This window comes from Pezoporus wallicus, unplaced genomic scaffold (assembly GCF_028554395.1).
Source record: "Pezoporus wallicus isolate ANWC-B61680 ecotype Strahan unplaced genomic scaffold, APGP_CSIRO_Pwel_v1 contig_13817, whole genome shotgun sequence".
Lineage (NCBI taxonomy): Eukaryota > Metazoa > Chordata > Aves > Psittaciformes > Psittacidae > Pezoporus > Pezoporus wallicus.
This window is the reverse complement of record NW_026637726.1, coordinates 330,211-400,927: the sequence shown is the minus strand read 5'-3', so window position 1 is coordinate 400,927 and position 70,717 is coordinate 330,211. Positions and strand designations below refer to the sequence as shown.

General features: G+C 45.0%; 2 protein-coding genes across 2 annotated transcripts; both read left to right on the top strand.

Moving 5' to 3' along the window:
- Positions 1-13,617: 13,617 nt before the first annotated feature.
- Positions 13,618-42,926, top strand: CD96 (CD96 molecule). The gene is made up of 15 exons (XM_057407413.1): positions 13,618-13,841; positions 15,639-15,756; positions 18,723-19,148; positions 22,365-22,474; positions 23,887-24,109; positions 26,816-26,871; positions 29,088-29,178; positions 29,543-29,719; positions 30,885-30,938; positions 33,621-33,695; positions 36,530-36,607; positions 38,857-38,937; positions 39,943-40,032; positions 41,088-41,211; positions 42,768-42,926. Exons 2-15 carry the CDS (start codon positions 15,699-15,701, stop codon positions 42,874-42,876), a joined length of 1,752 nt encoding a protein of 583 aa, XP_057263396.1. The 5' UTR covers positions 13,618-13,841; positions 15,639-15,698; the 3' UTR covers positions 42,877-42,926.
- Positions 42,927-52,215: 9,289 nt separating this feature from the next.
- PLCXD2 (phosphatidylinositol specific phospholipase C X domain containing 2) lies at positions 52,216-70,236 on the top strand. Its single transcript, XM_057407412.1, has 4 exons — positions 52,216-52,383; positions 64,916-65,376; positions 67,136-67,377; positions 69,991-70,236. Exons 1-4 carry the CDS (start codon positions 52,242-52,244, stop codon positions 70,151-70,153), a joined length of 1,008 nt encoding a protein of 335 aa, XP_057263395.1. The 5' UTR covers positions 52,216-52,241; the 3' UTR covers positions 70,154-70,236.
- The last annotated feature ends 481 nt before the right edge of the window (positions 70,237-70,717 follow it).

The window sequence follows — 70,717 nt, the reverse complement described above, 5'->3', positions numbered from 1 at the left end:
AAGGGCTGACCTTGATGTTCGGGGAGGTGGGCATTAAATGGCTTAAGGAAGGGAAATGATTCTGTCAGAATGTGGGGTTTTGTTGAAACCAGAGAGGGACTGAATGCCACTGCTTTAGAAATTGTGACTAGATGATGTTTATTAAACAGCAGAATAATTTGTTTTAAGAAAATCTATGAAATAACTATTTTTTAGAAGTTTTGCATATCATAATTAAAACTATTCATAGCTTTTTTACTCCATACCAGAAGTCTCGTGTGCCCAACAATGTTCTTTACAACTGGTTTTGTGAAACACATTCCCTTTCCTTGCAGATCTCATGTAGATCTATAGACCATCATGTTTCTAAGAAATGGTTGCTCCTTCCTAATTGAGGCACATCCTATTTGGGAACCAGATGAAATGAGGGATATTGAAATAAACCGTGAATAATGATAATTTACTAGGTATCTATCACCTGATTTTACCAGTAATAGCAATGTCATTGGGTCAATTTAGTAAACTAAATCTGGTTGAAATAATTGTCATAGTAAATTATTCTGTTTGAGTTCTTTGTGATATAAATCAAATGTTTTAAACTGACAACACTTATATTAGCAGAATTTTAAATGTCACTTTCAATGCTATATCCCTTTATCATAGGGAGGTGAAATAAGGAAGACTCTTGAAGACGCCAGAGATTTTGTATATAAAAGTAGAGTTAATTTTAAAAACTAATTCATGGAAAAAATAGGAAGGAATCCCCACTCTTCCCCCTCCACCCTCCAGCCTACCCCTAAGTGGAGAGTGGAAGTGGCAGCTATTGTGGTAAGACATTCCTTGGTCTGTCTCTATTGGAGGAAATGAAAACCCATTAAATGGATAATCGAATGAAAGTGCAATGAGATATTCAGAGAATCCATCAATGAAAGGATGGCAAGCAATTGCTAAAGACAGCCCTTTCTAAATGCAGGTTTATTGCCAGAGGATGGAAAATTGAGAGAGAATTTGCAAACAATTGAATTTATGGTAATGACATGTAAGTGTATTTTACCACCAAAGGAAAGCACAGAGCAAATATAAAAGACAAAATACACCAATATCCCATGGAAACCCTTGTGTTTTGCCTATTATCTTTTGGTACTGGAAATTGTAATATTCTGCTATGAAAATCAAGTACATTGCAAAATGCATTAGAAGGCAGTGACTGGGTGATATTCCTCTCTATGTCGGCTTTAAGGTGAATTGTTGGACTAAAACCAACTCATGAGCAATGAGGAGCTTGCTCCTGCATACTCAAGGCAGATTTGTTTCTTAGCTCCAGTGATACCTGGATAGTCTGATGCCCTTACCTTGGCAGTTTATGTGTAAATTGCCTAGGGATAAATTGAGTCAACCTGAATTTTAAACCTCTTTGAAAATGCGTTGTCACTAGGTCTATTGAACCAGCAGAAGTGACTGTTAAAGGACAGGGAGGAAGAAAACAATTACCTGATGGGCTCAGAGATGGAGCCTCCCAATAACTAAATAAACTGGGAAGGGGGAAAATCTTCTGCTAGAGGTCAAAGACACCTCTTCTGGACAAAGCCCCGAAGTCTGGCAGTGCTAAAACCCTGTGGCTGTGGCTTCAAAGAGGTTATTTCTGTGTGGTTTGGGTTTTTGTCTGTTTTACTCCATCTCCCCACCTTGTGGTTCCAGCAGCCTGCTTCTACAACCATGCCTCCCCTAGTGACCGTGGGGCCTCAGAGTGCCCCTGCTCCTACCTCATCATTGCTGCCCCATCCATAGAACCAACCCCATTGCAGTACTGCTGGCTGGGCTGGGGAAATGCCCCAGCTTTAAAGGCAACCTGGATTTTGTACTGTTTTGGATTCTAATGTGTAGTCCTTCCTACTGCCAAGCAGGGTCGATGAGAGGGTGCTGATGGGATTCAGTAGGATGGGAGCCAGTGCTTGGTTCAAGCTTTCTCTATTCCCTTTGACACACTTTATTGACTAGGGCAGCGGGCACTGATGGGGTTACCTGCTCTGTTGGCTGCTGAGCTGTGAGTCTGGAGATAATTCTCTGCAAAGTACTGTGAGGATGGAGGGTTTGTTAGATTCATCTGCTGTAGATTTTGAGTTGGGAATAATGATTGAAAACAGAAAAAATGGGCATAAAATAATCCATGTCAATTCATTTCATTCAATAGCATCTGCTCTCCCTGAGATGGGCATAGACAGAACTGAGTCTAAGTTTAGCTAAGCTGATTTTTCTGTAAGAGCTCTGCAAAGACTGAACCTGCAAACAAGCTTCCCATACTAAAAAGGTCTTAGCTTGGAGGAGCAGAAGAGCAAAACCACCTTTGTAAAGAACCTAAAATAATAATTAAAAATCCAATTTCTAGGAATAGATAATAGCAAGCACCAAGGATGAAGGATGGAGAGCTTTGAGAACAGTAGAAGGTTGCTCTAAGGTAACCAGCAGTGAGATACTTTCTGGCTTTCAAACCAGTATGGGACAAGGAGAGCCCAAAGCAATTAACTGGAGAAATGAAACTGAGCTCAGAGGATGTCACCAAGTATGAACAAAGACATGAGAATGGCCAGCTGATGGCCCTGCCAAGGTGCTGGGACAAGCTACAGTCAGGTGAAATATCTCTAAGCCAAGCCTATGTTTTAAAGGTAAAGCCTTGAATGTTAATGGCCTGGGCTGCGGCACAGCCTTGTGTTTCTTCCCATGAAAGCCTTTCCTAAAATTCTAATTATCATGTATTGCAGTGTTGCTGTTATTAATGACTGTACCTTTCCTGAAGGAAAACACGTCTGATTTGGGGGAGATTTTTTGTTTTACATTATTTCACCCCGAGCATCCCAATTGCTATGTCTCTGGAAGCACAGATATGTGAGTTCTATTGAAAGATTGAGGCCCCTCGTTCCAAGAAGTGCAGTTGTCTTGGCAGCAAACAAGGATTTAAGTACCTCTGAGACCTTTGCTTTTAATTGTGGAGGAATGGCATCACCAGCTGCAAAACCGTTTAACCCTCAGAAATGCTTGTCTTACTCATTAGCATCTCATTGAGGCAGTGATTACAAAGAGGAGGAGTGGAGGGGTACCTGTAGCATAGCTGCCTTGGCTGAGGGGCAAGCAGAGGGATGGGAGTTCAGCTGAGCCTGGCCTCAGGAGGTCTCGGGCACCTCCAAAGAGTTTATTTCTTTGAGTAGCTGGAGGTCTGCAGTGTGGTAACATAATGTGACAGGCAGCAGCCATTGTACCTTAGCTAGAGGGAAGAGCTCCAGGGTAGTCACAAACCTGATAAGGCTGGGGAGCAACTGTATGAATGCTGAGGGCTGGGATGGAAGCTGGCCCTTCATAGGGCACAATGAACGGGGTCATGTTCCCCCTGTCTTTGTCTTAAGCATCCAGGAGCTTGCTGTGTGCCATGCTGGTTCTTCAGCTCTTGTGATAAAAGGCGTGTATCCAAAAACCAAAACCCAACCCAAAACAAAACCTCAAACTTCATAAAAGCTCCATTTTCCACGATTACTTTTGGTATTAGGAAAAAAATCTGGCGGTCCCTTGTCTGCCATTTTTGAAAGGCAGCAGCAGAATTCACCATGGATAAAACCTTCACAACTGCACTGTCTCTTTAATGGTGAACGCTTCAAACCCTGTTTGTCAGAAAGCTGTGTCGGGCTTTCTAAGCGCTGATATGCAGCCACGGCTGCTGCTTTCTCTCCATGAGCTGCCTCTCCTACCAGTCACTACCAGCACGGAGGTGGGAGGCTGCTTGAAATCACCAGCTAGTCCTAACTGGTGCTCAGCAGGCTGTCCTCGTCCCTTCTGCCTCCTCCTATGCCCCTCCTATGCTGGGAATCCTAATTTACTCAGCTCTCTTTAAGTATGGGTCTGATTTGACATCTCCAACTTTCCTGATGCAATAGAATGGCTGAAAAGCAGCAAACACAGCACTGCACCTGGTAGGGTCCAGCACCATAAAAATGCTTGCATAAAGGCTGGATTTGGGCTCTTCTTTTATATAAATTAAATAAGTTCTTTACAGAGGGAACTGTGCATTTCACTGTCAACCAGTTCCTTCTGCCAAGTGCTCAGCTTTCATTCTGGGTCTGCTCACCATCAGCTCTGTCTTCAATTTATTCCATATAAATTGAGATGCTGTAATTGGACTTCTCCAAGTCTGCACAGCCTTGTCTTAAAGTACCCCAAGTGTCTTATCCAGGCTTTGATTTCTCCTCTGATGGACTACAGGCATCCTGCTTGTTTGTTTATTAGGCAGTTTCTTATCTCAGTTGTAGCCTTTAAGAAACTCCATCATTTTAGTTGCACAGCTCCAGTAATTAGGCTTCCTGCTTTTCTGGTCTGGCTGGTGCTTCCTTAGCCTATATGAAGAGAGCAGAATTAAACAGTGTAAGAAGAAAAATGTTACCACTGTTAGCAGTCAACAGGGTAAAGAACCCCGGTCATACACATCAGATGCTGAACCCTGTAAAGCTGGGGTGTTAAGCAGATCACAAGGGTGCTAACACAAAACCAGGGTGGAAAAGATTAATGAGATAGGATAGATTACCTTTCACAAAAAACGTTATTCCCTTTTCCCACTGTCAACCCATACCAGTTACATATTCACTGGGAAGATGAGCTCGACTTGAGGTTGCAGGTATACATCTGAATCTCCTTCAAATAGCAACAGGCACCTAAGAGGCTGCTAAAGTACAAACACCTGCAGTAATACCTGAAGTTTGACAAAGATTGAGGCTTTATAAATGTCATTTATCCCCCGGAGAAGGGAGCCTGACTAGAATGCATTTGAAGGCGCTGCAAATTAGAACTGGTTTTACCGTGTATTCCCACTGGTGAGCACGCATAAGAGCAACAAATATTTATCCAGATGGATGAACGCAAGAATCAGTTTTGGCCTTAAGCTGTCACCACTCCTACCCGGTCACATATTTCACGGGTGAGTCTTGCTGAGAGCATCTTCCTTGCTGAGAGCATCGGGGTGTCTCCAGCTGCTTGCCAGCCCTCCCCTCTCCTCAGTGGGTTGCTCCCATCAGGCTGTGCCAAGTATACCAGCCACTGGAGCCAGTCCATCTGCTAGCCTTTCACAGGGGAGCAATTTGGGTTTTTTCTGGAGGTCAGCAGCACTGCCAGGGTCTTGTGTGACTTGAAGCGCTGTAGAAGCCTGACAAAAGGTTGAATCAGATGCTTGCCTGGCACTGTTTTCATTACCCAACAGGATAGTGCAAGGTACTGCCTGCCAGTGCTGTTGCTCATTTAGCCACCTTTACGTGTTGTCCAGGCAGGAAGGAGTCTTAATGAATTATTGCCGGCTGAGGAGCACGGGTATAGTGCTGTGTCATAGAACAGGACATTTTAAAACTCATTTCAGTTTTTCTGGGTCACAGTTTAACTTCTTTCCTTTGAACTCCTGAAGGGGAATTCAATCTGTGCTCAGTGCTAAGAGTTTTTCTTCCCTCCCCGCCTTTGGCAGAGACGTGAATGCCTTCATTTTTCAAATAGAGAGGCTGATCCCATAAGTCAGATGAAGAAGCTGCCTCACAGGCATGACGCTGATCAGCAGGGAAAACTGATCCTTACGTGCAGGGTCTGAGACCCGGAAAGTGTGACTTGCATACTGAGATTCTGTCCTTTCGACAAGTAACCGGTTTCTGCAGTAAGATTAATTTTAGCTGATACCATTTTAAGGCTAAATTGTGGAAAAGCCCGGAAGAAGGCAGATGAACATCAGTTGTAAAAAATGCAATGGCATATTACAGAAGGGTTTTCTGGGGATGATGATAATACCGGCAGCAAAATAAGGGCTATTGCAGCACAACTTTTTGGTGCCTGCTTTCCACCTGCAATTATGCCTGTGGGCTAGCAAGCTCATCCAGGCCACTTAAGAGTTACATAGCTGTGTACTAAAGTGTACAGGTATAAGATGTTTCCTTCAATTGAGTCTTCATGCAAAGAGTAGGGGCCATGGGTGACTGCTGAGCTTTCCCACTTGAGAATCACAGGAGACTTTGTGACAGGCAATGCTGGGCTGCCCTACCCAGCCTGTCTCCCTGCCCCAAAGCAAGAGCACTAACCTGGGTGTGCAAACTAGTAGCTTAAAAACACCCTAACAAAACACATCATCAGCTGCATAATTCAGAGCCCTCTCCATCTCTATAATGTATCTCAGGAAGGATTGGCAGGGTCTCAAATGCTTGAAAACCAAAGGGGTTGGGAAAAGTCCTAGCAGGAGGTGATGGCTGCATGCACGTGGCAGCAGCCAAACGTGCTCCATGCACCTTGTCCCCAGTAGCCTGGCAGGCAGGGCAGCAGCTTTGCTCCTTAGCCTTTCTCTGGGTGTACTGCTTTGCACATGAAATTAATGTGATTTGTCATAAGAAATATGCACATTGACCATCTGTGTTAATAATTGACTTAACAAGGATCTAACCGCCTCTAGCTCATCCTAGAGAAGTTAATTGAGGGGATTGTGTTTATAATCTGCCTCGAGAGTCCTAATCTTCTGTTCTGGGGCTGCCAAGCCACGGATTGATGGATTGATTTTGGTTCTTGGAGGAAAATAGCAACCTCCTGAGACAGACTTTGGCAGGTTTCCCAAAGAGAAAGTACGCAGCATGGGGGACCAGGGGAAAAATAATATAGGCTTCCTCATGGTGGTTAAACGTTGGTTGTTAAATCCTGCTTCCTAGGAAATGGGAACCAGTAAATTTCAAGCTTTTAGGTATGCTTCAGGCCCTATGAGAAAGCTGTTGTTGTTAACATGGGAACTTGGGTCTTTTTGTATAAGCGATGGGTGATGTTTGTTTCCTGGGGACCGGTGGGAGGGGTTTGAATAACAAACCAAACCAGGAAGCTTCTCAGGTTTTCACGCAGCCTTTGGGAGGTGGCAGGTGAGGTCTTACCGAGGTTAACGCTCTCCTGTCCAGAGGAACTTCCCAACTTCTTGATCTACTGCAGGATGAGCAAGCCCAGGGGTAGCACAACATGGTTCTGGTGAGAGAAGAAAAGGTCAACCATAGCAAAAGACTGCTAAAAAATGCATGAAAGGATGCTGGAGAGCCCGTCAGGAGATCTAATTCTTCATTCTGTGCTAAAGCCAGACTAACTGCACCTAACCTCCTTTTTGGTTAATATTTTTATAGATAATAATTCTATGCATAAGATAGCTGATATACTTGCTCTGTTCAATATCTTGAACAGTAGATTACTTCCCTGAGAAAATCCTAGTTCTTTCCTGTGGGCAGCAAGTGTATGATGTAGGTGCCAATCCCTTGAAGCTGAGCACGTGCAGGAAAAGTAGTCAATCCTCCTAGTATTCCAAGGAATACGTTTAATGCACCCAGTGTTTTCAGGTGGGCAAAATCCATGTTAGTATAATAAGACATTTCTTCTCTGTGAATGAGCCACATCCATAGGCTGCTTCTTTCCCTTTTTGTTTCATATAAGGGTTGTTAAGCATTTCCACCGTTCAAACCATTGAACTATATCTGAATTATCTTTGAACTTACATTTCTTTCATTATCCACCTTGTGCTCTTCAGCTTCCTGGGAAACAGAGCCAGTGCAAAGCAGGAAGCTTGCCAGGGAAGTCCAATATCTGAGGGTGCTATGAGATTACAGCCCAAATCTAATAAGGATAGATTAGTTTTATTTCCCATTTAGCCACGAGCATTGCTGGTAGAACAAGATATTAAATCAGGCTTCTAAAATTGTACCTGCACCCTGAGCAGCTGGTCAGCTACACTCATCACCAGGCCTAATACTTTCTCTTGCATCCTGAAAGACCACGGCCAAGCCTTGGCTCAAGCACCGCAAGCCAAATACGTCTCCGGTGTATTCAGGTAAATCACTGCAATGAGCCTGAAATCATTTTGATCCAGCTTCTTGCGAACAGATCTATGGCACTTCTGAATCTGTTTTTTCATGCAACTCTGCTGGGCTTTCTTTTCCTTCTTGACAAGCTCTTTGCTGGACTGTAGCATCTGTTAGAGAAACACACCACGTGAGTCAGTGCAATTTGAAAGGGAGAGGAAGAATGATTGGTAACGGCTGTGGCTGCCTTAGTTTGCAAGATGTTTGCTGCTTCGGCTGCTGTGCAGCTGAGCAGGGGTTAGGGGAGGGAAGTGTCCTCTGGAGAGTCTGATTCGCAGCAAGCCAACTTGGTTCAGTTCTGTAATGAGGCATTTTTCCTCGTTTGCAATTAAAATGTCAAATACCATTAGAAGCATTTGATTTGTGCTCAGTCACAAGTGCAGTTCTCCAGTTTACTGACTCTAAGGAAAGTCTTGCAAGATGCTTCTTCATTTTTCTCTTTTAAATCCAATTATGGCAACAGACTGAAATTAATTTACTGAATCATTGATTTTCCAAGGGGCAGAAGGTGGCTTCTTCTTTTTGGGAAACAAGACCTGGGGAACACAGGCGGTTTTCCTTGTCTACATAGCAGCGCTCTTTTGGGGACACACAGTCTGGAAGAGCCCAGGTGCCACCCATTGACTTGGCCAGTGCTCTGGTTAGGCACTTAAACCCACTGAACCGCTGCGTATTCATTTCAAAAACAGAGGCAATCATGCAAAATAGAAGTTAACTGCTCTGATAGAGGTCTCTAATGATTTCGTTGCCATTAGCAGCATCGCTAAGCTTAATCAGCTGTGGAGAAGTTAAAGCATAACCTTATTTCAGGCAGGAGGAGGAGCGGTGTTCAGCCAAGTGGTGCCCGTGTGTCAGTAGGTCACAAGTGGGCTCCTGAGAGCAGGTATGTCACACATCAGGGACCAGATGGAAGGAGTATTGAGGATAAGGGGTCAGATTGGGAGGAGGGCTAACGGAGGTGACTACCAGCTTACTCTTGGTTTGCAACCAGAGCTCCAGCCCAAGTGACACTGGGGGGTGATTTTCATGAGGTCATCACGAAGGCAGGCTGAGAAAGTTGGGGCTGTTCAGCCTGGAGAAGAGAAGGCTGCATGGAGACCTCATAGCAGCTTCCAGTATCTGAAGGGGGGCTATAGGGATGCTGCGGAGGGACTCTTCATTAGGGACTGTAGTGACAGGACAAGGGGTAACGGGTTCAAACTTAAACAGGGGAAGTTTAGATTGGATATAAGGAAGAAGTTCTTTCCTGTGAGGGTGGTGAGGCACTGGAATGGGTTGCCCAGGGAAGCTGTGAATGCTCCATCCCTGGCAGTGTTCAAGGCCAGGTTGGACAGAGCCTTGGGTGCCATGGTTTAGTGTGAGGTGTCCCTGCCCATGGCAGGGGGGTTGGAACTGGGTGATCTTAAGGTCCTTTCCAACCCTGACTATTCTATGATTGTCCATCCTCTGCTTTGGACAATGAATGTGTGATCAGTGACTCTTTTAAATCTGCACTAGTACAGGTGCACTGCTTCACTGAAGCAAGAAGCAGTGCATGCCCTTCCTAGTATTGCTTCAGGAGGCAACAGTCTCAGCTAGAAACTGAACATTATTTTACATGGATGGTGACCCTTACAAACCAACTAAAAGCTAGAAATATTAATTTTAGTGGTGGTTAAAAATTTAGGAGCTCGTATTGAATGCTGAAAGAGGTGTTATATGTTCAAGACTACCTTAATTCTCCATCGTTTTCTTCAGCTGCTTGGCTAAGAGTGCTCTGGAAGGAGATAGGTATTCAGCGCACGTTGGTGCACGAACAAGGCCTTGCAGGCTCCTTAGGGCAGGTTCACATTATGCCTTTGAGCAGAAAGTGAACCGAAAGGAATCATATCTGAAGTAGTTAATGTTACTCTCCTTATGGCCTGGAAAATACCATTATGCAAAAATATCCCAGAAGTTTCCTATTCTCTATTTTATATTCCAGCTACTCCTCTCCAATACTTCATCACTTTTCTAAAGAGACATAGAATTAGGGCATAGGGGGCAATTTATAGATGATATAATAATATATATATGTTATATATAAAAATATATATAGAATATATATAATAATATCGATACATAGATAATAATGATAAATGATGGATGGATGGGATGGTGATGGGAGAGATACCGCGCTTTCCTGTGGCTGCTTCTGACATGCTGATAGCATGAAGGGTATTTATAGGGCTACAAAGATACTGTTTAGAAACAAACAAACCATTAACATCTGATGCTTTCAAAGTATTCTGTCCAAGAAAACAAAATCCAAGTTATGGCTCTCAATGTCACTGTAACTTGGCCTTTTATTGCTGTAAATTGTCTTATTATTTTATAATTAAAAGACAGCTGCTGCCCTCCAATTGTCACTGCTGCTGTATCTGAAGTTAACTTTCACACCCTTAGCCTTTCCTATTTGATTTATTTCTTCAGTGGTGGATTCTAACCAGTCTGCTATGCTGAGCTCTCACCAGGCGGCTGTGGGTTTGCAGGAAGGTATTTGCATAATAACAGGGAAGACTTTAAACTAATCAGGCAAAGATACCCATTAGAGCTACTCTGCACAGTGAAACCCATCTAGGTTTACAGCACTCTGGAAGTGAACCTAAGCTTTTTGTTTCTGACACAGTGGTCTGTTGCTTGTCTTGATAGCCTTCTTTCATGCAGATCTCAAGATAAGGCTCCATAAGCTGTGTTTATGAAATGCTCTTTCTCAGGCAGGCGGCTGTTCTCTCTTGCTGGCATGACTCATGAAAGCTGCTCCAAGCACTGTCTGTGAAGCTCCTGCTGAAGAGACCAGGGTAGGACATGGCCCTTCTGGGAGGCTTCAGTGGAGACCTCCACCTGGTAGCCTAGCATCAGCAGATGATTCCCAGTGCTGGCAGTGGGTTACCCTTTCCTAACACATGCCTCTTTTAAAACAATGGGTGCCATTACATTTTGTTGCACAGTTATTAACCTGCTCACGAACATCTTCTTAGCAGTGGAAGATGAGATGTACCAGTGAAAAACCTTTAGGCGATGCTGTGCAAAACAGCACAGTGTGTGTTAGAGCTAGAAAAGAGAAGGCAACCTAAGAAAGCAGGCTGCTCTCGCATGTGCCTTCCATTTCATCTTGAAAGCAGTAACCCTATAGAGTCTTTACTTATTTATTTTACTTGTTTGGCTTTCATGCAGTGTTTTTTTTTGGTGGTGTGTGGTTGTTGGGTCAACATTCTTTGTGTTTGTTTTGTTCATTGGTTGCTATTTGTGTACTCTGCTTTTCCCATGACTTTGAGCTTTGCATGACGTGATGCTCAACAGCTTACCCTGATGGACCAGCACCGATCAGATATGGCATTAAATGGGAGCAGAGGACCACAGGGGAGTGTGGCTGGAATGGCAGAGAAGGTGAGGGAACTGATCCTCTTCCATCTATCCCCAAATGTACACTCTTTTCCTCTGAAACGTAAACGTAAGTTAGACCTTCTAATTAGAAAAACCACTGCCAGCTTTTGCAGTCCCTTTCTTGTATCAAGGAAACGGGAAAACAGAGATGCGCACACATAGGAACTCAGCACTAGATCACTCCCTGTGATCCTCCTGCATCCTGTTTCCTTATACTGAAAGGGTTTTAAAAGACGAGGCAGACACAAAGAGATTTTTCCCACAGACAGCAGGAAGAGAGGATTTAGAGCTGTAGTCCTTACCTATCCATTCATTCTGACTTGCTGTCCTGGAGTGCTGTAAAGTCACTCCAAAACAAGTTTCCTGCTTACAAAGTGAAGAAAGCAACTATTTACCAGTGGGATGAACTAAAGGCATAATTAAAGAGCCATCATCCAGTTGGATTTGGCCCCAGAATGTCTGTAGGATGTAACGGCAAACCAAACATTTGTGGAAAGGGTCATCTTGGATTTTGCTATAGTGTTGGCACTGGGAGCAGCGGCAGCATGGGTGTGAAAGTGATGGAGCAGCCCCAGTACCAGTGCAGGCAGGGCTGGGGCAGGGAGGCAGCTGGGAGTGAGCTGTTCTTGGTTGTCTTTCTTACTTTGAGCTGTCAGTGAGAGAGGAGGGATAAAAAGTCCATTCAGGTCTTTAAATGTCTTCCGGATGGTTAAAGAGCTGTTGAGAGGGAAGCATGTACGCCCCGCCATGCTGCTTAAACACCCTGGCAGAAAACGGGGCTGCATTATGTCAAACGCAGCCTGTGGATGTGTGTGTGCAACCACGAGGGAGGAGAAGGAAGAAGCAGAATGAGAAACCCTCTTCTTCCTCCTCCTTCACATAGAAGAGGCAGTGCTGCAAGCAGGAGAGAGGCACAAGAGCTAAGGGAGGGAAGGGGCGACAGAGGAAGCATGAGGTTACTGAAAAAGCCCAGTGGGGATCCTGCTGCCCCTTGCCATGCTGACCCCCTGCCACCCCATCATCCACCCCTCCATGGGGTGCCATGGACAAAGTTGCCTGCCAGCTACAGTGTTATTAGGATGCTTTCCAAAGAAGTCCGAAACCAAACCGCAGTGACAAAGTGGGAGTTTCTGTGCCAAGCACCAAGCGAACCCTAAAGGTTAGCTCACTCCTTCATGAACTCCCTGCTTCAAAGTCTCCATCTTTCTTTCACTGGGGAGCAGCGTTTTCTTTAAGCAGTGTTTAGAGGCCAGCAGCCTGCAAGGGTAATCATCCTCGCCTCTGGCAGGAAGAGCTCGCACGCTAGCATTTCTGAACAGGCACTCTTTGTGAATAATTGAATTTGTCTCTGGAGATGAGGATTTCTTCTTCTGTGGGACTGACTGCAGCTCTGCTTCTTAGGTGCAGCTCGCCGTGATTGAGGCAGAAGAATTGTATCGCAGTCGCAGTCGAGGGGTTTGTGAGTATGATGCATAATAGGGGTGATTGCCGTGGAAAGAGTCATTTATAGAGCTCAAAAAAACATCTCATGAGGCAGCAGAGGCATCCTTAAGCACTGGGCAGAGCCCCACTCTGCACTGTGAGGGCCCCAACATGTGTGATGCTCATAGCGCATCGGAACCTGCCAGCGCTGCCACCGCCTGGGATGAAGGGGAGGACCAGTCAGGCCAGCTGCTTGCCCAGGCCAAAAGCAAGCATTGTGCTTCACATATGCCCTGACAACATGTTGTTTGTCCGGGTGTAGCCTCGTTTCCTTTAAAACCTCCTAGCTTTGCAATGGTTTCTGGGTCTCTCTGGAACAGCACACGTACCATGATGGAAAAAGCCCTGCATCCCGCCTCTGAGACAAACATCCCTGCAGCTGCCCCGTCAAGGAAAAGACAATTACAGATATGTCCCCCCTCCAGCTGCCAATGAGGTCCACTGTGCCTGGGCATGTGTCTTCCCTAGGAAGAGATGGATCCCTGCCAGTAGACTTAAGCGATGTGTCTCAAAAGTGTTTCTTGATGTCGTGTTCAGAGGCAGGGCTTAGCTGTTCATTCACATTCATGTCAGCAGAGGGGTGAATGACTGTTTCAGATTCTGGGATTAAGGTAGGAATTGGGGCAAAACACATTTCTGAAGTGAATAAAAACCCATTGAGCCGGGAGGTTTCCCTCTTGTCTTTCATCTCTAAGCACAGCGACTACACTGGGTGGCTGCATTCAGCCAACACAATGCAACGTGGCAGCAGTGTATTTTTAGGATGTTATTTTAAGGGGGGAAACAAATTCTAAGGGCAAGACACAGCTATCTTCTAACTCAAACAAGCTGCTCAGGAATTTCTGTGGCTATTGAATATGCCACATGGCACTTGGGCTGTCTTGTTGAACGGTGATACATGTTTCAGATCAATAAAAAGGCTCATCTGAGACTTTTTTCTCTTCCACATGTTACACAAAATACATTCTCTGGTGGTACAAAGCTTACATGAACTGATCAGCAGGAGAAGCTAAGGTAACCGCACTCCCTTATGAAAGCCCAAATTCTAAACTGAAGTCCAGTTTTGTTGGACTCCAGTATCTGCAGGTAAACCCTGGGTTCTTTGTGTTCTCTGCTCTGAACTGGAAACCAGAGCATGCATCTTTAATAACATTTACTCCCTTCTGTGACTGTCAATTACAATGGCTTGAATATTCTGTTCATCTTCAACTTCAGGACTTCTTGATCCTCTGAGGCAGATCTTTCTCTGTCAGGCTTCTGAGTGACAAGCAGAGATTTCATCCTCGGAGACAATTCCCTTAGCAGTAACCCCTGCATCCAGTACCATGACTGCTCTTAGCACATTTCCTCAGGAAGGGGAGCAATGCAAACAGAAAAGCACTATGCAGCAGCATTTATCCCCTAAAGACATGTCTGGAGGCCTGACCATAGCCTGGCCAGCACTATAAGCTGTTCCAGCTGAAGACCTTAGCCTGCTTAAACACACTAACAAGAGGTTGCATATGGACAAATTAAGGAAGTGGTATAGATGTTGTGGTAGTGTATAAAATAAAGACATGACCAGCGAGGTTTTGCTTCTTTACCTTGAGCTCTGTGCCTTGCATGTTGGAGTTATGGAGAGCTCCATGGTCAGTGAAAGCAGGCAGAGGGGAAGGAAATGGAAAGTGGTTGGAAACAAGTTTGCAGGTGGCAGCTGGCGTTTTCCATAGGCCTTGTCTGAGGTGCAGAGAGGATTATCATTGAAGAAAGTGGCCAACAAAAGCACCGAGGTCTCCTATAAGTTGTTTCAGAAACAACATGTCAAGACTCCCATCATACAGATGTGGACTCAAGGGAGGGCACTGGTAGTGGATGTAGGTGCCTCTTTGAGGGACTATGAGGTTGGCTGGGGCTTTGAGCAACCTGGTCTTGTGGAGGGTGTCCCTGCCCATGGCAGGGAGGTTGGAACTGGATTAGCTTTAAGGTCTTTTGCAAGCCAAACCATTCTACGATTCCATGATCCAGGACATAGGCTTTCTATGCCCTGACGGATGGGCTGTAATTGGCTTTCTGAAAAGCCACAACACAAGGTCCAATTTACGTAGCACTTGCCTCCAATGAGATGCATAACTGATAGGTGTATGCCTAGTTCATGAAACACGATGTGCTTCAAGGACAGTTTGGAAGGATTTACACTTGTCCTGCAATAAAGACAGGTCACAGGACTGGCAGGAACCAGTCCATGCCTGAGGGTGCTGCCATTACCGAAGCTACCAGCTGAATGGGGTAGGAACAGGGGTTAACCACACCAAGTGATGGTGTTGTGCGGTGCTGTAATTCTTCATCCTGCCCAAAATAATTAATGGTGTCCTTCTCTGGAGGAAAAAAAAACAAACAGAAAGAATAAGTAAGGTGAAGTTGGAAAACTCTCAATTTATTCTGTTTTAATGCAGGGGCATTGGTTTTGTTGTTACGCCGGGGTTTTTAAACCCAGCATAATTTTAACCTGCGCATAGAGAATGTAAGAATAACATAATTGAGCTATTTTGGACTAACACAGTGAAGGAAATGAAGCAGGCAAAGAAAGTCCCCTTTTTTGTACACTACCTACCCTATGTTCAACCTTAGCCACCAGACAAGTGTTTGAGAGATTGCAAACCAGTAAACTGCTCACTCTGAGCTTATTTGAAAAGACAAAGCACAAAAAATACAGGTCTTCAACATGGGCTTAGAGTACAGGTAGTGTTTTCAACATAAAGGTTTCACAAGATGTGCTAATTCTATCGCTGTGGCAGGAAACTGAGGCTTTCACATCTGCTTTGAAGTCACACTAAAACGATGAGCATGACTGTGCTGCACATCTGCCTGTCTGCACGGGGCAGACCATTTCAACTTCCTTTTCAGAGACGCTGCAAGGAGCAGGGCAAGAGAGCTACGTGTTTACCAAAGCATCGTCGGGTGAGGATGGGAAAAAGGTGCCTCTTCTCCCTCCTTTGCTTGCTCTTGGTGGCCAGCATTGCAGGTAAGCATGTCAATGGGCCCCCTTGACTCAGCTGATGACAGAGGGTGGCAAGGGGCAGGGTGGCATGTGCAGGCTGGGCTCAGCATGTCTCGGTAGGGCAAGCTGTAGCTGCTAGCAATGATTTTGTTTCCTGACAACTTTCCACTAACCCCAGTTATAACGTGCAGCCAGTAAGGACTAAATGGGCTGCACTGACACGCAGATTAGTTTATTCAAAATACCATTTTTTCACCAGAATTATCACTGAGATGAGCTCAGTTGTATTTAGGGCAATTTGTGCTCATCTCCAATGGGCAAACAGGAAAACTGCTTGTAAAGAGCAAATAAAAAATCTCTCTCTTACACACACATGCATACCTGTGTACGCAGAGAGAGGAAGAGGTGAAACGCTTCAAGGCAAGGGTAAATTGTACTGCTGTGGCCCCTTAAATAGATCCTTCCCTTCCTCTTCCCCACCCAGCCCTCTGTGCAGTGTTAAAAAGACTGAGAAACAAGAGAAACAAGTTTGTCAGTGGGAGTAAAACTGTCAGGAAAGTTGAGTAAGGAGAAAAGCATCCTCGTCCAAGGGAGTTTAAACCAGAACAATCTAAGGAAAACCAGGAAAAAGCCTGATGCTCACAACCCCCTCCACACAGAACTCTTACAACAGACTGGCCACGCTGAATGCAGCAGTGCTTATTGCCAGCTAGGAAGAAGAACGTTGTAGGATACACGTTTTTCCCAATTAAGAAAGGAACAAATTAACGTGTTTGACTGCTGTGGTAAGATGCATCTCAAAATCTCTTCCTATTTTTCTACATCACTGCGGCAAAATGGATTTTAAAAGAAAGTATTTAGTATGTGTATTCATAGGAAATGAAAGTTCTCAAATGCAAAAGAAAAGCATAATAAGAAAGAATTAGACTCCTCAAGACATGCACATGCAGGAAAGCAATGCTCTTTAGGGATGAATAGGACTGCTGGGTTTTTCCTCTGAGGATGAAATCCTCACTGAAACCCCTCAAAGGTGAAAATGGACACCATCGTGCCCTTGATGGAGATCAGACGTGTAAACGTTTGGGAGTTACTCTATTAAGCTTCAAATGGAGCACAAGTATGGGCAGCTGCGTTTGGAAAAATCAAGTTGGCATAAAATGAGACTCATTATATTGAGATGCTAACAAAAAGCTAAGAATGCTTTAACATTAATGGGTTTCAGTTAAAACAATAGTGCGAGGCTACTAACGAGCAACACAAATTAAATGTTGTTTCTACATGTGTAATGTTTTCATCTTCATGTAAATTTATTCCAGTAACTCTTGGTAGGCATTCTTCACATGGTCCTTTAACTTGTTACAGCATTGGTATGAATATGAGAGCTAATTTGCTAGGTGGCCCTTGCTGGTTAGTCTGATTGCAAGATTGCTAATGGCTTTTTCCTCAACTTTTCCTGAGGCAAAACTTGCACTGAAATCAATGAGCACTTGCTATAATAAGCTCTTTGGACTGACAGAAATAGTTTTCAGTAATTTTTCTCACAGCACTTGTCACTCAGGCTTATTTTTATTTGCCCTTTTACATTATCCCCTCTCTTGGGAGTCAATTAAAAGATGAGCAGAGCATGCACAGCAATAAAAATAATGAGATTAGTGTTGGGCATGGCCATCCAGTAGCTTTGCTCTCCATGCACCTAGTTCATGTCACCCTTCAGTGCTTAGGTACCACATCTCAGCCAGCTCTGCAGGGATATGGGACTGTGCCCTTGTTCTTTCCTGTCAAACCAGAGCTGCGGGTGCACCAGGTCCCTGTTTCGCTCCTGGCTCTGCTGGCCGAGTATGGGGCACACCAGGCCACCTGCAGGCATCATTGAGGCTGCCTGGTCCCTGGGAGGGTCCCTGGATTCAGGTATCCCAGAGCCCTGTACCACGGGGTAAAGCAGATGTCAAAGCAAAGAAATTGGTACCCACTTTTAGCAAGTAAGGAAGATGAGCAGCGTGCACTTGCTGCCATGGGGAGTCAGCAGCATGGCTGGTGGGACTGTGGGGCACGTTCTCAAAGCAAATTTGCAGTGTTGTTTTGATACACAGGATAAAATCCAATGGATACAGGGAGCAGCAAGTCTGTACCTAAGAACATCTGCACAAGCACATTTTTTAATGGGGACTCACATGCTCCTTTGGAAACGGCTCTGTGGCTATGACTGATTACTTGTCTGATTACTACAACACCCCATCCATAAATTCTTCATCTCCTTGAGTCTGTCAGTGCCCTCCATACAGGGATTTGGGGACTGTGAGCTTCTTGTTCATAGGAGGGAGAAGCAGCAAGAAATCAGTGTTACTACAGCAGCAGCAAAACTGAGTAGTATAGGCTCCCGTTGAAAGCCCCTTCATTTCACCCATCCATTACTCCTTTATATGGCACACTAAGGACTGCCAACATGTTGTATGAAATTAAATGAGGAAGAAACCATACAGCTCACTCTGACGCCTTAACAGACACTTGTTCAGGTCATGCAGGAGCTGTTTAATAACACAGAGGTAGAAGGACAGGTTTCTCTGTCAAAGCAGTGAAGACAATGATAATGGACGGAAGGAACAGTGCAGGGCAGAATCAGCCAGCAGGGATAATTCATTTGTTCTTGCTAAAATTGCTGGGGCATAACTGGGCCTGGCTTCTGCTTTATTTTTATCACATGAAAGATTTCCATTTTCACAGAGGGACTCAGGGTTCCCATTTCTCTCCTGTGAGTGCGATGGGAGCTCCCTGCCCTCTTCCAGACAACCGTGTGTTTGCTCTCCCTGTTCTCCCTCTGAAGTCTCTGCCGGTGGAGATGTGTAAACCTCTTCCCTGCAAAGCCTGTTTCTACAGTTGCAGGGTCTGCATGGTTGCCTGTGCCTAAGGGACCAAATCACATCAAAGATGGCCTAGGAAGAAGCTTTGTTTAAACATTACTTGCACTGAAAATTGTCCCATTTGCTTTTAAGGCCAGCCTGAAGATGTCATTACAGAAACAGAAGTAGTCCAGGCTTTGCCAGGTACCGACGTGACCCTGGTATGCGGCTTCCCAAAACCACATGCCACCTACATCATACAGACACAGTGGTCCAAGACTGATGACACACAGCTTACCAGAATAGCTGTTTATCACCCTGTTTATGGCACCCACTACTTCACCTTTCCTGAGGCTTCTTACAACTTCTCGGTGTCCTTCAGCACGAGGAGCTGCTGCAGCTGGGATGAGACAGAGGCTTTGTGTTCCCCTGATCCAAATGCCAAGTCCGAATGCAGTCGGTGGGCTCTGCATCTGAAAAACATTACCATTTCCCTTAGCGGGCAGTATGAGTGCAGTTTTGCTACTTACCCTTATGGGACAAAGGCTGCAAAAATCCAGCTTATTGTCAAGGCAGAAGGTAAGTGGTTATGAATGGGATGCTGGGGTTTTTGTAACAGGGGATGGGGGTAAAGGGGTGGGGGAATATCATTAACATTTCTTAGTCTTTGATGGTGACTTCTTTGGGGTTTGCACCGGTGCCACTGAACAGCACTGCCTACACAGTTTGCTACTCACCAGGCGCTCTCTAACTGTTGTTACCTAGCTCATGATTAGGAAACCTTATTTATTTGGAGGAATACAAAGTTAGATGGGAATGGTGAGATGGGCAGTTTCTACATTTTCATTATGGAGAAAAATGCTGCAGAGATGACTGGATGCTGAGATGATGGAGGATGCCGGATCTCCAAACCATGCTGTTCTGCTACTATGGGCATGCAGCCGTGAGCACCAGAGAGAGACAAACAGCCTAGTCTGGTTGAGGCCGAGAGCTGGTATCTGCTGGGCACGTTAGGTGTTAGCTCCATGGAGGGATGTGTCCCACAATGAAAAACAAACTGGAGCAAAGCGGGGAATTGCTTGAAACAATCACAGGAACAGAGATGTGGCTGCTTCTGTCAGCCAAAAGGATGCTGGAAAGCAGCATGACTGCTCTTGGTAAGTAAGCCTCAGGGGAGAGTGTGAACTCCAGGAAGGATATTTAAATTATCCTGGCAAAGGAACAAATGGGTTTAAACAGGACGTGAGTGGATTTGACTACAAATTAAACAAGGGTGGCAACCATTTAGTGCAGCAATTTGGGAACAGCTGTTTAATGCCAGCAGTGAGGGCAAAAGTCCAAACTGCCGTGAAGATGGAGGTGGGCAGGGATGCTGGGCAAGCTTGCTGTTGTGCACATGGGGGACTGAATTTGATGGCCCCCAGAAACCTCTTCCTGACCCAGGTTTCTGTTAACAAGCCAAGAAGGATTAAACTAAATCCTGGCATGGTTTCAGTTAAGAGCTGCAAGGCCAACGTGCTCACTCTGCTTGTGCCCAGGGCTGTAGATACAGCACCCATTCAAAGGTTAGGAGCAGGGTGGGTGCAGGTGATGTTGGGGTAGCAGAGGGTAGCAGTGCTCCCACCACCTCTTTGGCCTGTATGAGGCCAGACTAGTGGCAGGAGGGACATAGGTCCCCATGCTGGGTTGCATCCATCCTGCAGCAGGAAGAGGCCCTGTGCAAGCCTCGTTCACAGAGACATTCACCCCAAACCCTTGCTCCCTGATGGCACCTGCATGGCAGTGGCTTAAAGCACTTTGGTGCTGTTATCCTGGTACAAGTAGTGCTGGTAACCACATGCAGCTTCTGTTCTTCATGCAGTTTGTCTCTTCCTTAATACAATAATAGCGCTAATTAGGCATTGTTCCTTTTCTCTTGCTGGTGCTCTCTGTTGATACTGGCCTGCTCAGTGTTGTTATTGTTGTCTACATGTTAAACGTGGGCAGTTCTTATTCATACAGACGTCATTGTGGCTTTTTTTCAGTAACTACATGATGTAGCAAGCTGTGCTACTAGTAACTGCTTGATTAGAGGGAACTAAGAAAAATCACTTCTCAACATACCTCTTGAAGATCTGTATTTTAAGGTAACCAGATCTTCTGCAATAAATCACTTCAAAAAGGCAAATGATCTCAATCCAGCCTACAAGTGCGGTGGAGAGGAGTACTAGTCACCAATGAAGTACAGCACCTGACTACATCAAAGTGAAGTGAATCCAGATGGATTTAACTTGGAGGCACTGCAAAGCCCGCAGAGCAACAGGCCTAGGTAGGACTGACAAACAAGGAGGACCTTAACTAACATGCTGTTAATGGAGATGGGAATCAAAGACAGGGGAAACAGCACCTGGGAAACGTGACGGTGAGAACAGGCTGAGGCTCTTTGCAGGCTGAACTCTTGGTGCAGCTACTCATCTTCATACTTCCTTCATGCTCCATGGCACATTCGCACAGTAACTTGTCCCAGCAAAGTCTCCTGTGCTGTTTTCTTCTTGGGAAGCCATGGATTTGCTTTCTCTGCCCTTTCTCTTTCCTTTCTGCGCTATCCAGCCCCTTTAGTGCTTGTGCATGCCCTGTCCCACTGTGATAGCTGGCACCTCAACTGCTTGTCTCGAGTGGAAAGCGGAGAGAAGCTGCTTCTGGCACTGGGTCTCCTGGGCTCCACTGAGCACTGCCTTTCTCTATGTCCCTGTGGCACAGGCTGTGTGCTTGCAGTGTCACTCTGTGCTTGGTTGCCAGACATATAGGAAGTTACAGTCACCAGCAAGTCCCCACTACCAAACAGTCCAGACCTGTTAGATATTGCCCTTCCCCTCAAGATTAAACAATTAGTTAGAGTATGCATCTATTTTATCTCACCAGACAAGTAGAGCTACCAGGGGAGCAAAGTTCAGGAGTTTCCCAGTGGTGTCTGCAGGTACCTGCCTAGAAGAAGAGGGAAGGCAGGCCTGGGCAGCACAGTGATGGCACCAGGGCAGGCTGCATGGTGTGACCACTAATGGTCAGACTAATGGTCAGAGGGATTAATGCTCACCAAGGCACCCCTAGCATCCCCTGGCCATCACCGCTTCTCTTCCTGTTTCAGTGCACACACACATGCAGACCTGATGCTTGGACCACCGCTGTGTTCTGATCAGTGCATCACCCTGCCCCTTCCACAGGTGGTCTGGAACTCTGGACTGGGAATGGGGTAGGGTAGGAGGTATCCAAATGCTTTTATGAACCGATGACAAAGGAAAGAGTGGCAAGCTCTCTGCTCCTGATAATGGGCAGGTTGGAGAATAACAACAGGAGCACTTACACTGAAAACCAGGGTTAATCTCAACCTGCCTGACGTGCTGAACACCTTGCTTTGTGAAAGGAGGTTTACAGAGAAAAGGAAATACAAGCGCGCAAAATTGATGTGAAGGTTTATTGCCAAGGAAAGAAAAAAGGAGAAAAATTGAAGCTTCAACTTGCTCTCAGCTCCAAAATGAGACACCTTGATCCTGAATTGAAGCACTGGTTTTCGTGAAATGCCCAAAGTTTCACGTAAAGCCATGAATTAGTCATGCAACTGCATCTAGAATCAGATGCAGAGATTTCACTTAACACATGTACCTGTGGGTAGTGGTTGAAAATTACAGTAGTCTTCTAATCAAAAGTGCCTGTTCCTTGAACAGTAGACCAGTCAATATTGTTTTCTAAAGCACAGTGCATGTCACGTTTCTGATTTTCCTTCTCTGGCTTTTTTTGCTGTCGTTGCAATGATAAAAGAGGAGCAGCACGCCGTGAAGGAAGTGTGGTTAAACCAGACTTTAGAAATTCCATGCCTTGGGGACACGGCCTCAGAAAGTTTGTCCCGTTATCCTTTGAAATGGCTCGTGGTAAGTGTTCTTCCTGTCAGGCTTACATTCCAGAAGGGTAGTTTGGCAGATGGAAATAGACTTTATTGCGTCCTGCAGAACCTGCCAAACAAAAGATACTGGTCATGTTGGACTGCGATAATAAAGGGGAAAAGTACAAACACGGGTTTGCAACATAGACACCACAAACAATAGCTGCTCAAGAAGCAGAGAGGCAAAACTCCATCTTAATTGCTTTTAATTTTTCAGTAATGCCTGTAGAACAGGTATGTGGAAAGGGCCAAATAGAGCTAAACTGTTCCTTATGTTGGATTTCCCAGGGATTTTTGCTGTAGTGAAGCTTTGGTATCTCTGAAAAACACAGGGTTACCATGTAGGGTAGTGAGATATCAAGCAGCTTTGAAACAGAAAGGAAAAGGAGAAAAAGGAGGTGACTGCAATGTTTTGGTTAACCTCTGTATCACAGATACACGCCGACACATGCGAACCCGGTTCTCTAGCTAACCACATAAATACTATGTTAAACACTTTGCTGTGAGCTATAAAGCTCCTTATATTTCCGTACTGCATCCCACTCTCTGGATAAATATTTGCATGTGTGTGTTTTAATGGAATGTTTTAGTATTAATCTCAGTACGTAGAGATAAGTACCAGCCATCAGTATCCTTGAGCTTGACCCTGTTCATTTCTATTTATTGTCACCGAGGTGCTGTAACTGTTGAGGGGTTTCTTAAAGGTGATTTACAAGTGCTTTAGGCTTTTCAGTCTTTTGTCCTGGCTCATTTTCTATCCAGAGCTGCCTTTTGCAGTGCATTCTTCAGATTAAAGTTCTACCAGTTCTTTGAAGGGAACATCCTTGCCCTTACTACTTTTAAGTGAAGGGGAAAGAACCCAAAAGTCAGCATGATGATACATGTGGGTCACCATGAGTCATTCAGAGTACAGCTTGCAAATACGTACTGAGGCACAGACATCCAGGATGTGCAGGTTGCACCTATGTCTAAGGGTGGCTGCCACTTAGGCATTAAAAGATGACTTTTAGATATCGTTATCAGGTTCTCACTATTTAAAATCTAAAACCCCAAGGTTTTTCTTGGAATTTCAGTCACATTTACTGTGTGTAGGATGTTCAGCATAACTTAGATTGCCGCAGTGAGAAAGCGGCCCTGATGCCCTCTCTGCAGGCTACAGAGATCAGGACTTACAAGGCACGGCTATTTACTCTATAGTTATTGGTAAGATGATGACCACTATTGACTTTGAACTTCTGAGAGAGAGCGTATTTGGAAAGAAATAGATGTTGTAAATGTCCCCTTACTGCTATGCAATGCTAGGGGTGCAAGGGAAGATTTTCATAGTGGGAATAGGGTTGATCTATAAAAATAGGGGAATGAAGAGATTCTGGTCTTCACCTATTTTTGCTCTTTTTACAGGAGCAAAATGGCACAAAAGAGGAACTTGTAACCAAGGAGCCCTCCTGTGCTGCAGTGTACAGGAACAGCAGCATGCTCCATGGGCAGAGATTCCACCTGGGTTTGAATAATGCTCTAAAGATTTTCCCCATCAAAATCACAGACGATGGCAAGGTTTTTTCCTGCCATGTGGTGTCCCATCCGGAGAGAGTCCAGAAGAGCAGCACCACTGTGAGAGTATTCGGTAAGAGGCTTACACCAGCTGCCCATTCACTTGCACTTGGAAAGGTAACACTCCTGTCTGGTTCTGAAAGCAGTAGCTTCTGAAATACGCTGTTTGAGGTTTTTTTACATATAAATATTGACATTACATTCTTTTCAGCTGCATTGAGTTAAAATGTTAATAAATAACCCCGTGATTCTTAGGAAGAATTTGAGGCCATTCCTCCAACTGCTGCAATAGGCAGGAGGAGGAGAGGGAAGGTCTGTCACCTGCGGGAAGCTCCTTGTGCCGGATCCCTCTGATAAAAGCTGCAGGGCTAAACACAGCCCAAGCCTGAGAAGCGGAAGCGATGCTTCCTCACAGAGGCTTGAGATGGCCTGAGTATGTCTGAGAGCTGGGCAGTAGAGGATGAGGAAGGCATGAACAAATCTCAGTGAAGTTGAGAGGCTTGGTAGGTTGAGTGAAAACAGACATTCAATCAAGAAAGCTTTTTTTAAGAGGGCACTTCTGGGCTGAAACGCTTTAAAGTATTTCTTTTCTATAACAGAGTCCTTTTAAATACAAGTTTCTGAGAAAATGTATGCTCTTTTCACGTCTAACTTTGCCACACATTGATTTCTCCTTTTTGTAAGAGCTCAGCAGCAGAAACTGCTGCGCTGAATATTGAATTTCTGCTAGACCCAAAATGTTGGTAAATATCCCAGCAAGACAAATGAACGTCAAACTATTAACAGGGGCTGGAGATGTTAAGTGGAAAAGATCTATTGGATCATTCAGAGCTGTGCTTGAGAGCTGCCTGCCAGAACAGTTACCCAGCAAATGTCTTCAAAGCAAGCAGAGGGCAGCGTCCTGTACAGATGTGGAGAAGCATTGCATCTACTCAGAGCTTGCCAGGCAACACCTGGAATACTGTGCTCAGTTTTGGTCCTGGCTATACAAAACCAATGTGGACAGGCTGGAGAGGGTCCAGAGAAGGGCACAAAGATGATCGAGGACAGGAAAGCCTGGTGTGTGAGAAAAAGGCTGAGAGAACTGGGTTTGTTCAGCCTAGAGGAAAGAAGGCTCAGGGGAAACCTTATCACCATATTCTGGTATTTAAATGGTGACTACAACACAGCTGGGGACCCCTTTTTACAAGGAGTCCCATGGAAAAGACAAGGGGTAACGGGCACAAGTTACTCCTCAGGAGATTCTGCCTCAACACAAGAGGCTAATTTGTCACAGTGAGAACAATGAGCCATTGGAATAATCTCCCCAGGGAAGCGGTGGAGTACCCAGCGTTAGGATACTTTAAGATTCAGCTGGACAGGGTGCTGGGACACCCAGTCTAGGTCATGCTTTGCCTAAAAACATTGGACCAGATGATCCTTGAGGTCCCTTCTAACCTGGTATTCTCTTATTCAGCGGTGCCTGTTCTCATCATCAAAAAAAACCAAAAGGAAGAGCAGGCACTAGACTAGGTTTTATTTAGTCTCCCAGCCAACTTTCAGCTGAGATTAGAAGATCCAGTGTACCAGATCTTTTCTTGCAGCTGAAAAAGTATGGTTGTCTTTCGCCGGCCCCACTACCACCTGTACAGTTTTGGCAAGGCAGAAACCAGGATATAATCTTAAGGCATCCATTTTCTGAGAGGAAGAAACCACCAAAGTAAACCAGAAACCAAACAAAAACAAACCAGAAGGGGGGGGAAAAGGGTAACTTCAGGGTTAGTAAAAAAGGGGGAAAAAAATATCTTAATGATAAAGATTAAAGTGAGGGTTAGCCTGGATCTCCTAAGGGGCTGCACTTGTTTCCAGTCCAGTTTTAAGGCTCAGAAAGGGACAGAAGTGCAATTTAGAATCATAGACTAGTTAGGGTTGGAAAGGACCTTAAGATCATCCAGTTCCAACCCCCTCCGTGGGCAGGGACACCTCACACTAAACCATGTCACCCAAGGCTCTGTCCAACCTTTATCCAAGTCTTTATCCAAAACTTTTGAGATTTACTGTATATTAGCACAGTTTCAACAGTCCTTACTTAACAAGTCAGTTAATAGCACTGCAAACCAGCAACCCCAATGGCTAATGCCAGCTTAGAGAGGCTTACCGTACCTGATGACTTTTATCTAGAGAGTCAGCCATGCCTAGAACCAAAATGCTGTGGAAACAAAAGGAAAGACGTTTTCCATCTGTAGTGCATGTGGTGGCCATCAGAAACCCGCTGCTGTGATGTGAAGGTGAGCTCTGGGCTTCCCAGCAAGGCAGGAAGCATCTGTAGTCTGACACCGCCATACATCTGCCCCCGCAACTGCACGGGGATAGTCATTGCTATGCGAATCAGTCATTTTGGGGATGCCTAAAGCCTTCATAGGTGACTTTGGCAAACACCCAGAGCAACCAACAAGTGGGAAGTGTTTTACTTCAGCAGGCCTATGAAGGGTGGCTCTGCAGCCAGAGCCATGGCTGCAGGATGGTTTCAGCTCGTTTCTCCAGCAAAGCCACCCAAGAGTAGTTCAGGTAGGCAGCGACATACGTGATAGATCTTGTGGCAGCAGCTACTGGTACGTGCTTGGAAACCCCTTCCTCAGCCTCAAATCGGAGCTGTGCAGGCTTTTATCTTGCTGGATGTGTGCGTGGATGTAGGCTTTAATTTCCACTCTTCATGAAACGAGGCTGTTAAGCCTTATTAGAAGCTGTTACTGTGACCCGTGTCATCCACTTAACTAATGCAATTCTGTTTGCTTTCCAGCCTACCCTGAGATCTCTGTTGGCCTGCAGGAGGGTGCTGCTGGCACTTCAGACAAGGTGAGTGAAGAATAATGCTTGTGACCACCACTGTGCCACCCCGGCAGGGCCAGCCAAGCTAAGCTGAATCAGGGACCTCCAAACAGACCAAGCTCACAGGGTGATGAGCAAGTCAATGAGTTAATATCAGCCATCCATGCCCTTTCTTCTGAATGATTCCCATCCCCACAGCAGTGAGCTGCTCCAGTGAGGACAAACTGGAGCTAGCTAAGGGCTTCCCTGGTATGTGGGCAAAATCTGGGTTTGTGTTACTCATGTGAAGGCTCCCGGACAGGATCGAGAGGCTGTGAGGAGCTGATGATATTGCAGGAGGCTGTGATGCTTCTTTTCCCTTCCCATCTGCCAGCAACCACCTGGCAGCCTCGAGCTGCCCTCTCCACAGCGCTTTAAATCCCTCTCTGAAGAAGTCACCCACTACCTGGGATGCTGCTCCAAGGGGCCAGGCAGTGGCAGCCCCCATCTGCCACACAACCCCACTGGGACAGGGAGGAGCAGGTGCTGTGGGAGTGATGCTCGTGTTTAAATGAATGAGTGATGCTCATGTTGTGCTGCAAGCAGAACACAGCTGGAGCAAGAGCACAGCTGGAGCAAGCACAACACAGCTGAAGCAAGCAGATGCCAATGGAATGACTGGATCTGAGGGCCCCTATTTACAGCTAAACAGTTAGACATGTGGTTTTGGGTCTCTGTTTTACCACATACTTGGTAATGACAAATACTGAAGGTCTGCTGCACCGTGCTGGCTGTACTTGGCATAAAACGTATTTGTGGCCCATATGATTGACTAGCAAGCCACTCTGGCTACCAGGTATGGCACTTTGCTTCCTGTTGCATCCATCCGGGTTACAGCTTTTGATCTGTGAGCATCCAAGTTAATTTGGAAGGTTTCCTTGGAAAATGCTTGTGGGTAGGCAGAACCTTTTATCAGCCATAGCCACCTGCTTCAGACAAGCCATGAGGCAGCTGGTTATGCAAAAGTTCCCTGGTAACCTATTTCCAGATGTAGTGTTGGACGTTGCAGGCTTTTGTCTTCACTGTCCTGTCGAGCAAGCAAGCGGTGCTGCTATCGTGGGACCAGGCAATAGAAACTCTCTGTTCTTCACCTCCAAACACACACCAACTCCTTTCCTTCTCTTTTCCACCCTTTCTTGCAGGGCTTAAGTCTACTGTGGATGTCAGACTTGTATTTCTTCATAGGCAGCATTTATAAAGATATTATTAATGCAAAGTGCCTGAAAAATAAGGGAATAATGAAAATAAGAGGGGAAAGCAAATGCATTACGCATTCAGAGGTTATTCACCATGGCTAGAAAAGAGTTTCAGCCAGGTAGTTTCAGTCTTCATAGTGAATGATTGACTTCTGTTGGCTGTAATGAATCAAGTTTGCTTTGAACTGAAGGTGTTAGCCTCTTTCTTTGAAAGTGAGAGCAAGAGGGCTTTGTGCTACATGGGTAGCACATGCTTTCTTCTTTGCTTTTTAATTATTGTTTGAATGCACAAGGCAATTTCTCTTAGTACCATAATGTGCTAAGTAAATGTAATTGGGAGCATCCAGGCAGCATGAGGATGAGACCTCCCACCCTGCTAGTACCCAGCCCTTCATCCAGCCTTGATTTTGAGGTCCTTCCCACCTATTTCTTGATGAGAAATTCACACACAGATTTTTGGAGCAGTTACCATACCGACAGGACTACTGCATGCAAAGCAAGCAAATCCTTGTGACTTCTGGAAACCTCTTATCATGCTCTCTAAAAAGGTATCTGAATTTCTACATTCAGCACATCATTGTGCTAAGCAGTCTTTTTCCATGGGATTTGTCTCTATGTAATGCAGGAAGGATTTAGATGCCAACCAGGAGGTGTCTCAGCCCACTGCTGATTCCTGTGTTTCTCCATGTGGGTGTTTGTCACTGAGATGATGGGAGAGGAACAGGAGGGTTTGGGCTTACCCTACATCTCTCCAGCCACAGCACGGGACTGGAGGGTGTTGAAAGCCCCATCACCCTGCACTTGGCCCATCATGATGGGGCTGTCCCTGGCTCTCATTCAGTGGTGTCTGCAACCAGAAATATAGGGGGTATGAGGGAGAGAAGTAGAACAATAAAGAGGAAGCGAGTGGGATGGGGGGTAAATCAGCTCTGTCTGTAAGGGAGTTTGGAAGCTGGCAGCCAGGTGAGAAGTGGCTGAGATTAACGACTGGCTTTTATTGCCCCATAGCCTAACGTGACCTGCATCATGAGGAAGGTATTTCCCAAGCCAAGCCTTGTGTGGTACGTGGACAGAGAGAGCTTGACGGAGCAGCCTGGAGGTAATACAGCCTGTCAGTAGGATCATGGGGCAGCTGTAGAAGAGATTCCCAGGAAAAGCAATGGGTGCTCCTTCGCTCCTGCCATGGGGAACCTGCAGGTATCCATCGGGGTTAAAGGAAGAGTATCAGGCCTCCTCAAAGGGAACGGCTGTGGCCACATCCCCCTGGAATTGCCAGTCGTTGGAATGATGGCTTGGCATAACTGCACTGCTCTTGCCAAGCCTTTGACAGTGTCTCAGCAAACAAACCTGCAGCCATATGAGCTTGCTTTTCAGTACCAGTATTTTGCACAGCTCTGATCTATGGTTTGGAGTGCAATGAGAGGCTTTTGCAGCTTTTCCTTTTCTTTTTCTCTTTCCCCAAGGAATTTCCGTTGAGCAAGAAGACTCGCAAGACAGTGAAGGTTTCTATCAGCTGAGATCAACGCTGGTGTTTCAAGGGACCCACCAGACATCTAAGACGTTCTTGTGTGCGTGCCTGTTTTCCTTCCTTGGGAATGGAACACGGAATATTTCATCAAAAGAAATATTTGTTTCCTTCGGTAGGTTTTTCACAGATAGGACACATCTGAAGTGTCAAATGATAAGAACACCAAGCGTATGTGTTCTCTGTTATTCAAAATATAGAGAAATGCCAAGACTCTGGAAGTTTCATTGTGCAAGTTCATCACAGAGCTTGAACTTGCCAACAGTGGTTTGTAGCTCAAGCCTTTTAATGAGCTAAGAAACTCCTGCACAAACATAAGATGCTTGCTATTTGAATCTTACTGCACTTCCCATACCCCAAAATATACTCGCTTAACCACATGGCACTAGTGAGATATTATAACCCTGTGTTTCTCACTGAGCACTCGTGGCAGCAAATCTGCCTGTGTGCAGTGTAGCTCTCTGGAGTATCAAACCCTCGGTCAGGGCTGCGTTGTACATCTCCAGTGACACCTGGAAACAGCTGAACCAAAACCAGTTGAGCCATTTTGGACAATGGAGAAACTCCCTTATAACATGTCCCATAAGAATTAGCTAAATGAAGAGGGAAGTGTGGAAAACGTGGCCGTGCAGAGGTTTATGTCATTTCTGAGGATGCAGGGAAGGGCAGACTGATTTCCTTTAGCACCCTCTTGTGTATGCCTCCTCTTCAGGTGCAAATGCATAGTTACACCTTTTTCTTTCTTACGATGTATGCTCCTTGCTGCACAGATAACACAACTGAACTGCTGACCCCCTAGCAGCCTCCAAGGGTACATCACATAGAGTGGTGACTGCTCGCAGCTCAGCTGTGTTCACTTGTGGATACGATCATTGCTATGTATTTCCACAAAGACTGCATCAAAAGCCAGAGCTTACTCCTCTGGAAACACAGCTTTGGAGGGAAAGGAGATAAATGATCATTTTCCTCCAAAATGACTCATTTCACCCATTTTACAGTTTAGTAGAAAGATATTCGAGTTGGAGAGCTGTCAATTAGAACAGTCTGCATTCGTCCCTGCAGGCCATGCCAACGCTAAGATAGACGTGCTCTGTATAAAGACGTTAATGTACTTCGATGCGACAGAAAGAATTACTTTAATTCTCAGCTATGTTGTAGGATGTGTGTCATCACAATATGACACAAACCCCAAACTAAACTTCCAGCCTTTATGACAAAAGCCGAGCTACTTTAAAGGGCTGCTTTCATCTTTCTTTTTTCCTTTCTTTTGTCCTTCACAGACAATAAGCCTAATGAAGCCTCGTCCAAAGCTTTCCCCACCGCGGCTTCAGAAGGTAGGATAAATCAGAGAACAAAATAACCTGGGCTGTGTTAGAGGTGTGTCTATGAATTCCTATGGCTGTTGGAGAAATGGGTTTGCAAACTTGTTCCTGGATGGGTACTAATGTACTCCTCTCTGCAACTAGGATTCCAGGGCAAATACAATAAACAGGTATTTCGGTGATGTCATCTATCATAATTAAGCTCAAGCATAATTAAACTCCTGCCTTGAGGGGCACTTAGTGTTATTTCTGATGCGTCAGCTGGCATTTGAAATAGCTCTTTCAGCCCTGAACTGGTAATTAAAAATAACAGCCCCACTAATGGTTCTACCTTCTGCTTAAGTACACAGCCAAGATCTCAACATTTTGTCCTAATTAAAGAACTGATGGGATGACTCTTAATTTGTGTAAATTTGGCAAACCCGCGGTCTGCCCCTGCAAGTTTGTCTTATTACCAGCTTATTGCAGGGAGAGAAATCGGTTCCTCCACACCTCAGCCGAAGCCCTTTGGAGATTCCCCTCCTATTGCTCCGCATAGGAGGCAGCTGGAGTTCAGCAGTGGGTTACATCAGGTGTGTCAGAGGAACACTGCGGACAAACAGCATGGAAAGAAGTGTGGGTTTCTGTGTAAGCTTGCTTCTGCGAGCCCAGTTTGTGGCAGGCCCTGAGGGTTTGGCCGATACCCTGCTGGGTACCAGAAAGCCATCCTTGGTACAGGGGTCCCTGAGAGACTTTGTCCTTTGCTGGCCTCTGCAAGGTGATCTCCCAAAGCAGCCCTTGCAGCTTCGAATTGCACACTCTGCAGAAACATAATGGGAGCTGGACATACCTCGAGGTGCCCCACTACCCTGGTGTTTAGACGTGCTGCATCTTCGGTAAGGAGTCTTTCTATGTCAGCCAGATGCCACAAAACCCCTGTTAGTGTAGGTGAAGCTAAGATGAAATGGAAATTGAAGATCAGCACTCAGAACAGTCAGAGGAGATGCAAATGCTTGTGAAAGGAAGCAGCTGGAGAGTGATGGTTACCTCCTTATGCTGCTAATGGTCTCTCCTTGCCCAGCACCCTCCCAACATCCCTGAGCAGACAGAGGTACCTTCTGGCTGCTTTTCCATCTATGTTTGGCTAATGGGCTGTATGAGCTTTCATGGATCCCCTCCTTCACGGAGCCCTTTGGGGAGATTTAATCCTTCTTCCTAACCCTCTCAGGGGGTACTGTGCCCCTCTTCTGGGGAATGAACAGTGAGACTTCTCTCACTCAGGGTATAAATGCTGCTTGGGCAGAAGAGTGTCTCTGCTGTGCCGGGCTAGCCTATTGGCAGTCCTTTAATTACAAGGATTAGCTCCCTCTCATTTTCTTTGAGGACTCAATGAGCACTTTTCAGTGCAAACTGTCCCTGAAATTTCCTGTCACAGTTACAGTCTCTGAAGTGCCTCATAGATGGAGCTATGCAGCTGCCACCACCAGTCACATATGTTGTTTCAGCATTCATGCTAATAGGGCGCATCTGTTTGTATGGGATAAAACCATGTAACTCACTTCTACTTTTTCAACTGAGGTCCCAAAGGCTCCAAAACTTCTCCCCCCAAAACCTTTGTTTCCCTAGGGATTTCAGACATAGCTCAGGTACTTCCTGTTTCTCACTGGACCACTTGGTTGAGTTGTACATTGAAAGGTTATTTGATAATGAAGCGTGATGCATTTTCACTCTTGAATCTTTGAATCACCCACTTGAAAGCAGAATAAATGCCTTTCTCGCCTTGAGTAAAAGTGTTTGCCTTGCTTTGTTACAGACCTCAGCTCTTCCATCAGCTGCTATGACTACCTCAAGCAAGGGTTAAAAAAGAAGTCTTCCTTATTACTCAGTCAATATATGCAGGATCTCTGCTTGACCACTTTAAATGTCAGGTACGCAGAGGCAGGGAAAGGTCAGTGTGCTCTGGTAGTGACAGTACCTATGTGCTGCTGGGCAGGAACCTGGGAGCTATGAAGTTACCCGAGAAGTGATTTGACACAAATCCTGCTAACACTGTCATGTCAGGACAGCATGTAAGATGGCATGCTGAATATCCCATAATATTCTTATGCCTTTTTATGAAATGGAATAACCCCCCCATACAACTATGAATAAATTTGTCTTATTATGACAGAGAGGTACGTGTGATAGAAAAGTTAAACCCACCGCTTTTCCTTGCCCCAATACTAGCGCGTTATTCCCATTCATTAATGATATAAGATAAATAGCATTTCTTTAGCAGAGCATGCATGTGGATAACTATAGGGATCTATCTTTAGCAGCTGAGAGGAAAACTCACAAGAGCAGGCGACCTCATGCTGCGTGTTGTCAGGAGCATTTCTGGCAAGGCCCTGGCCAGGCAGGGGAGCACCACCACCAAGTGCTTAAACCACCCCACAGCAGCTAAACTGAACCCTGTGTATAAAAGCATCAATAAGTAATGCACACAGACAGCCCGTGTGAAAGGGTCAGCATTAATAACATCAGCCATCTCCGAGTGCCCCTTGCATCTGTGGGATGTGTTTTGAGTGTTTAACCTTAACTCCATCAGCAGGATTCCTGCTGCCGTCTGCGCTTACCCAACATCTACTGCAAGCTCTTTGATCCTGGTTGGTTTATGATTTATTAGTAGCGTGGTTTAAATACCCTATTGACTAAATGTGATCTGTTTGTCATTAGAGCACCCGTTGACATCTTTGGCCTCTCCGGATTTCAGAAGTCAAGCAAACTTGCCTCCTGCTTCCATGACACAAGGTAATCAATTCAGCCAAAATGTTTCCTCTATTGCTTCAAGAATGCAGGAGAAAGGTACATAAACACAATAACCACCTTGCATTTTTTGTAGAAAACAATATAATGCCCACTGAAGTCCTTTTTTATGGTACATTATACACTAGGAAGTCCACAGTCCAAAAATGAGAAAATGCTGTGTGATTTTATCTTTTCTAATGCTCCATTCAGGATATATGCATTAATTCGAGCAAGTTGAACAGACATTGAGTGTATATATGTATTTCGATTACTTATTATATGTATCTCTTCAATTAAATACCCTACAAACATAAAGTGACATTAGAGGTAGAAACAGTGCAACCCAAATAATGGAGCACAGGAATAAGAATGAAAAGCACCAATATGCAAAATATTAACAGCAGATGACCCAACACAGTGATTTCTTCCCTGGGCTGGTGACACCGAGGCCGGTGAAGGGCACGGTAACGTACTTGGAAGGGTTTAACCTCGCTTCCCCAGCAAGAGGTATGTGCAGGAGCAGCTGGCACATGCTCAGCAGTGTGGCAGCAGCCTGAGTCGAGAGCAGGTGAAGCTGCAAACCTCCTGACTTCTGATCCCAAAATAAAGGGTTGATGCCCACCGATCCCAGCATCGAGCTGGGAGCACTTTTTCCTTTAAAGTCTCTTTCCATTTTGAATCCCAGCTGTTGATCCCTGGAGGAATGGGTGGGTTTAAGCAGGAGTTAGAAGGGCATTGGAGCTGCGCCCACGAGCAGCAAGGTGCGTGCCCGAATGAAAGCAGGCATGGCACACGTCCCCATTCTGGATGCAAAACAGCATGTGTGAAACGGCAGCACGCAGGAGATGCAACTTGGCAAGTCCTTGTCAAACCCCATCTTCCCCTCCACAGCAGCATCAAATCTTCGGCTCAGAAACGATTCGCCGCTGAGGCAGCAGCTGGCAGGAGCGGATTTGGCCCTTGGTATTTGCAGCAGCCTTGTTCTTCAAACAGACTAACTTTCACTAGCCCGTGGGGCATCAAACATCCTCCTTAAGCTGTATAATGCAACCCTGCAACGTCCACTTAAAGTAACCTACATTACATGACGCTATAGCAGTATTTACCCAGGGCTGAGTGAGCAATGGGAGGGGCAAACTGGAGGAAGCTGCTGAACAAAAGGCTTCATCCTGCCCTAGCAGAGTGCTGTTTGGGAGCTGAATCACTCATTGTAAAACCCTGGTGCATGAAGAGGCTAGGTCTAGATTGAGGTATGACAGGGTAGCAACACAGATTGCAGAGGCACTGAAATTAAGGCTTGTTGATTCTCATGATGTCTTCCCCATCCCCAAAGCAGAGACATTTGCCCAGCCTGGAAACAAAGTGCTTGTCCAAGTAGACAGAAATCCCTTCTGCAAACAGTGTCATGACACAGGCTGTAAATATGCAATATGAACAGAGAGGATTCTCCTCACTTGATTATGTATCTTCACTAGATGAGAAGGTACGAGGTCAAAGTTGTAGTGTGAGCTGGTGCAGAGCTGTTTGTCTTCTATGAATAGACCAAGAAACAACTGCCTTTTAACCAATGCCCTGACGTGTGGCAGGTGTGGTGTGCTGACTGTGGGTTAATGCTTCTCCTCTCTGGCGTGCTGTTGGTTACTACGCTGGTGCCACCATCGGCTTCTTGAGCAGACTGTTTGGGCTGCAGCCGAGTCAGGATGCTAAGTCTGAGTCTGCCATTGCAAAAAGGAGGTTGGTTCAGTTCTTGTTGTTTTGCAAGTCTTTAATGAACATCCAAGACACAGCTGGGAATTGGTATGAGGGAAGAGTGCACAGATATAGGCAGGAGAAGGAGGAATGGAGACAAAACCAAGGCTGTTGAAACTGCAGCCCGGTCTTCACTTAGCTTCCATCATATCTCCATCTCTGAGCTCAGAGATGCTCAGGCTTTAAGTGCTGGGTTACAGCTGCGTTTCACCTTCTCAGATTTGTTCAGACGGCTTAAGGATACTTCTCCAAAAATGAGACAGATGTTAGGAAAGGTGGACTCTTTTTAGTAAATGTGAAATAAGGCCTCTTGGGAAAAAATAGAGGTCTACTTGCTAACTACCATTTGTTTGTGTTTGAATATCAGACAAACAGGTAGCTGAGCCCTAGAATACTTAGCGCTTCAAAAACAGATTCATGGAATATGTCATAGAACCATAGAATAGTCAGGGTTGGAAAGGACCTTAAGATCATCCAGTTCCAACCCCCCTGCCATGGGAAGGGACACCTCACACTGAACCATCTCACCCAAGGCTCTGGCCAACCTGCCCTTGAACACCACCAGGGATGGAGCATTCACAGCTTCCCTTGGCAAATCAATTGTCATTTGGCACCAGGTATTGCAGGTGTGTTCCTGCACACTAACTTCTTCAAAAGCTCTCTCTGCTGTTTGGGAAAACAGTTTTGTCTCATTGGAGGTGCTGAAACCCTGTCTAAATTCTGATTTACCTATGTTTGTTCGTTACTGCACTGGCTTTAGGTCAAAACAAGCCATCGCGATTGGAACTACTGAGTTTCAACTGAAACCCAGCTAAAATCCAAATGTACATGCTTAAATGCCCCATATGTTTTCTCGAAGTTTATTTATCCATCTCATCAAACTCCTCTTGAGTTTCTAGCTTGTGATTGATAGGGTTTCAAAACAGACACACAGTTGTATGGTGCTTGTCTGAGAGAAACCAATATAGCAAGTAGTAGGTTACAACCATCTGACCTCATTAGTCAGGAAACAGGGAAGAAAGAGGGAAAAATGAAAGACAAGTAATAAGTTCCTCTACAGCAATGTTTACAAGCTTGTGTGTTTTCAGTAGGAGCACTGATTCCTACAGCAGAAACAAAAACCCATACCAGCTCCACAGCATTTAATGAGAGATTGACAACAGCATGTGAGTAGATGATGCAGTTCCTTTGTTTCGTAGGACTGTACCAGGGGAGTTATGAAGCCAGTTATGGGCGCTGCAAAGTTCAAATGTGGCACCAACTTAGCAAGTGTTGGCTTGCAAATCTAAAGTCATCTGGAGTATCTTGCTCAAAGTACAGCAGCGGGTACTCAGCTCTGTGTGGTCCTGTTTGTGATGCCTTTGCCAAGCACATTCGCTCTGCGGTGCTTATTTTCAGCTGCTAGTTGATAGTTGTCACATCGCCATGCATAAGCTGTTCCTAAACACAGAAAAGTTGTGTCTGAGCAGAGGTCAGATTCGGGTGGTGGAATCTGTACCGGCTTTCCAGTATTTCACAGAAGCAATTCCCCTGCGGAGTTGCACTGAGCTAGAAGATAAAGGCTTGACTCTTCCAAGCTGTCAAGGGTTTGCGGCAGCAGAAGAGGAACGCAGAAGAGAATCCTGGTTTTATTGGACATATTTAATTTGATAATATTGAAATGGAGAGAGTTGCTAGGCAAATGCAGTGAGTACTGAGGGCAGCCTATAGATGAAATGAATTACAGGAGCAGCTAAATAAAATCACCGCGCAGCAATGAAATAATGAGATAATGTGGGGCAATAGAGGCTGGCGAATAGAACGTTGAAAGGCGGCCTCATTAAAGATCAATAAATCAATAAAGGAAACCCCAGGGGTGGACACTTTTCCGCTGATCTTTCCCTTTAGAAAATCTCCACGCAGCAGCAGAAAGATGGAAGTTACTCTCTTCTTTACCATCCCTGGTTTTGTGCTTTCGGAACAGGCAGGGCTTGTCAATGCACTCTTGTATTCGTCTGTCAGTCTTCTTTCGGCTGAAGCACAAGCGTAGCAGCCGCTTTCCATTTTCCAACTGTATTTTTGGCAGCACTCCAGTGCTTATTTACCTGCATACAACCCCCAACCACGCATTTAGACTGAAACCTTGTGACAACTTCTAATGCTTCACGATCCTACCCCGGCACAGCCTGTTGGTTGCAATTTTTGCTAAAAGCATGCTGAATTACACTGCTATTTACAGGAGGTACTGAGTCCTGTACCACTTATGGCTACATCCCTACCGTTGCTTCCCAATAGCCTGATTGCCAGCTGAGGCATGGCTTTGAAGGGTCCTCAGTCTGGCAGCTGTAATTGGGGGGTAATTTCAGAGCACACTGGCACCAGTGTTCCCGCTGAGGCATACTAGCATGTGTCCCTGTGCTTTCCCAGGGCCACAACAGGGATTGCTATTATCAGTTCAATCCTCAGAGGCTCTAACACGAGCCATTATGTAAATTATAACAAGTAGTGCTCATCAGCATGCTATATAGAGCGCTGTGCTGTGGGATCTCTAAGTCTATATCCTCTTTTTTATATATAACTTTAAGATGCCAGATCTAGCATGCTTGTGCCCATAAAAATAAACACTTAATAAACAAGGAGAAAAGAAGAACTGAATTGATGACCAAAATTCTCAGTGAATTTTTAGAATGCCCTAAAATTGGACTGATTTTTGTCAGGGCTTTTTAATACATACATACCTACATACACAGCATGATAGAATGGTTTGAGCTGGAAAACACTTCAAAGATCATCTAGTTCTAAACCCCCTGCCACAGGCAGGGATACTTTCCACTAGACCAGGTTGCTCAAAGCCCCATCCATCCTGGCCTTGAACACTTGCAGGGATGAAGCATCCACAACTCCTTTGAGCAATCTGTGCCAATTTCTCACCACCTTCATAGTGAAAAACTTGGTCCTAGTATGTAATCAAAATCTATCCTCTTTCAGTTTAAAGCCATTCCCCTTTGTCCTGTCACTACATACCCTTGTAAAAAGTCCCTCTCCAGCTTTATTGGAGGCTCCTTTTAGGTACTGGAAGGCTGCTATAAGGTCTCCCTGGAGCCTTCTATTCATTCATCCATCCATCCATATATACATACATACATATATATATATATGTAAACTTGAGTGCTCAATTTTGATCAGAACCAGCCTCTCATAAGAAAGAGATTTTCCTGTCTCTGATTACTCATTTACATTGTTTAAATGGTGGATTTAGTTTTCTTGGATTTATAAATCAGCAATTATACTACAGCCTTTCAGGTATCTTTGTTATTTCATTTGTTGTTTGCGTCAGACAAAAGCGAAGGGTATAAAATAGCCACAGTTGAGCCCAGTGAAGCAATCACGTACAGGCTTGTAAGATAATTGAAGGGCATTATTTCTTTTTGTACAGATCTGAATGATTCCATCACCGAATCCCCTCAAAGCCTCAGGAATGCCACGTGCTTCTCCAAGAACACAACCCCGGTGTATCGTAAGTGCCATGGCAGCTCTGGAAATGCTGTGCCATTGTCTAATTGCATCTTTTAGCTATTATTTTGGAAGATGCAAACACAGAGATGGCTAGAAAAAACAGGAATGTATCCTTAGGCAGCACTGATCTCAAACATAGGTAGCTTAGCTGTATTAAGGAGGGCTAAGTATCTGTCTACAAACAGATGAGTGATTACTTTTGTGGTTCAGACACAGTACTTGACAGAGGAGACTGAGGTTTCACTCAGTCATGGCAGAGGCATACTCTTTGTGTTGCTACTAAGCCACTTAATATCTTTAGCTCTTCATTACCATCAAAGAGGTAAAAAAGCTTATCATTCACCCAGACTGCTGTGCAGCACAATGCTGTGTTGCTGGAACATCTTAATGGGTGTTTTCTAATACTTTTCTTTCTCTCTCTCTTCTTTCTCTTTCTCTTTCTCTCTTTCTCTTTCTTTCTTTCCTTTCTTTCCTTTCTTGCTTTCTTTTTCGCTTTCCTTTCCTCTCCTTTCCTTCTTTCTTTCTCTCTTTCTTCTTTTCTCTTCTCTTCTCTTCTCTTCTCTTCTCTTCTCTTCTCTTCTCTTCTCTTCTCTTCTCTTCTCTTCTCTTCTCTTCTCTCCTCTTCTCTCCTCCTCTCCTCTCCTCTCCTCTCCTCTCCTCTCCTCTCCTCTCCTCTCCTCTCCTCTCCTCTCCACTCCTCTTCTCCTCTCCTCTCCTCTCCTCTCCTCTCTCCTCTCCTCTCCTCTCCTCTCCTCTCCTCTCCTTTCTTTTACTATTATTTAATTTGATAAAAGCACAATTTTTGGCTAACACAGGGTTGTAGGCCAAAAATATAAGACTCTTGCCAAGAGAATTTTGACACCCTGATTCTGGAGTTCGATTTCCAGCCTTCACCAGGGTGAATAACAGTGGCTTCGAAACACAACCTTCACTTAAACATAAAAAAGCAAACAACAAAAAACTCCAAATAAGTTACTAAAAGTATTCTGTGCCCGTATCTTTCTAGGTGACCTGTCCTTCAGCATCACCGACCAGCCAATTTCAGTTACCAGAGGGGAAGATTTCTTTACGGCCAGCAGTTCTCTCAGTACTACTGGTGAGACATTATCCTACAAAGCCTCTTCTTTCGGCATGCCGTTGCAGTAAGTCAGAAAAGCAGAGGAGCGCAGGATCTGAAGCATCATGTGCAGCTGACCAGGGGAGCTCAAGGAAGGGAGAAGGGATGAAAAGAGGAGTCACAGCTGCTGTGTCCCCACACCGCGGGTCCTTGCAGGCTTTTGGCATTGCTGCCTTCTCCCTGCATCCGCAAGTGATGCCTCAGTGCATGGTTTCTTCCAGCAGCAAAATTTGGCCGGTCACACTCCGTATGCCCCAGGGGCCACTAATGGCTCGTGCAGTGTGGTGGACTTGGTGTCCAGCCACATTGCTGGCTACCCCTGTGGCTAAGCCCCAGGCTGAGTGACATCCCAGCATGAGCAGCATTACAAAGGGTCGTGATGCCAGCACAACGGGAGGTGATAATGAGGTGGTATCACCCAGTGACTCTTGTGCTTCAGGCCTCTGTGGAAACCAGCCCACTGCTGCACCCTCAGTGCCAGCTGAAGGAGGTCCATGCTCCTCCTCTCCTTTCTCCTTATAGCTGGGATCCTGAGGGTACCTCTTTCAGCTACCAGCACCCTTCAAAGGCGGCTGTGGAGAAGTGGGGGTATCCCAAGCAGGAGAGGCAGCAAGGGAGAGGCAGGGTTGTTGTGCCATCAACAAGATCCCACACCAAAAAGTGGCTGTGCCTTTAGCCAGACGTTTCAGCAGGGCTCGGTGTCAGTGTGCTTCCCCTTAAAGAAGCTCACATAGAAGCAGACAAAAGCACTGATTTTCAGATGAAACACTTGCCAGCCTCTGCCTGAACAACCCCATCATGTGAATGGATGGCTGGCTGAAATCAGCCCGCAAAGCCAGTCGGAAGAAAAGCGGGTTAATTCCATAAATCAGAGCTGCAATGCTCAGATTTGGGATCCTCAGCCTGGGAGCCTCACAGTCTAGTGTTGATTTGGGGCTGTATCATCACTAGCATTGTGCCTGTAGGCAGCAAGCCCAGATTTGCCTCCTCTCTGAGGACATTCAGCTGAGCTCTGTCTCTTGTGTCCCTTCCAGGTGGTGTGATGAACATGAAAGCCAAGCACTTCTCCTGGCCAACAGTGGTAGCTGTCCTGCTCCTCTCCTGCAGCTTTCTGATAGCTTTGGGCATCAGGAAATGGTGTCAGTACCAAAAAGAGATGTGAGTACAAGGAAGGGGGAACTGCAGATGCAGGAGGGGTGGCACAGAGAACAGCATAAACTCTAACCCAGCTGTTTGGATTGACACATTTTCCCTTGACATTATCCATCCTGCACAAGGCCTTTAAGTACATGGATGCTACTGCCACATTTTGCCATACAGCAGTAGGAAACATGGAGTGTTAGAACCGTAGAATAGTCAGGGTTGGAAAAGACCTTAAGATCATCCACTTCCAGCCCCCCTGCCGTGGGCAGGGACACCTCACACTAAACCATCTCAACCAAGGCTTCATCCAGCCTGGCCTTGAACACTGCCAGGGATGGAGCATTCACAACCTCCCCAGGCAACCCATTCCAGTGCCTCACCACCCTCACAGTAAAGAGTTTCCTCCTTGTATCCAATCTAAACTTCCCCTGTTTAAGTTTTAACCCATTACCCCTTGTCCTATCACTACAGTCCCTAATGAAGAGTTCCTCCCCAGCATCCCTATAGCCCCCCTTCAGATACTGGAAGCTGCTCTGAGGTCTCCACGCAGCCTTCTCTTCTCCAGGCTGAACAGCCCCAGCTTCCTCAGCCTGTCTTCATACAGGAGGTGCTCCAGTCCCTGATCATCCTCGTGGCCTCCTCTGGACTTGTTCCAACAGTTCCATGTCCTTTTTATGTTGAGTGTTCTCAGCCCTTTCATCTGTTCCGTGGGTTATCTATAAAACAAACTATAAAGAAAGAGCTGCGGTGCAGCTTCAGGGCATGAGGGAAGAATACAAGTCAATTTCTTTATCCCAGAGCCCCCCCACTCCTATTAGCCTGCCTGCCAGCTGCTTTTGCTCTCTGTTTCTGCATGGTTACTTGAGGACATGTTTTAATGAAACTGTGCTTCTAGGGTAACTCTATTTCGGTTGTGAATAATATATGTGAAAGTAGGCTACCCAAAACTTAATCCCAGCCAAAGAAGCATTGAGTTTGTAATTATTACCAAAGTTTAATTCCCTACTAAAGCACTCGGAGATCTACTGATGAAAGCAGTATCTGAGAGCCAATTATTTCTAATCTCACTAGCATTACTAAAATGTTTGAAAAATCACGGTGTTAATGACTCATTTGCGGTCCTAAAAAGCCCTTTTGAAACGCGGCTGCAAAAACCCTGTATATCAAAGGTAAAAACGGGATTAATTTTTGCACCGGTTTGGGATGGGGCCTTTCTTTAACTTGGCCTATAAACTGACAAAAGAAAAGTTGAGTCTTTAAATATGCCTTCAGAGAGCAGCGTGAGCGACAAAAAACCCTCTGCAAGGGTTTTGAATGCTTCACCGGGACCACGGTCTGCTCTTTTAAAGCATGAATACAGTAAAATTGGGAGGCGGGAGCTGAGGAAGCCAAATGAATACCGGGAGGTGCGCTGAGGCTATAGAGCAGAAACGGGAGTCATGCTATGCGAAAGCAAATGTCAGGTGCTCTTATAACGACTTAGTGTCCCCCTCCCTCCTCCCGTGCACGTTTTGCAGCAGTCTTTTATACAGCTTTTGCTCGATAGTGCTTTTTTTCCTCTTCCGTTTCAGAATGGACAGACCTCCGTCTTTCAAGCCACCGCCGCCTCCCATAAAGTATGCCTGCATGGTGGAATCTGATGGGACCCCCCCGTCCTGCCACGAGCTGGAAAGCCTGTAGCATCGCCCACAGAAGGCCGACCCAATTAAAAGGCTTTGTCTTTAAAACAGTTTGGTGTTAATGACCCATATTAAGATGCAGAGCACCTAAACGACATCAGTGCTGGAAGCTGAGCGCTCCCGAGGACACTTATTTCATCCCGTCTATCTCTATGCATGCATTACATTAACACCGTTGTGAGTGTCACCCTGAGATTACATGTGCTTCATTTGAGCTGCGGGATCAAGGGGGAATTTGCTGTCTTGTTAATGGGAACAGATTAACACATCACTCCACCCGCCTTTTGTTTTGCTAAGTGTATAGAGATGACAGCTCTGCCATATGGGCACCACGATTACAGGGGAAACGGTGGTTTAACACAAGGGTTTTGATACCTACAGGAGCCGTTCTTACAATTATTACATGTTTTGCTATGCAAATATTGACAAATATGAACCAACATGGGATTTGGTATCGCTGCGAAACCAAACCAAACGGAACCAGCACCTTACACACAAAGAAAGAGCCTGCATCTCTTATCATGGGGTTGCAGCACAGGATGGTGTGGAGGGGAAAGGCCACGGTGCAGGCCTGGTGGGACTGCTTGTGAAGACGAACCAGTTGCTGTTGTTGATGTTGCAAGAAAGATCAACTTTGGACCCGTGGAGCAGAGACTTGAGGACTGAAATGAATAAGGACCCTAAAGATAATGGGAAATGCTGGTCCTTTTGGAAGTGCTGTGCCTTTGAAACAATTATCACTCTTGAGTCTGCTTTTCTGCAATTATACCAATGATACATGTGAAGAAAAATAAAAAGGACTATAATAATTGTATTCTCCTTTGGTCTGAATGAGCTTCTGTCATTTGTTATCTTCCCATTTTCCAAACCTCAGGGGTAGTTTCCCAGGTGCCTTAAGCCCATGGAAAGGATGCTCCAGTCTTACCCAAAGCCACAAAGAGTTGCTGGAGCACCTCTCCTATGGAGACAGGCTGAGAGACTTGGGCTTGTTCACCCTGGAGAAGAGAAGGCTCTGGTGATACCCTATAGCAGCTTCCGGTGCCTACAAGGAAGCTGGAGAGGGACTTTTTACAAGGGCATGTAGTTCTAGGACAAGGGGTAATGGCTTTAAATTGAAAGATGATAGTTTTAGATTAGACATTAGGAAGAAACTCTTCACTATGAGGGTGCTGAGGCGCTGGCACAGGGTGCCCAGAGAAGCTGTGGCTGGCCCATCCCTGGCAGTGTTCAAGGCCAGGTTGGACACAGGGGCTTTGGGCAACCTGCTCTAGTGGAAGGGGTCCCTGCCCGTGGCAGGGGTTTAGAACTGGATGAGCTTAATGTCCTTCCAACTCAAACCATTTCGTGATTCCATCCTGCCAGGGCTGTGTGCTCCCTTGCACTTTCACTCATGATTAGGGTAGTAGGCAGTTCAGCAGCTATATGGTCACCAATGCAAGGCGCAGGAGCAGTGCTTTTGGCAGCAGTGTGGTCTTACATTACCTTCAGCCAGCCAAGAAACCGTCCCTCCGAGCTTGTTGGGACATGTATTGTTAACAGGATGGTATTTCTGTAATTAACGTTAATCAACTAAAACGCAATCATGTCAAGCTTAAAATTTGTATTCTGGTTTGGGTTTTGCTTTATTTACTGCTAAACACGGGTCAATGAGTATCAGGGTTTGGAGCACTGTATTTCCTGGGACTTCAGATGGATGAATGGCTTACTGGAAAGAATGATCTGACAGATCTTTTTAGAGGCATTTTGTTCTATTATTTACCTTATGGCATAAGCAGTTCTAAATCCATCCCTAAGGGAACATCTGTGCTGAACAGAAAACACCTTCCTCCCTACAAAGCTGTACAGACTCTGCATGCAGGGAAGGCTCAATATTAATTTGAGTGCTTCTTGTCTGTATGGGTTTGTAGAAGCAACGTAGTTTAACTTTTCATGCTCTCAGTCACTGCAAAAGAAGGCAGCTTGCTGCTTTTGAACAAAGAAGTCAGGATAAAAAAGCAAGCTGGATAGCCATATTCGAAAGGATGCGGAGAGCACAGCTTGCTTCCTTGTCATTAGAGGTCGATAGCAGACTCCATAGCATAGCATCAACGTGGCGTTATTTTATCATCTCGGCTATTTTAATCCCCACGGTTGCTTCAGGTCGGAGATGTTCCCTCTGGCACTGAGGTTTTGCCTTTGGGAACACCCCACGACTTGCTAACAGAGCCTGGCTGCAAGGAGAGCCACCAGGAGCTCCGCCCGGCTCCCCGCCCCACCCGTCCCAAAGGATGCTGCTCCCGCAAACATGGCTCAGCCACGGAGCGGCCTCCAGGCCACTCCCGCCTGGCTGAAGGACCACTTCCAGCCTCTCCAGAGCATCCCTCCTTGGAGCTCCCCCCGCGCCGAGGAAGCACCCGCTGGCGCAGCAGCTGCGCTCCCGAATATGAACAGCAGGTGGCGCCGCAGCACCGCGGCCGGCGGCGAGCGCGGCCCCCCCGTGTCCCGGAGCGGTGGGATTGGTGGGGGGGGATGCAGCGGGGCTGACGGATGGGGACAAGGAGGATGCCTGCCCTCCCTTCCATCTGAGGGCAGCATGGGGGACCGGGGGCAAAGAGGGAGGGAAAATCCCCACCTGCCAGCCCCAGTCTCCATCCTTTCATTTTAATGAAGCTGAATTGAGCACAAGGTAGTTCGTGTTTCTGTTTGGCTTCACCTGCTGCTCGCTGGGATAAACACATAACATACCCAAGAACTGTGGTTGGGCTCAAAATTTACCCCTGCTTTAACTTAAACGGGACAAAACCCCACAGACAACTCCAAAGCTATTATTTTGGGCATCAGCTGCCCCAGTGTGAAGGTTTAACCCCCCCCCCAGCTTGGACTTGGGTGCTTATTCCAATCCTGGAATAACTTGGACCAGATAAAGTTACCAGATTCCTCAAGTGTGGCTTAAGCCACCAGGGAAACTACCCCTGAGGTGTTGAAAACTGTGAAGACAGGGACTGACAGAAGCGACACTATGGGAGTGTCAGGAAAGCTCTTCTATAAGGGTAACGTGTTTGAAGCTTGCTGCATGGGGATAGAAGGTTATTGTACCAAGTCTCTGCTTAGAGCTGAGCAGCTCAGCTCAGCCCCCTCAGCTGCTCGCTCCTTCCTATGGGATGGGGGCGAGAATCCAAAGGTGAAACTCCTGGGTCGGGATCAAGACGGTTGTAACAGGTAAAGCAAAAGTCACACACATACACAGCACAAAACAAGGGATCCATTCCCCACTTGCCATCGGCAGGCAGGGGTTCAGCCACCTGCGGGAAAGCAGGCATTCGATCACAGGTTAACGGTGACTTGGGAAGACAAACACCATCACTCCCAACATTCCACTCTTCCTTCCTTTTTCCACCGGTTTTATATACTGAACATGATGCCTTCTGGTGTGGAATATCCCTGTGGTCAGGTGGGGTCAGCTGTCCCACCTGTGCCCCCCCATCCAACCTCATGTGCACCCCAGCCACTCGTGGGTGGGGTGAGAGGTAGAAAAGGCCTTGGCTTTGTGTAATCACCGCAGGAACTAAAGCATCCCTGTGTTATCAGCACTGTTTGCAGCACAAACCCAAAACACATCCCCATACCAGCTACTATGAAGACAATGAGCTCTACCCCATCCCAAACCAGCACAGTGATGCTAAATGCAAATCTGTAATACAGTAAAACCTGTAACGCAGACCTGAGTCAGAATCTGAGGTCACGCATAACACAGATGCAATACTGTGAAATAAGCTGCGTCTGCTGTATATGGGCTTTCATATGTGCGTGACACAGCTGTAAAAGCAACGCATCAGAGAGCTAAGCAGCAAAGGGGTTCTGTGTGCAAGTGACCTTCATCTGCTTCTGGGGAGACAGCACACTGTTGCAGGGGGTGGGGAGAGGATGGAAGCAAGCAGTTTGTGTCCTGTGGTTGTTTTCAGTTACTAATGTGCCTTGTGAAGTCAGCTGCAGGGCTGGGACTCGGCGAAGAGAGCGACTTTACCCAGCACTCCCCAATTCTTGCTCCTGATGGCTGTGTCCAGGTGGTGTGGGTCCTGCTAACCACGGGCAGAGAACGACTGCCAGCCCCAGGCCTGATTGATGTACATGGGGCAGATGGGTGCCCTCTGCCTCCGCCTGGCTTCCATCTCTTCAGCAGCTGTGAGCTTAGAGGATGCTGTGGTCTTCGCATGCCTGACAGCCACCCCACCAAGCCTTATTCCTCCTGAATGACCTTCTGCCTCTGAACCATGCCTCCTTTTAACATGCATTGCAGTAGCTTCTCTTACAAGGCACCTTTTGAGCCTGTAAATGAATTAAGCTGGGCTTGCTTATTTAAGAAGCACCCCTATAGTTTGCAGTGTGGCAGTGCCTGGGAGCAGGCAATGGGAGAGCACAGGCTGCTTGGCCATCCCAGAGCCCAGCTCATACGTTAACAGTTGCTGATAATGGTCTTTGCCACCTGGGACTTCCCTAGGGGAAAAGACCATCTTAATATGGACCGACAGAGTTTTCTCTTTTAGAGAGATGCTTTCCTCGCTGCAGCTGTGTTGGAAGCCTTGTGAGGTGCTCTGGGTTCCTTTTTATGTATGTGTTTGCTTTAAAAAGCTGTGTACAGAAATGATACCACGACAGGGTATGAGTGACCTTGTGCAGTCTTTGCTGGATTTAAAGCCGTCACTTATCAGAGCAGACAAACATGGGACAGATCTGCGTGTGCTTAAACTCCAGAAGCAGCAGTATAGGAAGGGGAAGATTTGTTTTATACATTATGTTAGTAGCCAGTCCTTCCTGACTCTGCAATTAACTTTGAGCAAGAAGCTAATGGAAAGCTTCTAAAGAGCTCTGCAGGGGGATAATGATTACTTAATCCTGTCTAAGGAGATTTTACTGGAAATAATATGAAATCATATCATATTTTACATGATTCCTTAAGGGCAAGACAAAGCTCGGGGAAGTCTGGAGCAAAAGATTACTTGAATTCAGGGAGCACGGGATTATGTCTTTAAAACTGCTCTGTTTAAAACATCTTCTTTAAAGCATCCTCTTCCAATCTGGCGTGGGAGGCTTCATCTTTTTCCTCTCAAAGTCTCTTGTCCAAGGTTGCCCCAGTAAGGTTCTTAATCAGTGGGGAAATAACGTATCTTTTTGCCCCTTGGTTCCTTTCCAGACAGGAGGGAGGACTTCCGAATTAACTCTGGCATCCTGCGCAGCTTCAAACACCCTCATGTGGTGTAAATGAAGTATTGAATGGCTCGCTGTTGTCAAACAGAGTAGCGGATGCCGAGGGCTTGCTTTAAAGGTGGGAGACAGAAGTGGGTAATGATATGCACTGATACTGAGGCTATGAGTGGTGGACAGAGAAAGGAGGGAAGTCACTCATATGAAGGGTGTATTATGTGATAGGCATCTAAGTATTTGCGATGTACTTGGGAAGTGCAGAAAGTGCTGTGATAGTCACGGCGGGTCTTTGGCTTGCTGTAAAACGGGAAATGAACACTGCTATTTGGTCTCCCGCACTTGAAGAAGCGATGTTTTAAATGCAGCAGTGTCTGCCGAGGTTTGTGATTAAGTGTGTCTGATGGGTTTAAATGTTAAATAATTCCATTACAGTCCGGGTAAAAATGGTAATGAACAGCTTGGAGGAGTCTGAATATACTTACATGAAACGTTGAGCAATTAGCTTCTCTCTGTGAGAGTGAATCCTGCAGTTTTCCTCTCATCAGTAGCAAAATGACCTTTAAAATACGCAGATGACACAGAAGCCATTTCAAACCCCCCCATTTGATCTACTGTCTGCCGATAAATTGCAGTAAGGATCTGGAATTTACCTGGCACAGTAGATTTTGGACTCAGTTGGAAGACTTTGAAAACACTAACTGAAAGCTTTTTAACGGTAGCAATGCACCCTGTTGAATAATGGGACACATGTAACCAGGGTATTCAACACGGTAAGGAGAGGAGGCTAAGCTCCCTGTAGCACTTGATGTTATCAATTTGTTTTCTGTTGCTTTGAAGCACTTTTAAAAGTTCATAGTTCTGGCTTCATATTCTGTATATGGCAGCCCAAGAGGACGTTTGTGTGTTTGGAATTGACTAACAGCAAAACCCATATGCCTCTTAGTGCTTAAACAGCATCAGCACGATCCGCACAGCTGACCTTTTGACTATGCATTTGAAAATAGGAGGGTTAGGGCTGTGGGAACGGGATCTCAGCTGCTAGGTTGCCTGGGCTGCCCATGACGTGGGCTCGTATGCTGGCACAAGCGAATAGCTGAACTCTGTCAGTGAACCCACATAAGGCATGAATATCCACGTAATCCACAGGGGAAAAGAGACAGTCAAATTTCAGTCAAGCCATCCTGACTGCTGAAGGTGATTCACATGTGAATGCTCCACAGCAGCATGGAAAAATCCAACAACTACTGACCTTGATGCAGGCTTTATAAAACGGATGTCGATAGCATGGTATTTTTTCCTCCCTGCTTAGGTATTCACTGTTGCAGCCACTTAAAAACATGCTTGAAGTGGAGCAGTTGAATGGTCTCAAGTGACAAGACCCCAGCTAATTTGTGGGTTTAGTCAGTGGAAAATAGAATTGTATTATTAATGCACGTTTGTTCCCTCTGGCCATTGCAATTAATGTTCATTATGGCAGGGTTTGGTACCGACTAGAGAACAAAATTACAAAGTTCCATGGAAATGGAAAGAGGTTGAGGTTTTGGGGAAAAGAACAGGCAATTTAACGTTGCTCTTTTCTAGAAAAGCACAAGAAGGATTTTTGGACCATAAGAGAGTTCTGATAGTGGTTACTGCAGGCAAATGCCAGTGTGTCACGTGTGATGCTCCCAGCTGAAGTCTCCCCTTTCCCTCCTCATTCTGATTTCAAGCTGTTGGCGTCCCACACTAAATGTCCTTTGCAGCTTGGAGGTTTAGAAACCATCTTAACCACAAGAGCCTGGGTGTACTCACGCTGCATGTCGTAGGCTGGGGATGCTGAAGGTAACTGTGAGTGAGACAGTCACTGTGGTAGCACTGAAGTACCCCGATGCTGTCACATTAAAAAGTGATGGCAAAGGGTCAGAGACTTTGGGGAGGCTGTGAAGGGGGCAGGTTTGAGGCTCTTTTTCTCCTCCCCAGTTTCTCCCCCTCTTTTCTAGCCGATCTGATGGCAGAGGACCACCAAGACCTGCTTTTTGGTAGAGTCGATTAGACTCCTTTTTCCACACCAGCGCACACCCTGCCTGCTCCCCTTCAGACACTGCCATCTGTCATACACATTCCATCTTCCTCGTGTCATTTGAAAGACGGCAAACGCAGCATGAGGCCTGGCAAGAACACCAGGAGCACCGTGTCAGTGGTCAGCTTTGGTTGTTTCGGCTCTAGAATACAGCTTCAGTGTTTACAGGTTCACTGACTACAGCAAAGTACTGCCCCAAAGACACAAAGACGTCCTCAAGAGCATATCGGCCTCGGTGAAATGGCTACCCCTGTACTGCAAAGCTTTCCCATCCTAGAAAGCTACACCGTGAAACAGCCGTGACTGCCAGCTGTGTTTAAGGAGTTCACACGTGCTGGTTTGCTGGGTGGTCCCAGGCTGCGATGGGGGGACTGTGAGAAAGAGGGTAATTTAAAGTAGTCATTTAAAGGAGATAAACTTGCAGGAACATGGACGGGAGCTCCCACGTAACAGTCTGCCTTTCAGTTGAAGATACAAATTTAATCACAAGGCAAAAAGTGTATGATCCCATTATGTATGGCTTTGAGCAGCATAGCCTGCTCTGTCCTCCATCAGAGGCCAGTGCCCTACATGGTCCTAATGCGAAGAGGGAGCAGGGCTGCAGGGCAGCTGAATTCATGCCAAACCCCCATCTCCTTGAGCGTGAGGAGTCCTAGGTCAGGAGTGCTTTGTAGAAACATGCCTAAAAACCTAAAAGAACATAAGAACCTAAATGAAAATTGCACTGTTCTAAAGATTGTTCAGTATCAAAGCTTTAAACACAAAACATCTTTGTGCGCTTCCTTGGAAAGGATAATGTAGATGTATGGAAGATAGATTATGGTTGTATTAGGTGAATATACACAGTCAACATATATGAATTTACAGATACATTAAGTCTATGTATCTATATAGTTCAATTAGTTTTTCTATATATTAACGAAAGCATCCTGTGAATATCGTGCAACCATTCATATGCCAAATGAAAAATACCTGTTCATTTAAAAACTACTTCCCTACAGACAAAAACAGAGGACTTTTGGAATATAGAACCCTTGGAATTTCGTTTTCAGCCTTTATCAATTTGACAGTGAAAAATTGCCTTTCAGAGCAGTGTTTGTTGTTTTTTTTTCACTAGCATATGATGGAGTAGACCAGTTGTCTCCATGTCCTGTGTGAAGAGTATGGAAATAGTATGTTCATAGATGTAGTATGTTCATAACTTGTAAGAAGCAGTTAAGAGAATTTGCTGACAAAGCATTATCCTTCAAATATGTCTAATAATGCAAGGGAGAAAAAGTGTCTCAGAGGATCCATTATGTGTATCATAGCAAATCCAGGAACTGTGTTGGACAAGATGCTTTACCCCACAGCTAAACCCAGTGCAAGGCAGAGCATGAGGCTGACTGCGCAGGTAGAAAGGATTGAGGCTGCCCGCCCTGTCTTGATCCTTAAATCTTCTGCTGCAGTGATGGCTCTTGTCAGGTGCAGTGTGCAAATTGCTGCAGCTAAAACAGATTGGTCAACGTTGTAAAACGGGCATTGGCCCTCTGTATTGAGGGTAGCTTCTCTGGTGCAACAACAGCATCACATCCAAGCTCACGGAATGATCCTGGTACACATGGGGCAGCCGCTTACGTACGGGTGCCCTAAAGAGGGAAGCACACCCCAACATCGTTATCACTGCCCAGCGCGGTTGCACAAAGCCACGGCGATCTGCAAAGCTCCTCAGCCGGTGCCACCGGCAGCAAAAGCAGCGCCGCTGGCTCGGGAGAAGCTGGATCTCAGGTGATGAGCTTGCAGGAGCGCTCCATGCTGCCGCTTGAGGCCAGACAGGCCCTTTAAGCCCTGCAGCAGCAGCCCTCGCTCCGGGTCAGGGGGTGCAGCACACGAAACCATGCGGCGGCGGCTGCCGGTGCTGCCCGGCGGGCACAGGGACCGCGCGTCCCCGTACGGAAGCCAAAGCACCTGCCCCAGGACGCGCTCCCGGAGGGGCGGGGCGGGGCCAGCAGCCGGCAGCCAATGGCTGCTCGCCCTGCCGCCGTGACGTCGCCGCACCTGTTACATAAGGGGGGCGGGCTGCCGTTACCGGCTCCATCCCCGCCGGCCCGGCCTGGCCCGGCTCGGCCCAGCTCCTCGGGCCCGCCATGAGGTCGCCGGCCGGGAAGCAAGGAGGCCGGCGGCGGCGGCGGGGAGCCGCGGGGGCCATGGCGGACAGTAACGCGGACTGGATGGGCTCGCTGCCGGCGGCGCTGCGCTCCTACCCGCTCTCCAACCTGGCTATCCCGGGTAGGGCGGTGCGGAGGCGAAGGGAGGGGTTGTCTGGGTGCCGGAGACGTCGGGGCCTGAGCTTGGGCCTGTGCCCGCCGCGGTGACCCTAGGCTGGGGGCCGGCTCTTCGGAGGGTCGTGAGCCCCCGTAGGGTTGTGCTTGGAGCTGCGGTTGGGTTTAGGCTGGGTCTGAGTCCCTGGGTAAGGGCTAACTTGAATCCTGTCTGTTGAGAGAGAGGAAGGAGAGCTTAATCTTGTGTAAACACTGCTGCGAGTCTAACCCGTTGGCTTGCTTGTTTTTGCTGGCTTTAAAAGAAGGTAGCTGTGAGCGCTGGAGGTCCTGTTTGATGTTTTCCGGCTTGTTTAAGCAAGGCTAAGAGCAGGTAGGGAAAAAGGTTTGTTTATGTTGACCCTAACGGCCGGAGGCTCACCACATGGGAACTGCCGTTTGACAGCAGAACTTCAGTGGGTTGTCAGACGGGAGAAGAGTGCAGTGTGGTTCTGCGATCATAAAATCTATGGCCTAGTTTAGTTTAGAAGGGACTTCTGTAGGTGTTCTAGTGCTAACCCCCCAGTGCAATCAACAGGGATATGTTCAACTAATCGGGTTGCACAGAGCCCTGCCTGACCTGAGCTTGAGTGTTTTAAGGGATGGGGCACCTACTGCCTCCCTGGGCAACCTGTGCTAAGTGTTTCAGCACCCTTACATTAAATGTCTTCCTTATATCTAGCATCAATTGACCTTCTTTTAGTTTAAAACAATGCCCCTTGTCACATTGCTACCGACCATACTAAAAAGTCGTTCTTGTAAGTCTGCTTTAGGTACTGGAAGGTTGCTGTAAGGTTTCCCCAAAGCCTTCTTCAGGCTGAACAACCCCAATTCTCTCAGCATTTCCTTACAGGATATCCTTCATTGGGATGTTATTGGCCAGTATAAGAAATTGACTAGGGTAAGTGTCATCACTGCTAGTTGATGAATAGGTAAACTGATAAATGAGGAAGACAACAGATGGCTCTAAACTTAGGAGTAGGCTGGCTTTCCACCTGTAAATGGCAAAAAAAAACCCCTCCAATACTGCTTGTAGATGTCAACAGGGAAGACTTTAGTGGCAGCTATTGTAGCAGCTCGTTCTAATACTGAACGTTAGACTGGCTGCTACTGGTACAGGCTTGATTTGCATGGCATTGCCTTAGCTTGTCAAAATCCTTTGGGTAAATGTTAAATAGAGGACATGTTTTGGGTACATGTTGTATAGAGACAGTTCCCTAGAAATGAGTAAGTTCCTTTTTTGTGCCAGCAGAGATAGCCAAAAGATATTTCAAGCATGTAGAGAAGGGGCTATGGGTCTCCCTTGGTGTAGGTACTACAGCACTCGCTGCTGCTTCACCTGAAGTAGTAGCAAAGAAAGAGAGATGAAAGGCTCCACCTCAAGTGAGAAGTGTTTTTGTCTGTCCTTAAGGGCTGTTTGTCCCCCTCTGGGTGCATTTACTTCCTGTGCTGGAGTGAGGAACTCAACTGGTTTGCTTTTGCTTGGGTTTTGGTGGTTTGAGTCTTTTGTTTTCTCCTCCTGACTCCCAGTCACCCTTTGTAAACAGGAGCAGAGATTTAACTCTAGGACTTGAAACCCTGAAACTTGTTTTAGCTTGAAATAAAGCCAGCATTCAAACCCATAAAACTTGGTTAGGTTTTGCTTGTTTGGGTTTTTTTTGTACCTCGCACTTTGGAAAAATGCAGTATATGAAAAATGTTACTATCTTTTTCCTTCTAAAAAGGACAAAATGTTGGTGTAATGGGGCTATTTAAAGTGAAAAAAAATTGATAGTATACATAGAAACTGGTTAGGTTTCATTGTATGATGTTGGAAGTGGGGAAGTCTTAACTCCTTTGTGTGATGCTAAGTTTGTCTGGTTCTTTCTTGCCATCAGTTCTGCTTTTGGAGCTGCTTCTTTTCACTGGCTTTAAAAAAAGATAGCTGTGACCTCTGGGGTTCCTTTTAACCTACATGATTCTGTGTTTCCCGGAGCTATTTCATGTGGTCTCAGTCATGCTACCTGAGGGCAGAGAAAGTCATTATTTCTCAGTCCTTAGAATCAACTGGTAGCAAATGATGTTTAAGTCAGGTATTTCGTAAAGTATGTCAGTTTGGTGTTTATGTGATGATTTAACTGTCTGCAAAATGGAGAGAGACTTCGGAATATTCAGGGTCATCTTCCAAAGTGTAGGTTTTTTTGCTGTTTCTGTTGGAAAAGAAACCACAACTGTAGGCAAAATGTTAAACCAGTATGGTCTTGTCCAAGGAAAAGAGATGAGGTTTTCTGTGCAGTCTTGTGAGAGAAGGCATCTTTCATGATGAGAAACTGTCAAATATCAAGTAATTATAATGTCATCAATTTACATGCATGCGATATACTCAACCCAACTAAAGCATCTTCAACTGATGACCTTGTGTGAAACTCTAGAGGGTTTTCTCTTAATTATACTCCAGGCTAATCCTCTTTGAATGTGGGTTTAAAAATGAACTCTTAACTGTTCTGATTGCAAATGTGACTCTTGGCAGGGCTTTGTATAGTATTTGCTTAATCTCAAGCTGCTTTACTCCAAATGATTTTATGAAATCACGTGCAACTGTGACACTTGTTACTTCCCTTTGCCATATGTTGATCTGCATCCCGTTAGTAGTCTTATTTCTCTGTTGAGAAATGGAACACAAGATAAAGCTGCAGTGCTGTTGCTGGTCTACTTTTAAAGTAAATCAGCTGTTTAAAAGAATTTGCTGTAGAAGCCTAGCTTGTTTCTTGCTTGTGCTTGCATGCTGTTAATTCATGGCACTGTGGCATGTCCAATTTGTACTGTTTTACTCAATCTACTTGTCTAAGTAGTTTTTGCAGTATTGTAAAGAACTAGGTGCTAGGATATGCGTTATCTTTCTGCTTGTGAAGATAAAGTACCGTTTTCCAGTTTCATCAAGCTTTTACATGAATTCTTGTATTAGGACGGGTGAGAAACACTTGTTCTTTCTCAAGATCCTTTCTCTCTGAGATCATGAGCTTGTGCCTGTTATTTTGAGACAGCAAAGCAATCTAGCAGGTGTTCACTGCCAAATATCAGTGTTTGCTTATCGAGTGTTTTGTTAGTCCAGGCTCCAAGCTCCTGGATGAATGTGATAAGCAGAATAGTAGTCAGTTCTGTTTTCCTTTAGGTCTTGGTAATGCGTTTCCTTAACCCTCTCAGGCTTATTTCATCCTTGAATGATTAAGAGCCATAATGTGACAGGTAGGTATACATTGCAGTTTTCGACCAAGCTGTATCCCTGGATTGACTCCCCATTCTGGTGAGGATGGGTATCTGTGAGTTTTTTACCCAGTACTGCTTTTCTTTCCTTGTCTTCCAGATGAAAGTTATGATCATTTAGGTAGGGATCCAGTGCTGTTTGCAGGATCACTCAGAATAGCTGTGGGTGCCCTCTCATAGTATCAGTGAGCTAATTAAAAGCCTCTTCTGTCCCCTGCCTTCTCTACTCCTACAAGTCTGAAAGCGTGTGCTCATCAAGCTAGCCTGATGGGAAAGCTTTTCTGTGTTAATGATGGTTTAGAGTGATTTTATTTGGAGAAGGGTTCCTGTAAGAAAGCCTTGAAACAGCTGTTTGGGATTGGGCAAGCCCCAGGATGGATGCTGGAGCATGCGGGTGTCCTGCGGGAACATGAAGGCTAACCTGATGTAGTGCTGCAGATGTAGGCAGGATACTACAACAGGTTGAATGGCTGCATTTAGATGACATGGGGTTTCATGTGGTTTTGGGGAAACACCTGCTATTGGTAAAAATTAAGTTTAGTTGGGGAACAGTTAATTTGAACCTGAATTAAGGTCAGGTTGTTTGGAGTCCCTGAAGAAAAGAGCTGAAAAACAGAACTTGGCGGGGGGGGAAGTAAAATGTTTTACTTTAGCATTTGAAGTGTGGTAATAAGAAAACCAAAACCCAACCTTATACCAATGGTCTTGCCCTAGAGTGTAAGATTTCTGGTTTAATCTTGGTTAAGTAAATGTTTCTCTGTTAGTCAAATTTAAGAATGATCCAAAACATCACCAAAAGTCAGTTTTTTAGATGCTGTACATGTTTTTAGATGCTGTACATGTAGAGCTGAATGTTGTTAGGCACATGGCTCCATTGTTGTGGAATGTGCAGGCAGGGCAGCCTGTCCATCTGGGAGAGGTAGGACAGCTCTTCAGTCATGGCTTCTGATGGTGCACAGATGACAGAACCTTTTCTGTCATCTTCTAGTGATGCCAGCTGGTGTGTTCACTCTTCTTCCAAAAGCATGTGGAATGATGGCTGGGATCTCATTTCTAAGTAATGCAGAGCAATTGGAATGCGGAGCTGTTGCTGTCTGCATCAGGCTGGCTGGCTGGTTGGTGGTGAGTTCTGTGGGATGCTTGGTGATGGGTAGTTGGAACTGATGGAAAAGATGAGCTTTGCAGTTTCTGAAGTAATTTTATAACAGAGAAAATCATATTGGCTCAAGTATGTTTAAAGTAAGACCATACAAGAGAATTTAAGTAGTTGTTAAAAATGTCTTTAACTTGACTGTTCACTGATCTCTGAGGAGAGATGTGTCCCTGGCCTTCTAAAATAGTAAATCTTTGTCTTCTGCTCCAAAAACCAGCACAAACAACAGTCAAGCTGCCTGATTGTTCCACTATGACACCTGCACTCTTTTCATTAACTTTCTGACCAACTTTTAATTGAATAACTTCCCAGAGTTTGTTCGTGGTGTCAGTATGACTGTGGCCAAAACTTTCAGTACTACAACGTGCCACTGTTTCTGCTCTTCTCTGGGAAGAACTCTCCAAAAGCCTGAGGCAGAAGCCTAAAGTTTTTGATCTGAATGATCAAAGACTTGCCGAATAATCAGCCCTAGAAAACAAAGCTGTACAAATACAGCTAGTATTTGAAGTCTTAATGAGGAGCAGCCCTACAAGGCAAGCCCATAGCTAAGCCTAAAGGAGGTATGCAGAGCGTGGAGGCGTGTTTGCTGCAATGACAAGCTGCTGTGAGTGACTGCATGGTGCCATGGTGTGACTGCTGGGTGCTTGCTGTGCTCACGTCTCAAGCACGTGGGGGAATACCTGGTGCTGGTGGGGCCCTAGGCATCTCCTGTACATCTCCCTGTGCACCAGCTCTGCTGTCCCAGCAGTGTGACTGCTCACCAGAAGCCCTGTGGTCTGCCTGCCTTTTAGGTGGCCAAACAGAACTGAAATGCTTCTTAAAAGAAGTAGCCACCCTGTCAGTTAAGAACTGGCCATTAGGATCTTACTAGGTTTGGTTGTCTGTGTTTTTTTGCTCTTAAGCTCTGTGACCCTGGGGCGAGCTGCTGAACTTCCTAATGCTGTGGTTTTCTGTGTTCATGGGCTGGTGTGCACTCCGGATGCGCCTCCTCAGAGGAGAAGTTGTGGTGAACTTAAGACTGCATCCTCCTTCCAAACAGTACTTCTTTGGAGTCCTAATTAAAAGCATCATTGAATCAGCTGAACTGGCCATCTGTTTTTTGGGTTAAAGCTCAGAAGGAAGAAATACATAATGTTCATGTTCTGATTGACAAAGGTTTATTTTCCTTCCCAGTTTAATTGGCAGCTACACATCAGTGAGGTAGTGATGGTCAGAAGAAAGCATCTGCATAAGAATGGTGATGTTGGCTATGATTTGTAAATGCAGAGTTTTTATGTGGAACTTTTCCTAAGGTGTTTTATTACCTGGGTAGTCTTTTTGATTGTAGCAGCAAATCTCAACTCTTCTTATTAAGAGGCTATTCAACTGTCTGGACCACTGTACTGATGAGAATACTAATGGAAGCTTTTCCACTATTCCCAAGTATTTCCTTTGTGCGTCTTTGTGAGTGGTGTGGCAGACACTGGGTCTATGCAGAAGATCCCCTAGAAAGCCAGCCTCAGATATTACAGTTTCCCTTTCTAAAGGGCTGCTGGCGTCTGTTCTGGCAAAACCCATTTGTTCTCAAAATGCCACAAAATCTTCAGATAGTATATGAAGATCTTCATTAATTTTTTAATCAGGAGAAACTTCCTTTTTTTTATTAAAATCTATGTCTTAGAGTTAAAGTTGAAATGGAGAAAAACCATGTTGGTCTAAGTGGTTGGTGCACTTGTATGTGGTGTGAAAGTTCCAGTTTGCCTGCTCTTCCAGGAACGATGTAAAATGAAGGGGAAATACTGTGTACTGAAAACAAGAAAATAGTTCCCTAGAGCTTTCTTGGAAGAGAATGAGCTGTTGGTCCACACATTTGAGTGGTCACAGAAGAATAATACAGGACCTCAAACTGCAGGGTGTTTTTTCTCTTAGAACAGGTAGATCCATGCAGGCTTTGAAGTAATAGAACTGTACTGCCACTTAGCGCTTTCCCAGTGTGGATAGCTGAGGTTCTGATAAATGGGAAGTCACTGTTAAATCACAAAACCACCTTAATGGCATTGCATCCATCCAGTGCCAAATGGATTTCTTCTGGCTGGAAGGAAAAGCAAACTACCATTTGATATTGTCTGAGGATGTTTTAAGCAGTCTTTTTTCACCCTTTCACTTTGTACCCCTTTTCTTGCCCCCCATTCCACCTCCAACCCTGAAAGGGGCCATGGGGGAAATCAGGGTAATTCTTTGATAAGGAGAATAAGTTTTCCTAAGAGGATTTGGTCTGTACTAGGCTTTGTCTTCCCTACTGTGACTGCATTAAGAATATCTAAAGGATTGTTTTAGGGCTCTAATAAAATATGAGCATCTGAATAGTTTTGGATAATTAATTATCAATAGGAATGTTATTTCCAACTTGCCTCCTTTTGCTGGGCAGTACAATATGAACTATTGGATTTGCTTTTCATCAGTGAAGAGCTTTTAAGATGTTAATCTTTTGATTAGGAAATCTGGATTGTTAATGACGTGAATCCTGAGGACTTCTGGGCTTTGAGAGATGCATTTGTTTATCCTGGTTTTCCTCTCAGTTCTGGCACACACAGGACATTTGGTTTAGAAAAGCACTTGTGGGATAGCTTTAACTTGCTAGCACTTGCATCCTGTGTTTTTGGGACTTGATTACTGTGCTTCTAAGATGTCTTGGCTATGTAATGTTTGCTATGCTATGTCATGTGTGGTGTTTTGTAATACATGGGGAATGTGCTTCGTCCAGTGAGCAAAGCTTGCTCTAGGAAGTTTGGCATAGCTTCAGCTAGGGTGATTGTCCATAAATGACCCATCAGTGCTTTTAGGCAGTTGGTACAGTATGTGACCCTTGCTTCTTATGAATGTTTAACATAACACAGGAGGTTTTCTTGCCTTTTTTCCTTCCATTAATATAAAGATCAAATTATTCTGATCTAGTTAAAGTCATAGACAGTGCAGTCTCCTGGTCTGTTGGTTTCATTGCTTCTTGGTTAGCCAGACTCTTCGCAGGCTAAGCAGCATGTTAGTATGCAAGTTTGTGTCTGGGGGGAAAATAAAGGCAGGTTTTGCCTTGTTTTCAGGTAATTGGGAGTGTATAAATTATGTTCTGTGTTGGAAGATATCTGTGCTTTGCATTTGATGTGGTCATACCTTTAACATCCCTTAAAGGTAAACTTAAGCTTCTGAAAGGGCGTAAGAGTTAGTGAGATAGTGTTCATTCCCATCTCTCCACTGCAACTGTATATGCAGAAACTACTGATGTGCAAACACAAGATAATACGGAGTGATACAACTAGTAATTGTTGAAATTCAAGCCTTACTAACATTCTGTTGATGAGTGTCATTTGTTTGAGCTATGCCATGGGTTAATTTGACTTATCTGTGACTAAGTAGCATGAGGAGTAGACACACTGAAGTTAGACTCTGCTGTAGATGTGATGATAAAAGGCTGCTTTTAATAATTAGCACTAAGACTTGGACAAAAAAGTCATCCTGAACAGTGAAATGCTATCTATTTAACATACAAATTCAATTAAGAAGTGATTTGTTTAACACACAATTAACTTGAGAAATTAGTGTAAGGAGAATAAAAAGAGGCTTAAAGATATAAATAGAAATTAATCCACGGTTGCACTCAACTGGGATAAATTTAAGAGGACTAGCCATAATCTCAACAATCTGGCATATGGAAGATGCTTCTTTAATACTGCTCTAACAATATCGTAGCCTTTGATAGTGAAGTGTCTGGGCATTTGACGGGACATGACTGTTTTCCTTGAAGCCTTCCAGTCCTTGTCAGATGAAAGGAAAACCATAGTAGAGCAGTGTTTGTTGCTTTCTAAGAGCTGCCAGCTGATTAGCAGTCCCTGAACTTTGTATGGACTCTTTCATGCTTAAATTTAGTGCTTGCCGCTTCATGCTGCGCATCTTCAGCCTGTTGGAAGCAAGTGGCAAATCATCATTGCTTTATTTCCTGTGTTTAGCTTGCTTTTGTGGGATGAGTTGAGTATCCAAGTGATTCCATGTCACTGGAGTAGTTCAGTGAAGCTTGCAATCTGAATGCTAGTCTGTTCTTATGTACAGTGAATTTCAGTGTGCTGCATGTGCAAGAACACACTCCAGAGGTTGATTCAAAGTGGGGTTGTGGCCTTTGTTTGCCTGAAGGACAGCAAAGACAAAGTTTCTTGGCTTTTCTTTGCCTTTTGATTTCTGGTCTGTAAGACAGAGGTTATAAATACCTAGGTTCATTAGTTCACAGCAGGTTTAGGGAACAGTTTTAGGGATCGGGTGTTACTTATGTTGAAAATGTCAGGTATCATCTGAAATGTCTTGCTGACAAGGCTTCTTGAGCTTATTTTTTTGCTCCATTAGAGAAGTGGTCAGTGATGTTCAGGGAGATGCATGCCATTTGGGTGGTGGGAATACAGGCTTCAAATGATTACTTACATGTGGTGAAGACTTCTGTTTGTTATGAGAGTTTTGTGATGCTTGCTCTGTTCAGGAGCTGCCAGCCCTGTTGCTGTTACTGTACAAGAATGCCACAGCATCTGATTGTCTTCACGCATCCTTGTGTTAGATGTGAATTCAAAATGTGATTAGTGGCTCTAACACTGATCTGCAGACAAAATGGGGCTGGTCTGTGCTGTGCTTCTGGTGTGGGCTCTAACCTCTGCATTTTAAATTGTACAGAGTTGGGTTGGTTTAGGTTATGCTTTTCAAAAAGCAGTCGTGCTTTATCTGCACCAGTCTGGCTCTTGCCATAGCTATGGTATGGCTGGGCCTTTGGTGTCATTTAGGGGGTAGAGTGAAGGGATTATTTTGACATGATGCAATCATCTTAGCATGTAGCTTAACATCACAGCCAGGCTATATTGAAAGCCAGTGACTGAGCTGGTAACACAGCACAGTGATCTTGAATTAAAGAAGGGTCTGGTGGATGATGTAGATCCTCACCTCTTACCTCTCAGCTCAACAAGTATCAGGTGTTACTGCTTTAGGTTTTCAGTTTGCCTTCTTTTGGCTTGCCAGAACAAAAATGTTCTGGGTCGGGGTTGGGCCCAGGTACTTCTCAAGGTTTTTGGCTGGCCTTCTGTAAATGACCATTGATAATCTAATTGAATTTCTGCTGTTCCTTCCAGCCTCAGTATTGATGATGCTCCCCTGGCCTTCTTAGGAGGTGGTCTTCTACCAAGCATGAAAAGGAGAGCTTGTTTGTTTAGATGCTCCTGTTTGTGTTCTACGTAATCATATCTAGGTATATATACTGATTTGATTGTCAATGAGAAGTTCGGTTTCTGAGGCTTTTGAGCAGAGCCACAGGGCAGGGGTTGTAAGGATCTTTTCTAACTATAGAAGCATATCACATATAGTTGAATTACAGAGATAACAGCTGCCCTGTTAAGGAGTGCAGTGAGTGGCGAAAAAGTTGATGTGCTTGTGGCTTTTTTCTTGTTGCTTTTTAGAGCTAGAAATAGAATTTGAGTGGAAGAAGTTGGTTCTTTGTATCCTTCTATGTGGCAGTTGGCAAAGGAAGGCTTTTGCAGCTGTAATGTATGTGATCAGGTTCAGGAAAAAAGGCTGCTTCTTGGCTTGGGTTTGGTTAAACAACTCTGATTGATGCCAGAGAAAATTGTCATTCATTGATAAGCTGAACTTATCAATGACACTAAGGAAGCATAATATGGGGCAAGTGACTTTTATAGGCATCTCTAGAGGCTGCTGTTCAGTCATAGTTAAAATGAACATAATGTTTCTTATGGCCTTATTCTAGCATCTTAAACAATTTTCTACAGTGACTTAAACAGAGGAAGACATTGAATACAACTTGGAGAGGAAAAAAGGCAACACACACACATACCCAAACAAAATGCCTTGTGACTTCTTGATGCAGATTCATTGAGGCAGAAGATGAACCGCTTGTGATTGAGGTCAACTTTTCAAACACTGGAGGAGATGGCAAGGCTCATTCTGCTGCGCGGGGGTGTGTGTGAACCTCAGGTATCTGAGTTGCAGCTTGCAGTATGAGCCAGGCTTTATGTGGCTTCTTCTGAAACGTCTTCTAGGTGTTTGATCCTGTGTTTTGTTTGGGATTACACATTTGGAAGTGGGGGAAAAACATTAGGTGTCACTCTAAAACGGACAGCTACTTTTTGATGTAGTTTAATGTGATAGGTACTAAAGAGCTTCTTAAGCTGACATCTTTTTAAATAGCTTTTTTGTTACTTGCCACTTGTTTTTAGGAGACTGAATGGAAGAGGCATGCTTTTCATAGACTGAAGAGTTCATGAAGAATTCATTGGATTAGTTTGAATATTAACTTGTAAAGCCTGAAAACTAACCTTCATGGTTCCCTTTCAGTAGTTTTGAGCTAGTAGAAATGGAGCCAAGAGTGCATTTTTAGGTTGTCGTGAACTGATGTTTCTGCAGACTGTTCTTTCATTGGGATTAAAGAATCCTGACAAGGTAATCCAGTTGAGATCATAATCTTGCTTATAGCTCTGACCTTGCCTCACAGGAAATGGATCAGTCTTCTAGTGAGCACTGGTACATAAATAGAAGGCTTGAGTGAAGGTGGCTGTGGGCACCTCAAATGTTGTCTCAAAACTGGAAATTACAGATGAGGGCTTGTTTTTTTTTTTAGCAGAGTTGCAGGCTGAGCTAGAGGAGGAAATTCAAGGAAAGTATAGTCCAAGAAGGAGGGACAAGAACCCTGGGGCATGAGGAAAGGCAATGCAGATCCTGGCAGCATGGTGCTTGCTCTCTCTACCCCCAGGGCAGCTGGAAAAGGAGCTCCTTAATGGTGTCTGGAGATGAAGATGCTTTCCCTGCACTTGACGTGGGTGTGCAGCTATCAGGTGGGGTTTGGCTCACTAGGGAATCCTTCACCTGCTGCCCTGAAGAAAACAGGGAGGCAGGGCTGTTAGAGCTCCTTTACAGCTAGGGCTTCACAGGGAAATCGTGTCTGAAGTGGTTGCAGCTTCTTGGCCAGAATGTTGGTGCCTGATCTAAATGGTTAGAAATCCCTGGTAAGCCTCAGTCTGTGGTAGATCAGTTTCTGCCCATCTTTGCTTTATGCTGCTCTAGTACAGAGATAAACTGAGATAAACTGCCCTATTATTACTCTTTGTTCTGTTATTGACTTGGATAACCTAGGGATAAGGGCTATTTCATTGACTCTGAAGCTGTTATTTTGAATGAGTTTTGTTTCCTTTCACTACTGTGTTTTCAGTTGGAGGGTTTTTTAGTAAGCACAAATTTTGTGTGCTTACTGTTGCAGAGAACTGTAAGGTGCAGTTTCTCTGCCAAACTTACAGTTTGTGTTAGAGGAGCTTGCTCAGACACTCATTATTTAGGCAGGGACTGGTGATTTTGATGGTTGGTGATCTCTTTTGCTGAATTTCATATTCACTGTACCTGTAGTCACTCACAGGCACCGTCAGGAAAAGACACATTCATGAACTTGTTTAATATGAGCTTGGTATCTAACCACATGGTGAGAGTGTTCCACCTCTAAGTTCATCCAGTTGTTGCTCTCTGTTCAAACTATTAATCCTTTATTTACCATCATGGGGCTTTAGTGAGATGTACTGGTAAGATGGGCATGTACAGATAGATCCCTCTGTCCGTCGCACGAATGAAGATACCTGTTGCAAGAGCTTTGGTGTGTTAGGTCATGATTGGATTTAGCAGGTAGAATGAGAATAAAGCCGCTGATTCTGATACTAAAGCTGGAGTCGTATCTCAAACTAGTGATGCACCAGGCTCTGGGAATGCTTTGGGGATAGATTGGTAATTTGTGAAGAAAGGGAGGTTAGAAGGAAATTTCCCTTTGCCGCTGATGTTTGTCTTATGATCATGATTTTCAGAGTGCACTGAAATTGGGAGCTCATGCAAGAGAACCATGCGTGCTGAGAACATTAAACATAGCTCTTGTTGTGCAGTTAGGGAAAATTAAGGTGTAAAGGGCAATCTGAAAGACTTGCGCTTGAGCTTAACTCTGTGATCCTGCCGTGCAGGTGGGGCTTATCACTTCACTGGGAACATGGATGTGTATGTGTTTGGTGAGTCAGTTTTGTATAATTAACTATTCTTGGGCTTTTTTTTCCCCTAGGATCACATGATTCCTTTAGCTACTGGGTTGATGAGAAGTCTCCTGTGGGACCAGACCAAGCCACAGCCATCAAACGTCTGGCCAGACTTTCTTTGGTTAAAAAGATCATGAAGAAATGGTCAGTGACTCAAAATCTGACTTTCAAAGAGCAGTTGGAAAGTGGGATCCGCTACTTTGATCTTCGGGTATCTTCCAAACCTGGGGAAACAGGACAAGAGATTTACTTCATACATGGATTGTTTGGCATTAAAGTACGGGATGGGCTGAAGGAAATTAACACCTTTCTTGAGCAGCACCCCACGGAAGTAATCTTCTTAGATTTCAATCACTTCTACGCCATGGATGACAGCCATCACTTCTTCTTAATCAACAGGATCCGCTCAGCATTTGGATCCAAACTTTGTTCTGTTGAATGTGTAGAATATGTGACTTTACAATACATGTGGGAGAAGAAATACCAGGTAGGAAGAGGCTGTGTAACCTTTTTTCAAACCTAAAAGGGTAAGATTTAAATAAAGAAGATGGGTGTCATTCTCACTCAGAGGTACTGGAGCAGGGAGGCTGCTGACAGTTGTATTTGAAGACTGCTAGGGCCTCATGTAGTGTGCATGTTTCCCTTCACTTACACATGGCTGTGTAGGCCCTCCATCCAGGGTCTGTCTTCCAAGCATGTTAATTAAATGGTAGCATCCTTGAGTCTTGTGCTTCTTAAGGCTTTGTCTTCTGGACAAGTGCTGACTTGTGTTGATGAGGATTTAATAAACTCTCACCTTTTTAGGCCAGTGTAAAGCATAGAAGCTTTGATGTGGCTAAGATATGGTACAGAATTTCTTGGCTCCTTTGCAGCCATCCATATCAGTAGCAGCAGAGTTAAGCACCTCTTCTCTGTGGTAATGGCTCCCATGCATACATACAAATTGAGAACAGGGTTTCAGCAATGGCAGGTAGGTCTTAAACTGTAAAAATATATGAAACTTTGAGGAATTTATCTCAACTGATGCTGTCAGTCCTAGGGTCCAAAATTGATCATCTTGAGTTTGGGTGTGTTGTGGTTTAGACCCAGACAGTAACTCAGCACCATACGGCTGTTTGCTCACCCATGTGTTGTCATTGCTGCCCTGCGCCCCCCAAGTGGGATGTGGATAAGTGATAGAATTGATATCTCAACCTATGGGTAGCCCCCATACACTGAGATAAGAATAGTTTAATAATTATAAGTAAAATACTGTGGTAATGGCAAGAATACCAACAATAGCAATAATGATAACAGGCAACAAGAAGAGAAGAAATGCAAGCTCAGAAGACACAAGTGATGCATGATACAATTGCTCACCACCCAGCCTGATTTGAGCAGTGATAGATGGCTTCTGGGTAACTCCTCCCAGTTTATATACTGGGCATGATGTGCTGTGGCATGGAATACCCCTTTGGCTAGTTTGGGTCAGGTGTCCTGTCTCTGTGCCTTCTTAGCTTCTTGTGCCCCTCCTCACTTGAGGAGCATAAGAGACAGATCCTTGATCAGGCTAAGTGCTACTGAGCAACAACTAAAATATACATGTGTTATCAGCATTGTTCTCAGACTGAAGCCAAAACACAGCAGTGAACCAGCTACTGGGGAAAACAAGTAACTGGTGCAGCTGAAACCAGGACAGGGTGTTAATGAAAGGTGTTGCATCCTGAAGTTATCTTCTTAAAGGGCACCACCTTACAAAGCATAAAATACTTTTGATTTACAGAAGAATTTGCTGGCAGTAAGACTTGACTTTGGCATCTCATGCAGCAAGTGAGTGGAATGCTGTTAGGCCAGTCAGCCTGGTGCTCTTAAACCACTTAATAGTAGTTAGACAGAAAATGGCAAGACTGCTAAAAATCCTTAACTTCCAGTATGCATGTAATAGTCTATGACAGTGCTCCAAAAAGCTTTTAAGCTGAATTCTTTGAATGACATTTCAGTATATTCTTGGCAACTGTTTCATCTTAAACTGATGACCCATAAAGCCTGAAGCAATGTTGTCTTCACAGCTAACCATACTGATCTGTTTTCTTTCTTGGCAATAGCGCAGCAAACCTACTGACACTTGTAATTCAGTACCAGCTTTATGCTTGGTCCTTTATTCACTGCAGTACTTGATAAGCATAAACCAATGCAACATGATGGTTTGATATAAATAATGTAGTTGTGAAGTTTTGTTCATTTCTTCTTTTTCTTTGTTCTGTTAGGTTCTTATATTCTACCACTACCCTTTGTGTCAGGAATACCCCTTCCTGTGGCCAGGGAATAAAATGCCGGCGCCATGGGCTAATACAACCAATGTGCACAAACTGTTACAGTTCCTGGAGACCACTCTAGAGGAACGAAGTCGTTACGGGACTTTTCATGTTTCTCAAGCAATCCTCACACCTCGAGTGAGAACTATTGCACGGAATCTAATTCGTGGTCTGAAGAATACGCTTGTTCATAGGTAAGGACTTGTCTTGCTGTCTCAGTTCTTTACTTCTGTTTCCTCTTAAAAGAGGCCCTGAATGGGACAGATACTATGAAATGTCTATATAGAAGTGAGACTTGATGAAAGCATGCAGTTTTGCTTCATTATTGCTAGAGAGAGATGTTTCCAGTAATTAAAAATAGTTATTGAAAATAATTAACAGGGTCTGTGTGTATATGTAGCTGTGCTTCCTGGTAATTGGAGCTCTATGTGAATGTGATATGATTTCATAAAACATGGGCTGGACCTGTTGTTTCAAACCACTAACTCATTCCAAGTTCTATGAACTTGATTTGGGGCAGGGGGGAGAGCCTTGTGCCTTAGAGGAAGAATGCCTATGTGTGGGCTCAGTTTTGCATTTGTCTGTACCAGTCTGTCAGTGACTTCAGTAATGGCCAAAGATGGGGGCTATTTTATCTTGGCTTTTTTTACCAAATATTAGGTTAACAGTCTTGACTTTTTTGTACCACTGACTGTTGTACAATTAATTTGCCTGTGAGATCATTAGAGGGTTTTGTTCTGACTAGCACAGAGTGGCAGTGATTTTTAATGCTGTTAACGACACGACCAGTGTAGGTTGCATGTTGACCTTATTTTGTGTTATCAGTGTGTAGCTTGTTGGCTAAAAATTCCCAGAATTGAAAAGTCCTGCTGGGATCTGGTCTTCTGCCTCACTGTGTAATACTGCCTGGTTTGATGTCACTGTTTATTGTGCCATAATGATATTAAGTTCTAAATTACACTTGTAAAGGTCTAATTTGATCAGCAGCTGAGCTTAATACTAAGCAGTGAGATAAACAAGCATCCAGTTCATGTTCTGTTTGGGAGAATCGTTGGACACTTTAGAAGTAATTACAGTATTACTGTTCTGATGCCAAAGTCAATACAAGGTAGTTTCTTTAAAATCCTTTCTAAAAATAACAAGTGTTGTGCTTTTACAGTCACAGAAGTGAAGTAATTTCCAGGTGAAGTATAAATAATGGAGTTTTCACTTTCTTTCCTGTTTACAGACATTAATCTAGCAAAAGATAATTAAATCCAAATGATGTTTGGCAAAATATGTTGTCTCCAGGCTGGCTTGCGCTTCTGCGGTCAGCACTGGACGCTAGATGGTGCTCAGATCCTTTGAGACTGGGTTTTGCTCTCACAAGTTGCATAGATGCAAATGTGCTCGATGGGGATACTGAGCAGAAAGCAGGTATATAGCTCATAACTACATACTGTGCAGTAAATAGACTTGCCTCGTGGTTAGAGGAAAGATGGTACTCAATTTTTATCCTATACTAGTAAAGGATCATCTGGTTTCATGAGCAGTTTTAAGTGACTCCTAGTGTGGATCTGGGCTGCAGACCACTGATAAGCTGAAAGGCTGCCTTTGCTTCATCCCTTCCCCTCAGCTCCATCGTTACCAGTTAGTGGAAAGTGAACTGTAAAGATTTAAAATAGATGTTGCAGTTTAGCATGATGGCTTGTATCCATTTATACATGCTGGTTGATTTGTAGGTGTAAATCTGTCTTTGCAGTGCTGTGTAGATGTCTGCCTTCTCATATGGAAATCTTGCCTGGAATATGAATATTTAGGTGTTCTTGAGCCCTTCCTAAAGGAGAAATGTGTAATGTTCACGCTTAGCTGGCTCAAGTCTGGTGTGTCCCTTGACAGGGGCAGTAATTATGCCTTGACTCAAGTTATCTCTTGTATTCCTAGAACAAGAGCTGTGGGGCGTTTTTAGGGTTGTTTTGGGTTTTGTTCTGCCTCATCCCTTTAGCTAATTCATTTGCCTACTGCCTTATTATAAAGTTATGTGTGTTATGGCACTAATTTAAATCTAATATATTTAGTTGCTTGTCTCTATGCTGAAAACCCTGGTGTCTGCCTGTTAAAGTGCAAAAGAAAAAAAAGCTTGTACAGACTCCTGACTTGCAGTCTGTCCAAGAAATTACTTAGAAATTCTACTGTGGGGAGGAATTTCGACTCCATTTAATCCAATTTCAGATAGAGCTCACCTTTCTCTGGTTAGTTATGTATGGTGGGATGTTCAACCCCTGTAGAGCTGAAGGCTTGATTCTGGTTTGATTTCCCTGATTTAGTTGCCCTGTGTGAGTCTGGAGGTTGAAAGGGGTTTGGTAGAAATGCAGCATGCTGCCCCTGATAACTTCTTTCCTGCCCACCCTAAGGCAGCAGTCCTTTCCTGCCCACATCTTGGGCAGGTGTAGCCTTGCTTTGTGCTACACTCAAGTCTGCTGTGAAATTAAGCTTTTGATTCAACATCTACATGGGTAGACAGAAACCAGGATGGTGGGAATGGTGGTGCAACATTAAATCCTGAAGCACAGTCTGCTCAGTGCCTGTAGAGTTCACAGGTGTTATTTGATTGCATGATAGTTTGGATTGATTGAAGACTAATACTTCTATTTGGTACCTAATGATCGCATGCTGTGTTAAGAACTCTTTACATCAGGTAATTGCATTTTGGGTGGCAGTCCAGGACCTGATCACCAATGTGAGATGTTGTATTTGAAAGAAGCAGAATGTGTATAGGGAAGAGTCTCTTTTAAAATGTTCTATTTCCTCTATTTCAATTTTTTTAGGAACCTGCCCATGATTTTGAATTGGGTGAAAGCACAGAAGCCGGGTGTAAAGGGCGTTAACATAATTACATCGGACTTTGTGGAGCTGGTTGACTTTGCTGCTACAGTTATTGCACTAAACGACCTCCTTTTAGAAGAGGATGAATCTGCAACTAAATCCTGATTGCTGCATCCCAGTTGTGCTCCTCAGTGGACATCTTCAAACTACGCTAAAGTCATATCTATTAAATGACACCGGTTGTAAGATCTCTTTATGTGAAGCAAGTTTTCTAGAGGAAACACAGTTGAGCATCAAGTACAGCAGACTCCCTTCTCCCACCAATGTGTGGGTCTGAGCGGAACAGGAATTGCTGTCCGAGTGCTGCTCTGGTTCTGTGTCTGTGGCTATGTGTTTGAGCTGCTCCCACATCTGCTGCGGTATCTGCCTGCCAACAAGAGGCTGGCGTCTGGGGCAGATGTAACGGATGCTGGTGCATGTTGCCATGGTGGCTGGACTCGCTGTGCCCTGGTTTGTGCATCCTCATTTCTCCAGGCCAGGGCTCAACCAAGGATTGCTGCTGATTTAGCAGTGGTGTGACCAGCCTCGCCAACACAATATTAGCTGGGCCACCTCAGGCATAGCTGGGCTCAGCTGGAGGTTGCTGCTGTATTTATTACACTGTTTTAGATGCTACCTCTTGACTTGCTTGAAGGAACAGCATTGCCATTGTTCAGGGGGAAGCTGTTA

Excerpts from the sequence above, each read along its gene's own strand:
- CD96 (XM_057407413.1), top strand. The coding sequence starts at position 15,699 with ATGGGAAAAAGGTGCCTCTTCTCCCTCCTTTGCTTGCTCTTGGTGGCC. Across the intron at positions 15,757-18,722 it reads CTTGGTGGCCAGCATTGCAG|GCCAGCCTGAAGATGTCATT; the intron begins GTAAGCATGTCA and ends TTTGCTTTTAAG. Across the intron at positions 24,110-26,815 it reads CACCACTGTGAGAGTATTCG|CCTACCCTGAGATCTCTGTT; the intron begins GTAAGAGGCTTA and ends TTTGCTTTCCAG.
- PLCXD2 (XM_057407412.1), top strand. The coding sequence starts at position 52,242 with ATGAGGTCGCCGGCCGGGAAGCAAGGAGGCCGGCGGCGGCGGCGGGGA. Across the intron at positions 52,384-64,915 it reads CTCCAACCTGGCTATCCCGG|GATCACATGATTCCTTTAGC; the intron begins GTAGGGCGGTGC and ends TTTTTCCCCTAG. Across the intron at positions 65,377-67,135 it reads TGTGGGAGAAGAAATACCAG|GTTCTTATATTCTACCACTA; the intron begins GTAGGAAGAGGC and ends TTGTTCTGTTAG.